This window comes from Telmatherina bonti (genome assembly GCF_933228915.1).
Source record: "Telmatherina bonti genome assembly, chromosome: 18".
In the NCBI taxonomy this organism is placed as follows: Eukaryota; Metazoa; Chordata; class Actinopteri; order Atheriniformes; family Telmatherinidae; genus Telmatherina; species Telmatherina bonti.
Window position 1 is genome coordinate 30,944,111 of NC_136616.1, and position 72,089 is coordinate 31,016,199.

General features: G+C 37.9%; 2 protein-coding genes across 2 annotated transcripts; both read left to right on the forward strand.

The window, feature by feature from the left end:
- The first annotated feature begins 30,122 nt into the window (after nt 1-30,122).
- LOC306769360 (uncharacterized protein) lies at nt 30,123-41,003 on the forward strand. The gene is made up of 4 exons (XM_079257940.1): nt 30,123-30,309; nt 31,796-31,872; nt 32,879-33,226; nt 37,457-41,003. The coding sequence occupies exons 2-4, from the start codon at nt 31,812-31,814 to the stop codon at nt 37,606-37,608; spliced, it is 561 nt and encodes a 186-aa protein (XP_079114066.1). The 5' UTR covers nt 30,123-30,309; nt 31,796-31,811; the 3' UTR covers nt 37,609-41,003.
- Nucleotides 41,004-50,298: 9,295 nt separating this feature from the next.
- Nucleotides 50,299-57,559, forward strand: LOC306769270 (uncharacterized protein; the record flags this gene model as incomplete). The annotated part of the gene is made up of 3 exons (XM_079257836.1): nt 50,299-50,359; nt 51,366-51,713; nt 55,946-57,559. 3 exons carry the CDS (start codon nt 50,299-50,301, stop codon nt 56,095-56,097), a joined length of 561 nt encoding a protein of 186 aa, XP_079113962.1. The 3' UTR covers nt 56,098-57,559.
- Between the last annotated feature and the right edge of the window lie 14,530 nt (nt 57,560-72,089).

The following is a 72,089-nucleotide window of genomic DNA, read 5'->3' on the forward strand; positions in this document are numbered from 1 at the left end:
CCCTTTTCACATCTCGGATCCAGCTTTTTCTTATCCTGTTTATATACATAGCACTCAGATCCAAATATCTTCATGTTAGATAAGTTTGGTGTTTTTCCTGTGAAAACACGGTAAGGTGTCTGCTCTAGACGCTTACTGTAACACCTGTTACGGTTTTGGGCTGCTGTCTGAACAGCGTATGTCCATAGTTGTTTTGGGAGGTTACTCTCCAGCAGCATGCATCGTGACAGTTCAAACAAGGTTCTCCAACCTCTTTCAGCAGTTCCATTTTGGTGGGGTGAGTAGGGTGCACTAGTCTCGTGCCTTATCCCGTTACTTCTGAGTAAAGACTGGAACTCTTGCCCGGTAAACTCTGTACCATTGTCTGACCTTATGCACTTTATCTTTCCATATGGAGCTACATCTGCTATGAATTTTTCTGTGGCTTTTACTGTGTCACCTTTTGTTTTGATGAAGTATGGGAAGATCATTCCACTGTAATCATCAGTAAATGATATTGCATATCTATATCCATCTTTATCTGCTGGTTCGATAGGACCACATAAGTCTGTGTGTACAAGTCCTAGTACTGTTGTAGCTTTAGTGTCTGCCTGTCTGTTCCTACTTTGTGTGTATTTTCCTTGTGTGCATATTTCACAGTGTTGGCTGCTCTTGTCACGTTTCCCAGTTATTGACATCCCTTCAACCACCTTTTCTAGTTTTGCAACATCATCAAAATTACAATGACCAAGTATCTTATGCCACGTTTGAATATCATGGCAGCCATTTGCTTCATCAATATTTTTATCATTTACTGTTCGAAGATAATACAGCCTACCATATACATCCATTTTAAATTTGGTGCCATCTTTGTGGATCAGCCAGTCATCACCGTCCTTGAAGCAGACCTCAGCTCCGTTGGCTGTCGCTGCTTTGACTGAGAATATGTTTTGTGGGAACGATGGGGTGTAAAGTGCCTGCTTGAGCCTTGTTTTCACATGTCGCCCCTCACTGTCCAGTAAGTAGACTTCGGCGTCTCCTCTCATCTTTGCCATCCCACTCACCTTTGATCCATCAGCAAGTTCGATCATGTGGTCCTCGGGCTTGAAGTCCTTGTCAACCGTTTTGAACTTCGTAGCGTCGTTGATCATGTGTGTTGTGGCGCCGCAGTCGACCATGAGACCTTTCTCATTTCCTTTCTGAGTCGGGCAGTCACTCATCCTAAAGAAACAGAAAGACGCGGGCTCTGCCTCCGTTTCTTCATTAGCTTTCTTTACATGATCGCCGCTTAGTACTTGACCACGCCCCCTTCCTCGCTGCGGTGTGTCCCATTTTCGTTGCTCTCTTCTTCCTTGGTAATTATCATGGCAGGTTCTGGCCATGTGCCCCTTTTTGCCACATGTGCAGCACTCCACTTCAGTCAGGTCATTTTCTTTCCTCTTCCTCTCCCTCGTGCTTTTCTTGTCCCGCTAGCTTGCATTACATTGTCCCATTCAGCATTCATGTCACCTTTCCTATATTTTTCAGTACTCTCGTAACTTCGTAGTTTAGTTTTAAACTCGCCGAACGTTACGGTGTCGTTGGTCTGGGTAATGTGCACGATGAATGGCTTGTAAGAATCAGGTAGCCCTTTTACCACCATGGCTATCTGCAGACCGTCATTAATATGTTCGTCTGCTCTTCTCAGTGACGTGAATATAGTCTCTGCTCGGATAATATAGTCAGTGACTGTTTTATTGCTAGCTTTATGGAGGGAAGAAAGTTCACAATACAAACTGACAACGCGGGGTTTGTCTTTTCCCGCGTAGTGCTCGCGAAGGATCTCTAGCGCTTTTCTTCCATCTCGTTTAGCATCCCTCATGACCAGCGACAAACTTTTGTTGTCCAGACATTGCACCAGTTCAGCATATGCCTCTCCGTTCTTTGCCTCATCTTCCGCGAGGGCATCCTCGTCGCCATCAGTTACCTGCGGGTCCTCCAGGATAACTTGTCTGAGACCGCGCAACTCCATGTGCGCGAGGAATCTCGTCTCCCAGAGCTTTTCTCATCTCCGTCGAACAGAAGTCTGAACCATCTTTGGCCAGTGTGACTGGGCCCATAACCTGTAGCGTTCGACATATCTGCAGCAGTTTGTTCTTACGGGAGAAAAGGACAGATCTCCATGTCTCGTCTGGGAACTCGCACAGACCATTTATTGCAACTGCGCATGCCCACAAAAAAAAACCATTTCGGTGCACGCAGGCACACGTGGTATTGTGACATCAATACGCACGCTATTTAACATGGCTTTGTTATTCATATTGTGAAATGTCCTCAACAGCTACCTTGTGTCTTTATTAAATAGCATTATAAAAATATTTTAGCATAAAAGCACATCATTTTAAATGTTTAACAGTAACCTGTATCATAACAATGTCTCTGCCCTTTGTAACGAACCAAACTGGGAGAAAAATCAGGTAAAAATGTGTGAAGTTATTGTGGTTGGGCCCACACCTTACAAATAAATGCATTGCACGTGCAACCATGAGACGGGCAGACAGCTGTCATATCCTCCTGACTACCAGGAAAAAAAAATGTGTAACTACAAATGTCCACTATGGAGGACATTGCTTAAACTTTTAAATATTGTGGTAAAATATAGTTATATTTATCTAAGAAACGATTTAATGTGTTTATAAGATATTCAATGAAAATATAGCTACAAAATGTCAAGTAAAAATCAGCACAAAGAAAAGTATTATGCTCTTTTGCTCTTCCCATAAAACATGCTTGTTGCAATGGATGCCATTTTTCTTGGAGAGAAAGAAAGTTCACGAAGCCCCACCCCCACAAATGAGATACCATTTAAAAGCACTAAATGTCCTCTTTAAAGACCAAAAAGTGTTAGTTCAGTAGCATTCAGGGAGATGAAAATATTTAGGTTTACAAAGTTCCTCCACAGAGGACAAATTGAACTACTGGTAGTCAGGAGGATATGAGGACAGGATTGATGACTTTGCAAATGAAAAAAAAAGCCAGGAAACAGACATTTTGAGGACGATACACTGAAACTGTTAGTGTGAATAATGTGTGATATTTAGATGTTTTGCTGATAAGTGTCAGACTAAGGTAATTTAGCATTACTTTAAGTGTTGGTCTGTTTGATTTTTTATTTAATTATTTTTTTTTAATAAATATTTAATATTTTCTATTTATTGATAGATATGCAATTCTTTTTCTTGTATGATAGTGCTTGTTGTTTTTTTTTTTTTTTTTTAATATAATAATAATATAAATGATTAAAAGACCCCTCAAATCGAGGCTGATTTATTTTTCTGGAGATATGTATTAATTCATAACTAATGATTTATTATTTGCACAATCTTATATTTAATTATTCTTGTGAAAGCCCAAAAGAATTCCATTTTTATTGTAAGACTTAAAGTCTCCAAACCTGAACTGGATTAGTGTTCCAAGTCTGCTTAGTCCATCTTTAAAAACTTGTCCTTTAATAAATCTGTTCAGTTTTTGGGTAGATTTCTATGTCATGCATTCAGCTCAGAAGAATTTTCCAGACTCAGCATCTCAGAACTGAAGTTAAAAACTATTGCATTTTACTTTACTCTTTATGCCATTTCAGTCACTCACTTAAGAAAGAAATGAGTTAATTATGCTCTATCATCATTTAAATATTTTATACTGAGAATTCTGATTGCTTCAAAATAGTTCAATTGCTTTTGTCCACCAGGTGGCGCTGTTGTTCTTTGGACAGTCGAGCAGAGGGACAAGATATACCAGAGAAACACTGATGTGCACAAATAAAGGGCTACAGATAATTTGGTAATTTGAACCAAAATCTGGATCATACTTCCCTATAATATTGTCTTCTTGTCATTCATGCTGTTGATATGCCAGACATTTGTTTTTAGTATTGCATATTACTTAGTATGTACTTCTATGCTGACACAAACTGTTGACTTTATTTTTTTAATAAAATTTGATCATTTAGGAAATTACATACGTACGAAATTACGAAGAATAAATTCCTGCATAACATTTTTTGGAGACCCTCTAATAGAGAAAGAAAAAGTCGAGATTCAGTGGATTTTGGGCTAAAACTGAGTTGACTGCTCTCTCAATTCAAAGGTGATCTGGAAAATAAATTAAATGAAAACAAATGAACTGAAATTATATTTTATTAACATATATAAAACATGGATAAAGACATTTATGTCATAAAGATTTTTAAAACATTTTAAAAAATATTTATTGTATGCAAATATACTGACAGTGTCTTTAACATTAAAGGCTAAATTATATACACAACTGAATGAACCCACTGAGCTAAATATATCAACACTGAATGAGCAGGTTTTTTAAACATAACAACAATATACTTTTCTAATATCCTGGAAGAGAATCAGGAAGTGTGAAGCGGCTCTCTTTCCAATGTGAGAGGACATTTGTGGCTGCTGCAAGTCATCTGGATCACAGATAGCTGTCACAAGGATGAATGACAAAAAAAAACACAGTTGTAAATCACAAGTTACACAACACATTCCAACACTGTTTGCGTAAACAAAGTTTTTCTGGAGGGGGTGGGAGGGATTGTCCATGACTGTCAGCAGTTTTGACAACATCCTGTCCCTCACCACCTCCTCCAGGCTCACGAGTTTGAAGCCAACAACAGACCCTGCCTTCTTAATGAGTTGGCTTGAATAGCACTTCAAAGGAATATCATGACACTAATTTGGCTTTTTATTTGCAAAAATCAAGTATAGCTTTCATAAATACATATTTTACTAAAGTTTAATCAAAATCGCATCCAACTCAGTGTTGTCACAGCTTAGAATGAGTTATTTAGAAATACATAGGTGACGGCGCACCCAGCATGCTTGTTGCATTCCCGTCTTTAAAAATTGTAATACTGCACCTAAATGGCAGGGCACCAGAGAGCACTACTCAGTTCAAACTTTATTTGTGTAGCACTTTTCATACAAAAGCATATCAAAGTGCTTAATATTAGAAAAAATAAAAACAGTTTCACATTTAAAAACACACACATACACACATTACCCACACCAAATATGCCAAAATAAAAACTAATAACTTTAGGATTCTGTCATCTCTATCTGGCTTGGTTTAGTATTTTATGTATCCAATTAGTGCACCACTACATGGGAATAATTTTCATACACTAGGACTTTAAGTTACGCTGCACTTCTGCGATCTTGTTGACAAGTAACCTGCACTGATCTTACGTGTTTTGGTGAGAATGTATGAGATATGTTTTTATTTGAAAAGATATTCTTATTGTTATAGTTTGTTGCTTGCTTTTATTGTGCTAGGTCCCGAATAAATATTTTCCTTTTATCATATTTTATTTAAATGGATGGGTTTTGAAAATGGATGGGCTCCTCATCCACGTCTGCAGGTTGCAGATGGATGTTAAATGCATCTGCTTCCTACATTGCAGGACCTGCGATATGACTATTGCACACATGTACGTTGCAATGACAATGCTAAAAGATATATTGTGCCATTGTAGTTAAAAGCTTGGTTTGGTTTTTTTACAGCTGGAGGTACCACAGAGAAATGTCAGAGTATGCATTAAACATATCTCCCAGTATAATCAATTAACCTTTCACAAATCTATTCCATGTTCCTGAGGAGAACCACATTGAAGGGAGACGGTTGATCTCAACAGATCATGATCCGTGAGTCTAATTTTCAGTGTAGTTTATAAATGTTGTTTTAAAAAACTACCGGCATCCAATGCTCTCTGCAACACGGAGCTGTCCTTCCAAAAAACTGGAAATAGACTTACCAATGATCATTGTTGTAGCCAAAGCAGCACTGCTGCACCCACAATGACGTTTGTAACAGTCAAAAGAACCACAGCGAGTTGAAACAGCTCCAGAATAACATGGCCATAGTGACACCTTTGAGACAAGATGAAAATGAGCTCCATTTGACATTCACAGACTGAAAACTAAATTCAACATCCTATGTAAATCCGATAAAGAGACCAGGAAATATAAAAGAGAACAAGAATGGGCAGAAACAGTTTTTTTTAAAAAAAAATCCCATCTATACCTTGTATGAAGATGGTACTCAGCGAGAATATATTTTACCTCTGTTATGTATGTGTATATATATATATATATATATATATATATATATATATATATATATATATATATATATATATATATATATATATATGTAACTGCTATGAACACGTATGTTTAAAATATACATGTTTATAAATAAATGGTGGTTACTGATCTAAATCTTGTCGCTTAATAAGCATGAAAAATCTTATTTAAAACAATTATTAAAAGCTTCAGGACAAAGTTGACTGCTCATTATCACACCAATTTATTGTGGACAATACAACAAGAAAGCAAATGATTTAGCTTTATAAACATCATTGGAGCATTTTAAAATGTTTGCTGAAACACCGTTTCAGACAACACAGACTGACGATGCTCACCTTTAAAAAAATAACTAAAGTAGGTGCAATGATTAAAATTGTCCGCAAGATGGCGCTGTTTAACCAGCTGAACCTGGTTGCCGTGAAACGCCTGTTTTTTTTTTCTTATTTATTTTCAACTCAACACACGTTTGACATGTAACATTTTTGCAACGTATATTTCAATTAACATACATAGAACACAATAACAAATATAATTAAAGCCGCAAGCGGCATCCATCGGGTCCTCGCCTCATGCCGAACCCTCCACCCGAACTCGCCACAAAGCTTCCGGGTGAATGTGAAGTAAAAGGCATGAATCCAAAAGTAGTTTATTAAAAACCAATGCACATACAGTACTAAATGGGCATAAACGCCAAGATGGCAGACACCCCGTTGCCATGGTAACAGGTGCTTAATTGAGTTTTATAATTGTCTAGGGTTGATACACATGTGTGGCGAATTTCGTAGCCCTAGCTCAAAGTAGACAATCGGGCCCCTAGGAGCCCCCCCCCCCCCCCCCCCCCCAATACATATTACAATGCATTAAGGACCTACCAAATATGAATTATTGGAATTTTGGTTCCAATCGGATCTATTTCTGCGAAGATATGAGTGAACCGTGTTTCATGGCGAGGAGGATTTTTTCCAAGATGGCGGACACACCGTTGCCATGGTAACAGGTTGTTAATTGAGTTTTTTGCTTGTCTCGGGTTGATACACGTGTGCCGAATTTCGTAGCCCTAGGTCAAAGTAAACAATCGGGCCCCCCCCAAAATGCACCCCCCCCCCCCACAATACATATTACAATGCATTAAGGACCTACCAAATATGAATTATTTTAATTTTGGTTCCGATCGGATGCATTTCTGTAGAGATATAAGCAAACCGAGTTTCATGGCGAGGAGCATTTTTCCATGGGTTGCCACGGTAACACGCTTTCTCCTATCAGAAAGATTTGAATAACTTTTTGTCCCCATCTTGTCACGAAGCTCCATGGCGAACGTGGAGCCAATAGCATGAATCGCCTCAGACTAGTTCGTTCAAATACGATGCGCCCAAATTGACAAAAACGGGCAAAAAAATGGCCGCAAACGCCAAGATGGCGGACAGCCCGTTGCCATGACAACAGGCGTTTCAATGACTTTTTTTACTTGTCTTGATGTGATAGACATGTGTACCGAATTTCGTCGTCCTACGTCAAACTAAATTTTTTTGACCCCATTCTAGAGGCCATTTTTGGCGTTTCTAGGGGGCGCCGTCGAGGCATTTTTACATTGGCGTGCACGCGGACCCCAGAATATCGCTATTTTCGCCGGGACTGAGGTGTGTGCCAAGTTTCGCAACTTTTCACGGGGTCTAAGGGGGTCAAAAATGGCCGAGTTGTGGTGACAAAAATAATAAACATTACAATAACAATAGGGCCTTGCCATACTTCGTATGGCTTGGACCCTAATGAAAACATGTGATACAGTGAGCTGGAACAACTGGGTCTGTTTGGAGGTCTGACAGCTTGATAAATACAGGATAAACCCTTGAACTATACATTACAGTTCTTCTTTCCAAGGAAACTGTAACCATTATTATTATTCACACACATAAAGTAACTTCCATCCAGCAGAGTGAAAAGAAAATGGAAACAGCAGATTAATATGCTGGAATATAAACACAAACATAAAACAAGGAAATCAAACGTTCCAGGAGATTCATATATGGTATTCATGCTATTATGTTCTTGACTAATTTAGACAACTGAACAGACTTTTGTGCGTGTGATAACTTGTACAATGAAATGATGCTGACATGTTGTGGAGAGAACAAGCATTAGACTGAGAATCAACAAGCGGTTCCATCAACAATATCTGTTCACTTGGTAATTGTGCTAAATGTAGGCTAACTGTGCTGCCTTTAGGCTTCCTGTACTGAAGCATCTGCAAAGATGTACTAAGACACTGAGACATACACTAAGACATCTGCAGTCTCAGGAAATTAATGGGAAATTCAATCATGTGAACAATTGCCAAGTGGTTTGGAGGTTTGTCGTGTTATTTTGAGATTGTTTCTGTTTCCAGAAATGAGCCAAACCAATGCAGAAAAACTGTCATCTGGAGGGATTTGACCAAAGCAGATGATGATGTCATGAAAACGCAGAGAATTGTATTAAATTATATTGTATCTGCAAGTTGATCAGTGCAATGAGAAATGCTCCTCTAAGGACTGATTGTTGTGGATTTTGAACTAATAGTTCTGAGAATGATAAATGTTGTGAGAAAAACATCAAATCGACTGAGAAAAACTGTAAATGAAGCTCTGATGATGAAAGGGATGTTTTAGGGTTGTCTCTGTGGGACGTCAACATTTCGTTTTTCTCTGCTTTTTCTCTTCATGACAACAAAAGCAGTGATAGAAATGATCAGTAGAGGAACTGCTGAAACTCCAAATCCCATCAGAATGAATGGTGAGATGTTTCCTCCTCTCTCTGGTTGTGGTCTGATGGTTGGTCTCTGAGGTGGGAGCTCTTCTACAGCTTCTGGAAATAACATCATATTTCTAGGTTGAAAATGGACTCATGGACTGATGGTGTTCACAGATTCCACACATTCTAGTAATTAATCCACTTCTCAGCAGTCAAACTTCATTAAACTGGTTTCACAGTTTAACGTAGGAAAATACAGATATTCATAAAGAAGAAGGAAAAAAAAGAAACTATTTTAATCTCAGTAAACTTACCAGTAACACTGAGCTGACAGCTGGCAGAGCCCCATCCAGAATCTGTGTTCACCTGACATCTGTACACACCTGAGTCATTAGTTCTGAGTCTGGACACATGAAGTCTGATTCGTCCTTCTTTGAGGACGTCTTTATCACTCTGGACTCGTCCTGCAAACTGTTTATCTGTAAACGATGAGGCTTCAACACCTTTAAAAACATGAAACAGGACTTTGAGCTTTTCAGCAGCTTTAAGTTCACAGTAGATGAAGAGAGAGTCGGGGGAGCTGTCAGGTTTGGTTGTGAACGTCCACTCCAGTGTGATGTTGTGCTTCTCCTCTGCCTGATAGGAGCTCTGTGTCACATTCACTACAAATGTTGCTGCTGAGGAGACAGAGAGGGAAAGAGAGGAGCAGACACACTGACAACTGGAACATGGGAGTCTTTAACTACATCTAGAGACGTTTCTGAAGATGAAAACTCACCACAGACACATGAGATGAGGATGAGGAGCAGCAGCGTCCTGCAGATCATCTTCTTCCTGTGAGAGGAGACAGAGGTGAAGAGTCATGAACACATGAGGTCAAAGTTCAGTCATTCCAGCATCTGATCCTGTTCATCATCCTGTTTATTACACATCACTGACCAAAGAACTTTCTGACTCAACTATATGAACTACAACCACTGACATGGAAGCTGTCACCATGGAAACCTGCACTTTGTGTTACTGTGGAAAAGTTTGATTTGTTCTTCAGGAATGTGTTTCTACCAGCAGGAGGCGCCAGAGACAAACTGCAGCTGAAACAGGTAAACTTAGCAGCTGGAAGTAAAGAGCATTTATTCCTGCTGTTATTTACAAGTTTATTTATTACAAGTAGGTCTGATATTCACAATATCATCCACGAATTTTACAAATTCCTCTGATTTAATTTTACTTTGATAGTCAAGGTCCAAGCTATACAGCTTTTTTTTTTTTTTTTTTTTTTTTTTTTTAAATAAAATGAATGCATTTTAATGCTCTTATGCTACTTATATTTGTTGTGTTATCATGCTGAATGTCGTAAAATGTGGGTCAACTTTGTTGCTTTTCAAAATGCATCATCATAAATATGAAGTTTCACCACTTCAGACTGACAGAAGAAGAAAACAGACTAAGTTTTATCCTGATTGTACCACAGCAGGAAAATCAGCAACAAGCCACAGAGCACATAAACTGCAAAGGATACAAAGAGAAAGGCTACACCTGACACGGACAAGCACACAAATAACACAATCTAGATCACATTGTGTGGAACATTTTGTTAAAGCTTCCACAACAAGAAACTTTCATGTTTTTCTTTCTAAGTGTTGTTAAACCCAGAGGGCAGAGTTAGGAGGTGACTACTTGGACTCAAGCTAATGGAGCTAAACTGCTCAAACTAAACATGCAGTGAAATATTAAAACATGCAGAAAAAGCCGCATCAACAGCGATCCTGTCACATGTTTACTTCACAAACACTAAAATAACATGTTTTATGTGTGAACGAAGCTGAGAAGACTGCGTGGGGTCTTCCTCTAAAATACTGAGAATCAGATGATTCAGAAATGAAAAACAAACAACAGACACGTGAATAAAGTTAAAGACAGAAGTTAAAACATCCACACATACCTGCGTACTTTTCCACGTATAACATGAAACTTTTTAATACTATAATGAAGTCTGTTATGACGTCACATCGCTACATTCTAGTAAAAAAGTACAAACTCTATTCTTCATCCAAAGTCCTCACAGTCCAGCCTTTTCTCCAGCTGGACCGCGTACAGCTCTTGTTATGGCTTTTTAGACGTTAGACACGAGTGGATTTTATCACGCCTTTATTCTGGTCTCGACATTCCTCCCGCGTGCATGTCAACCCGAACCACACAATCAGACAACCAGGAGGTAGATTGAGAGATAAAGTTTTCACAAGCGGCTCATTTTCCACTGCCAGGTGTCGGAGGAAATCTCCATTCTGAGTCAACAATTCCTGCGCAAACTTGTTGATCGTGATGTAAGCAGAACTCAGATTTGAGATGAGATAAGCAGCTGTAATGTTTATAAAACGAACCCGCACACGGAAAATGCCTGAAAGATTCAGATAATGAGGAGATTACAGAAATCTCTTATAGTGAATAGACTCTGTTTAATGATCACGGTGCCAACAAGCAAAAGAGAATTTTCAGTAAAAACGTAAATTAACTTTTATCGTAAAAGCAAAAATTATGTAATTACTTCTGATCATTGAAATTTAACTTCTAACAATATCTAAATGACTATTTTTTTTTCTTAAAAATGCACTCCCATGAGCCTTTGCGGCTGTTTTCCTCTCATGAAATCGGGATTTTATGAGATTAGATTCTCAAAGTGAAGGGATGTCTTGCTTCTCTTTGTGTTTCATTATGTGGTGAGGAAGGCTTCCCCTTCCCACACCAATCTGCACTACTCAGGTGCAAGCCATTGATGCCAATCAGGGGGCCTTTATAGATGGGCAGGTGTGTAGCTCTTCAGTCTGTCTCCTGGTTCTGTCCTGCTGCAGCATAGCAGCGTGCATGGTCAGTTCTTCCCATTGACAAATTCTAAGTAAAATCTGTTCATGACTGTTCAACAATTCTGTCTCTGGGTTACTCACCATGATTCCCTGTAGCGTGGGAGTTTGCCAGCTGTGGCTGCTGGGTGAGCTGAACAATCTACTTCTCCAGCATCAGTTGGCCATAAATCTCTCTGTGGGTAGGCTGCACTTGCCTTCCAGGTAGGATATCTACATGTCCACAGGGTTTTGCTCAGTATGGAAAGTAATAACCTTATCTTTAGGCATACGGGGGAGGTGTGCACCACATGCCACTGCTCCAGGTTCCTTGGACACTGCTGTCTTGTCTGGCTCACAACCACCATTGGAGTGGACCCGCTTCACCCTGGGCAGAGACCTCTCCTAGCGACTGGGGTTTCTGAAGACGAACCATTTTGGCCCTCCCATATCTGGGTGTTGTTGGGCACGGCTGGCACTCATCAGTATGGAGGCAAGCTGCCTTCAGCATTTTGTATGGTTTGTTTAAGTTTTCATATTTGATTTTGCTTTATTTGGTTTTGCTGTTCTGCATGTTTATTTCAGTTGGCAGGTTGCTCTCTTCTGCAGGCCCACCCCTGTGCTCATCCCCAGGCTGTGGATTCACAGGGTTTTATAGAAGGTTTTTATTTAGCTTTTAACCATTTTCTGTATTAAATAAACTTTGCTTTTATTGTGAAACCCACAATCACTGTCTGGGCTTTGATCAAACCTGTGGCCATGTTGGCTAATTGCTAGGGAGTCACCCCTAGCTGGCGTTATCTTGTCATCCTCTCTTCACTCGCCACAATTAACTGGCTGCTGTTGTCACTAAATATATTCCTGCTACTATTCATAGTTTCAGTCATCACGTGTTTTTACTGTCAGAGTGAGTTTGTGTTTTTTCATAAACTTAACTGTCCTCACAACATCCATAACATTTTTTGAATTAATAGAAAACAGCAGAAATATTTTTGAACACCATCAGACTTCATGTGTCCAGACTCAGAATTAATGACTCAGGTGTGTACAGATGTCAGGTGAACACAGATTCTGGATGGGGCTCTGCCAGCTGTCAGCTCAGTGTTACTGGTAAGTTTACTGAAGAGAAAATAACTGAATTGTTTTTCCCTGAATGAACTGTAAAACCAGTCATAATGTAGTTTGATTGCTGAGAAGTGGATTATTTACTAGAATGTGTGGAATCTGTGAACACCATCAGTCCATGAGTCCATTTTCAACCTAGAAATATGATGTTATTTCCAGAAGCTGTAGAAGAGCTCCCACCTCAGAGACCAACCATCAGACCACAACCAGAGAGAGGAGGAAACATCTCACCATTCATTCTGATGGGATCTGGAGTTTCAGCAGTTCCTCTACTGATCATTTCTATCACTGCTTTTGTTGTCATGAAGAGAAAAAGCAGAGAGAAACGATATGTTGACATCCCACAGAGACAACCCTAAAACATCCCTTTCATCATCAGAGCTTCATTTACAGTTTTTCTCAGTCGATTTGATGTTTTTCTCACAACATTTATCATTCTCAGAACTATTAGTTCAAAATCCACAACAATCAGTCCTTAGAGGAGCATTTCTCATTGCACTGATCAACTTGCAGATACAATATAATTTAATCCAATTCTCTGCGTTTTCATGACATCATCATCTGCTTTGGTCAAATCCCTCCAGATGACAGTTTTTCTGCATTGGTTTGGCTCATTTCTTGAAACAGAAACAATCTCAAAATAACACAACAAACCTCCAAACCACTTGGCAATTGTTCAGTTCTACTTTTTTCAATTCAACTTTATTTGTATAGCGCCACTTCACAACAATGTTGTCACAGGACACTTTACATACACGAATCAACATACACATCATTTCAAGCCAATTCATACATATCCTATCATAGAAACCAACTGATTGCATAGAGTCATGACTACAATCCAATCCCCCATCCTGAGCTGCATGCGGCGACAGTGGGAAGGAAAAAACTCCCCTTTTAACAGGAAGAAAACCTTCACCAGGGAGCTCAGGGAGCCACTGATTTTATAAGTTAAAATTATATCATATAAAACGAAAGATGTTTTTAAAGAAACTGAAAAACATTATTTCATAATAATCAGTATGAAATAAGAAACAAGTGACTGTAATAGTTTTACTGGAAACTGGACAGTTGACTGGAAACACTGAGGAGCTGTCCGTATTAAGGTGACTGTCAATATTAATGGACAGTTATTGATTCACTTATTCTACGTATTGTAATTTGTCTTGTGTTTTAACTATTTTATGTGGTTATGTGTGTGTGTGCAGCACTTTGGCTGATCTGGATTGTTCTTAAAGTGCTCTAGAAATAAAGATGAGTTGAGTTTAGTTGAGAATATTAAAACAGCCTATTAGATGTAAACACTGTGATTTAAATACAGACGTTAAATACAGACACAGATCTTTATTACTCCAACTAAAAGCTATTTATTTCATCAACTTGAAGCAGTTGAAGCAAAAATAAAAATCTTAAAATTTACAATCAAGTGGGGTCTCTGTCATTGTCTTTCATAGGACCCAAAACTCCTGGCGGCGGCCCTGCTCTCTGCAAATCTCTTCCAGACTCTCAGGACAAGTCCAGGGAGATAAAAACATGAGCAGAGAAGGACAGATCAGTCTTCATGAGGACTCTGGTCTGCATACATGTTCTAAGACATGAAGGTTTCAGCTCTCAGAACATGTCGCCTCAAGAGGAAACATGTGAGATCAAACTGCTGTGTGATAAGATAGTCTGAAAAAAGTCTCATTTTCATCACTACATTCATGTATTTATAATATATTGTTATTTCTGTCCAGCCTGTCATGTTGTTGACATTCATGATGTAATGAAGTCTTCAGGTTACTGAAGATCCTGATGATGTTCTGATGTGTTACAGTGAATATGAGGTTTTTCTCTGCAGCTGCACAAACAGTCCAAATAAAAGCTGACAGGAAAACAACTTTGTGTTGAAGTTTATTAAAGTAAACACTTTATGAGGAGAGACATAAATAACCAAGAAACCAGCAGAGAGGAGAAAAACAAGAAACATGAACAGTGTTCAGAGAAAAGACATGAACAATATTTAGTCTGCACATTTAGAAACTTTCTACTCAAACTGGAACAAATTGGAGCAAAAACAAAAAGACAATCTGCAAACATCCAGCAGAGTGTAAAGAGACACACAGTAAGGTAAAATAATGTTATTAATATGTGCAGCAACTACAGCATGTAGCAGCATGTTGATTCATGCAGGTTGCAGCCAGTCAGAGGTTTTCTTTCTTCTTCTTCTCCTCTCTCATCTTGTCCTCCTCACTATCACTGAGACAGCTTGGTTTTAGTTTTAGGAAGTCTGACAGCATTATTCTGGTCTGCAGTTCACCAAAGCTTTGCAAGTACTTTGTACCAATACTGTATGTGAATCCTCCAACATTTCAACATCATAACATTATTATATTATACAGCTAAACAAACAGGCTTTGATGATGAAGCTTTTTCTGTTTATTTATTGACAAAAGCAGCCAGTTTATAAACAGAAGAAGAAGATCTTTGAGAATCACCAGCAATTTCATGAGAGAACACAGCTGCAAAGGCTCATGGGAGATCATATTTTCTTAAAAAGAATAATTTAGATATTATTATCATTTAGAAGTTAACAGTCATTCAGTACTTTTTGGTTATTTTTTATGAGGTGAATTTAGGTTTGGATAAAAATTCTAGTTTATTTTTTGGCACCGTGATTCTTGTAGATTGCTCCAAGACATAGAGCCATCCTGCGCACCAACAACCTTTTATTGACTTGTTCTGAACTGGAAGAAGTACAAAGTTAAAAAATCTGGCACAACCAACGGGGCGTTGTAGTTTCATGACTTCAGCAATTTGAACATGCTGTTACATGAGTCAAGGCATTTATTTACCTATCTAGGTATGCTGTGGGTTGTATCTGATGATCCTGTGTTGAAGCATGAAGCATAAACTTTGCTGATGATGTGTCAGTGTGAAATAGTGTAATTTCATTGTCATAACGCCCTTTGGAAAACAATGAAGTTGATCCAAATTTTACAACATTCAACATAACACAATTTAAATAGCATATGAGCATGTTTAATTTGAATGTATTCAGTTTGTTATGGAAAATTACAAATCAACTGAAATTTGAATAATTTGTAAAAGTAGTGGATGACATTATAAATATCAGACCTACTTGTAATAAATAAACTTGTAAATAACAGCAGGAATAAATGCTCTTTACTTCCAGCTGCTAAGTTTACCTGTTTCAGCTGCAGTTTGTCTCTGGCGCCTCCTGCTGGTAGAAACACATTCCTGAAGAACAAATCAAACTTTTCCATAGAAACACAAAGTGCAGGTTTCCATGGTGACAGCTTCCATGTCAGTGGTTGTAGTTCATATAGTTGAGTCAGAAAGTTCTTTGGTCAGTGATGTGTAATAAACAGGATGATGAACAGGATCAGATGCTGGAATGACTGAACTTTGACCTCATGTGTTCATGACTCTTCACCTCTGTCTCCTCTCACAGGAAGAAGATGATCTGCAGGACGCTGCTGCTCCTCATCCTCATCTCATGTGTCTGTGCTGAGTTTTCATCTTCAGAAACGTCTCTAGATGTAGTTAAAGACTCCCATGTTCCAGTTGTCAGTGTGTCTGCTCCTCTCTTTCCCTCTCTGTCTCCTCAGCAGCAACATTTGTAGTGAATGTGACACAGAGCTCCTATCAGGCAGAGGAGAAGCACAACATCACACTGGAGTGGACGTTCACAACCAAACCTGACACATCCTGGAGGTTCCTGTTTATCATCTGTAGACTGATAACTGATAACAGAGTCTTAACTCTGTATCATGTACATGATGGTGATGAGGTACCAGAGTCTCAGGATCAACAGTTTGCAGGACGAGTCCAGAGTGATAAAAACCTCATCAGAGAAGGACGAATCAGACTTCATGTGTCCAGACTCACAACTAATGACTCTGGTCTGTATGTGTGTGAAGTAACGACAGATTACGGTTCCAGCTCTGAAACATGTCGACTAAATGTTACAGGTGAGTGAAGCTACTTTCTTCTTTCTTTTGTAAAAATATTTTCTTGTTTCCAAAACAAATGTAGGATATTCTGTTTTTGTGTTTCTGTTCATGTTTTTCCAGCAAAAGCAAGAAAAGTTGCTCTGATGTGTGAATGAAAACCTTGTGATGCTCATGGTGGTAAAACTTTGTCATTAAGAGTTACATTTCCTTTTTCAGCAGCAGGATTTCAAGACAAAAGTTGAAGTGAATTTTCAGTGTGAAGCAGATAAAAAGCTGCAGCTAACCATGAAAACCTCAGCTGCCTCTTGGAAATCAAAGCTGATGTTCAGCATCCCTCCACACACACTGAGCTTCATTTAACTTCAAGACAAACTTGAATAAGTTTAATAAGCTTCAACTTTTCAGAGTTGACAACACACAGGAATGTTCAGTTTCAGTCCAGTTCTAACATAAAGCCCAGTTCTCTATGAACTGACCTTGTACATGGTGGAAAAAGAGCAGCTTCTACACAGTTTTACTTCCATCTAGAAATCTGCTCTGAAAACCTTTTTAACACAACAACCCTGATTCTCTTCATCATGAGAGTAATTATGTTATATTTGATGTCCTTTACAGCAGCTTCTCATCAGGATCAACATCAGAAACCAGCTGAGAAACAACAAGCAGACAGTCGAGGAAGGATCGGCCTCTTTGCTGCACTGGGACTGATAACAGCAGCAGCTCTGATGACTGGATTCATTTTAATAATCTGTTTTTCTAAATCTACTGTGAAGACCACTGTTACAGCCCAGCTGAAAGGCTGCAAAGAAGGGAAGCAGGCAGATTTTTTTTGCAGTTATTTGCATCCTAAACTCGACCCAGGTTTGACCACTGATCAGCACGACTCCTGCAAATACTCAAAACAAAATCATAATGGAGCCATCTCAGCAACTTCAGAGCAGATGTTTAGCAGAAAGATGAAGGTCCATGATGCTGGTCTTCCTGAACATCCTGACAGACCTCTGACCTTTTCTCTTTTCTATCTTCACCCACTGAGACAAACAGACAGGATGAGAGCCAGAGAGACGACCAACATGTGATTAGAGACTGAGAGGAACATGTGCTCTCTGCTCCACTCATATATACATGTAAAATATTTGTAAAAGGTGGAAAGAAGAAGAACCATTATCACTGTGTGAGACTGCTGCAGGGTTTAGACTCACAAGATGGAAAGCAAACTGGTCCTGATGTCTCATATGGTTTCATCAGAGCAGAAATGGATTTTAGACCAGAAACATTCAGTGTTTGTACGGCAGCATGTGTGTAAATGATACTTTTTATGTCATTTATACATATAGTCCGGGGGGTGTAGGTAAAGTGAGCAGCCGCGGGAAGCAGCAGGAGACTGAGCCAACATCTGCAGCATCGTAGCGGTGATTTAGCGGATATTAGCGGGTTCTTTGTGGTGTTTTTGTCCAGATACACACTGTAAATAATATTTTGTAATCCTAAATAAATGGATTAATAGAGATTTTGATCGTTTTTAGGGTGTTTTTTTTCCGTGTTTTTGTTTAATTCACATTTTTTCTTAATCATTCCATGTTTCTTGCTAACTTTCATCTTTTTGCCATAGTTCCTGTTTTTATACAGACCTCATCATTAGTAATCACAGGAAAATTTTTAAATAATTTTGTAAATAATATAAATAATCTGAGGAGATCTGAAAGAGAGAGGAAAGTCCGCCAGCACCGCAATCTGCCGCAGAAGAGTCCGCCTTCTTTTCACACAGGCTGTTTTTATTAAATTATGGGAGGAGGGATACATACAGTTGAATAAATGTTCCCACAAAAATTTCTCTACATACACACACACACCGCATGACCATATATGGAATTGTCTTCCTTTCCCCTATAGCACTGAATCGTGCATTCAATGGTCAGTCGTATCCTTTCTCCTGTTATCTTCAAGGCCTTCGCGTTATCTATCTCCTCTTATTCTAACTGAGTCTTGTGCGACACAATGCTATGTATTCTTCCATATTCAGTTGCTGCAGTGAAAGTTTAGACAGACATGGGAATCTTTTTGTGTGTGAGAGAGAGAGAGAGAGAGAGAGAGAGAGAGAGAGAGAGAGGTCTAGCCTTATAAGCATTTCTTCTCCATCTTAAGTAATACAAAAGTAAATAAGAGTAAGATATTTGTTCCCATAATAGTAACATACAACATCAAGCTTTCATATCAGAATTTATGTATGTACATCAGGGGTCACCAACTCCAGTCCTTGTGGGCTACCATCCTGCATATTGTAGTGTTTCCCTTGCACAACACATGATATCCAAGTGAAAAGGTTCTCCAAGAACTTGTTGTCATCTTCTGCACCTGACAGTTGATTTGGCTCAGGTGTGTTGTACCTGGAAAACACTAAAACCTGCAGGATGGTAGCCCTTCAGGACCGGAGTTGGTGACCCCTAATGTACATAATCCTCCTTCAGCTATCAACGTAGTTCCAACAGATTCTGAAAGCTGAGAAACGTAGCTTTCTGTTGATATATGACATGTTGTGGTTTTCGCGGGGGTACGCACGAGAGGGGGGGGGGTAAAGTGAGCAGCCGCGGGAAGCAGCAGCAGAGACTGAGCCAACATCTGCAGCATCGTAGCGGTGATTTAGCGGATATTAGCGGGTTCTTTGCAGTGCTTTTGTCCAGATACCTCCTGTAAATAATATCTTGTAATCATAAATAATTTTATTAGTATAGATTTTTTTGGTCTGATTCATCTTTTTCCTTCATCATTCCATGTTTCTTGCTAACTTTCATCTTTTTGCCATAGTTCCTGTTTTTATACAGACCTGATCATTAGTAATCACAGTGACATTTTGTAAATAATTGTGTAAATAATGTAAATAATCTGAGGAGATCTGAAAGAGAGAGGAAAGTCTCAGTGAGATTTCTGGAGGATGGACAGGAGGAGTCAGGTGCAGCATCTCAACCACAGGAAGTAATACAGATAGTATGCACTGAATATTCCCAGGTTCATTACAGCAATGTGTTTTTATTTTCTAGTCCATGTTTTTATTGGAAGTTTTTGATTTTTTTTTTTCCATTTATAGTTGACACAGACACAAAATCAGCTGAGTGGAAGCTGCCATGGCCTGGCTAATGTGGTGGTGAGCACACATGAGTGTCATATGGCTCAGGTTGGCCCCTCCCTGCTAATCAGCAGGTACCTATAAAAGACACCTGCTGATTTTTTTTTCTTTTTTGTCTGCTGGATGATTGTGTGTTGGTGGTGGTGACGACTGTGGCTGCCCTCTGTACTCTTCCTCCTGGCTTGGTTTTACTCTCAGGATGGTGAGTAGAAACAGGAACTTGAAATGAAAAACTAATTTTGTAGTTTTACTAATTGTGTTTTCTGTTTTTATAGATCCACCTGCTGCTGTTTTATTGGCATAATTTTATTTGTAGTGTTTCTTTTAATCAGTTCTTTTTGCTTCTTTTGCTTTAGTTTTGTAAGTTGACTTAGTTTTGTTTGAATTGTTTCCTTTTAGGCAGCTGGGAACCATTTGGTGGATGGGCTAGGCACTCGTGGTTGGGGACCCTCACGTTTGGTTAGGTTTGTTTTGATGCACTGGGCATAGGAGGGCTCCACAGTTATAGTTTGCAGTGAAGTGTGGTTGTATTCAGAAGGTAAGAGGTGGCAACACACCTGGACACTCCTTCCCTGTAGGCTGCCCTCCACTGGTGGTCCCAGCTCGCCTTGTTTCTTTTAGTTTATATAGTTATTTGCTTTTAAATAGGTCTTAACAGTGGGTTTTATACCCAACTAATTTTAGCCTTAAATTTTTGTATTTAATAAATAGTTTAAACTCCCTCCCACGTCTCTTATTTAACAGGAGCGACCCTGCATTTATTTCCTGGAGCCCTGTGCCCCAGGTGGCGTTGTCTGGCATTAGTATAAAATAAAAGTTAACGTTCTCACTTTTGTTGTTCAGTTATTTTTGTTAAGGCCTTACCGCTCTACCACACTAGCTAGTGCCTAAATACAGTAGGACGTACCAGTCATTACTTTGTCATCGTGTCATAAATGGTCAAGTACACAGCTGCAATAATGTCAAGTAAATCACAGCAAAAGTACCACAATACATTTCTTATACAGACCCACCAAATTACCTGGACTGGTTTTGCAAATCTGAATAATTAAACAAGTGAAAAACAGGCAAAGTGCAACCCCCCCCAATGGCAAACCCAAAGTCACGCCCTTGCTGCTGTCTGGACCCAACAAGACATGATGATGTGGACTCTGATTATATCTGAAAGCTGTTACAGCTGATGGACATTATTATGCAGAAAGCACTTTCATCTTATAAATGTACAGATGTGTATATGTTAAAATAAAAGCAATAATCTCTGTATTTATCCTCACTGAGCTGCTTGTGATTCAGGTCAATGAGTTCACAGAATCGGTGGTTCATATTGAGTCAGAAAGTTTTTTGGTCACTGACCTTATAACCAATATATCCAGAATCGGATTTCCTGAACTAGAAGCTTCTCATGTTACTGGTGTTTCACTTTCTATTGTGGAGTCAAAGTTTATTTCCTTTAAAATCAGTCTGAACTTTGAACCACATGATGAAGCAGGAACACATGAGGAGACTTGATGTTCACAGTGATGGATGATCAGATTCAGGTTTCACTGCGCTGCCTGACAGCAACACACACATTTCATTACAGAAGTTCCACAATAAATACGTAGAAACAAACACATCAAAGTATCATTAGTGGTAATTTTGCAACAAAAAAAAAAAACACTGATATGAGCTTTTGATTTAGTGCATCAGAAGAACAGATTGTTATTCACAGAATAAAAGGAGCAAACTGGTTAAAAGTTGCTTTCATGTGGTGAGATTAAATGTTTGACTGATCAGCAGAAACTAAAGTAGAAACTTGGTTTAGAGAAAAAAAAACTTCCCTTTTTTGTGGCTGTTTGCAACATTTAGGACATGAAATTTAGTTCTTTAAATACCACAAGAAAAACCAAACACAAACTCGACCATGTTAACACGAAATCTCCCTCGAGTTTTTTTATGTGTTTAATTTGTTGAAATATAAAGTTATGCAACATAATTGTTGTATAACCAAACAATATTGAAAGGAATCGTCTGAATTTGTGATTTTATTTGGTAAAATAAAGATTATTTTCTGATTCCAACATATGAACCTGTTTTCTACAGATAATGACCAAATGAAGACTGCAGGTTTCTTCTTCTACCTGGAATGACTGAACTTTGACCTCCTGTGTTCATGAATCTTCACCTCTGTCTCATTCCACAGGTAGAAGATGATCGGCAGGAAGCTGCAGAAGGAAAATCACTGATACATGGAGCTGAAAGTCACAATGTTTGTCCAGGTTCCACCAGGAGATTAAATAGATTTCACTTCAAATGAACAATAGTCAGCTCTTCCTAATGTTTATACATCAGTACAGTTTACAGCTCTTCTTGTTCATTTCATTTCATGTTATTCCCTCAATTCAAGCAGCAGAAATGAAGTTTAGTTAAACACTGTTGATCTTTGATACAAAAGTCACGCAACATATCAAAGATCCAGCTCAAGTTTGTGTTAAAGACCAATAAATCCAATAAAAAAAGACAAAGAGGAAAATGTTCAAATAAATATCAAACCTAACAGAGTATAAACACAGGCAGAAAGAAGTGGATCATAAATCAGAAACAGTTTCTGAGCAGCTCTGATGTGAAGAAGACTGTTCCCATCAAAGCAGGCAGAAAAAGTTCTGTTAGTCTGGATTTAAGTCTGGATCAGTCTGGAGGATTATTTTATCTTGTGCAGATTTGTTGGAGACTTCAGTTCTCTGACTGGACTTAAACACACGGGTGATGTGATCATTTCTTTTCAGACAAGTTGCAGCAGCTCCATTCTGAACAAGCTGCAAGAAACAAGAAGAAAACTGATCTGATACTAAAGTAGAGACAAGAGGCTGTGTGATGAGCTGCATGGACCTTCATGTGCTCTCTGATGCACTGCAAGGCATGTCTGCTGGTGTTTAGGAGTGAAGATTAGAAGGTTCCCTCCTGACTCTTTTTATTTTAATTCACTTCTTCAGACAGACAAGCTGCACATCATCTGGAGGATCAGAAATACAAATAAACTTTAGTTTAGCCCTTCATAACCATGTTTCACCTTCCAGTCCTGTGGAGAACACACATCACACTCGTAGAGCACTGTTCATGGTTGACAGCAGTGTTTCTTCATCCTCGGAGTCCTCGGAGCCCACTGCCTGCATGTTTTAGTTCCTGCCAACTCCACAACACCTGATGCAGACTAACTTCACTGCTTGCCAGGTTCTATGAAAACCTGATGATGAGCCATTGATTGGAGTCAGGTGTGTTGCAGTAGGGTTACCTTTAACCCCTGAAGGGCAGTGGACCCCGAGGACCAGGATGAAGAAACACAGATTTAATGGAACCAACTTAGATGCAGGTATGTTGGCATCGTAAAAAGAAGTCCTGACACACTGGGATAGACCGGCGACCTGTCCAGGTTCACCCTGCCTCTTGTCTGCTGGCTGCTGGATAAGCTCCAGCTTCTGTCTGACTCTAAATACGACTGAGAGCTACAGAAAATGGATGGAAATAAGTCCTGATACATTCCACAGAGACGACAAGAGCAGGTCATGACTCGGTGAAAAGTGGTGATGAAATTGAGGGCAGAATGTTTTGGAAAGAGGTTGAATCACAACAAGGGAGGAAGGAATCTTTCTGAACAAAGATGATTATTAAAATAACAAGAGCTAAAAAGCATATACATGTTTTCCAGGCTTCCTGCAAGGTGCAGCAGTGTCTCTCAGATGTCTCTTAACACGGACAAACCTTTACTGCTTAGAGCAGCTGAGCAGAATTATAATATAGACCAGGGTTGTCCAAAGTCGGTCAGTTTGTGTTTAGTTGTTTTCAGGGAAACATTAATAATTGAAACAAGGTTTGATAAATAAGGAGACCCAAGACCATGAAGACATTTGAAAACAACTAAAAGAACCTCATTCATCTGTTTCTTCTGACAGGAAGATGATCTGCATCATGCTGCTCCTCATCCTCATCTCATGTGACTGTGGTGAGTTTGTTTTATTTTAATAAGTTGTGAAACTATCACAGTGTTCATGATGTGTATTGTTATTGACTGTTACTATATTCACACTTTACTATGTTTAAATCTTGTTTTCATGCTCCTTTTTGGAACAACTGGGTCTGTTTGGAGGTCTGACAGCTTGATAAATACAGGATAAACCCTTGAACTATACATTACAGTTCTTCTCCATCGGTTTGGCTCGTTTCTTGAAACAGAAAAGACGTTCTCTAAACTCTCAGATCATTTAACAAAACAGTCTTACAGTTCAGCACAACACCACAGCTCACTAGCAGAAGCTCATATCTCTCCCAAAACACTTCACTCACGTGTCAAAACTAAATTCCCTTCTCATGTAAATAGTCAGTCCTCCCAAAACACATGGTCTCTTTGACATTGTGGAAGCACTGCAAGTCAACATGTCCAGATGTTTTGTCACTGTGGCAGAGGACCACAGAAATATCCCTCATGTCCACCTCTCAGTCTGAGCCCAGTCCTTCATAGACAATAGTTACTGTACTCATTGTTTTAGTCCAGCTAACAGAAGACAACTGTGTATAAAAGTGGAGAAAGTTGGCAGAGCTCCATCTGTAACCTGTGTTCACCTGACATCTGTACACACCTGAGTCTTCACTTCTGAGTCTGGACACATGAAGTCTGATTCTTCTTTCTCTGAGGACGGTTTTATCACCCTGGACTCGTCCTGCAAACTGTTTATCTGGATACAATGAAAGAATGAGAGAAAAAAGGATTTCTGCTCTTTAGTTTCTTTGTCTTAATTCATATAAAATGTTATCTATATTGTAAGGACATTTAATAACAAAGTTTATGAGAAAACACTGAAACGGAGTCTGACAATGAAACCATGTTACCTCTGTAAATATCCATGTCTGAATAGTAGCAGGAATATATTTATTGACAACAGCAGCCAGTTTATAATGAAACAAAAAGAGACACATCGTTCTCAGCAGCCGCAAAGGCTCATGGGAGATGATGTTTCAGCAGAAAGAATCACTAAGATATTGTTCACATTTAGCAGTAAACTTCAAGGGCTAACACTATTACTTCTGTTTTTTTATTCAGTTTATTTAAATTTTAATCGAAAATTCAATTTTACTTGTTGACACCGTGATCATTAACGACTAGTTTCATGCTGTAATTCAGCAAAACGCAGTTTCACAGAAGCGGCGTTGTACAGTATAAGTTCAGAGAGCAGGCCCTGCTGTCTGTCACAACAACAAAAGGGGAAGTATCGTCTGATGAGTAAAGAACAATTCGCGGAAACATCTGATCCCCTAAAACCTTTATCTTGCTGAGCAGACACATGTACAGAAGGATAAATTTGTCACTAAATCAAACTACGATCCTGGAAACAGCGTCTCGAATGAAAACATAAAAACCACATTGGAAGTGATTTTCTCTCCAGGTGAGAAGGAACCGGGTCATTTTCAGGCTATTGGTAAAACTTAGGATGGAGGAAAGAGATTGTAAACTTTATCTTGTATTTAACGTGATCACGTGTCAGGTGTAGCCTTTCTCTTTGTATCCTTTGCAGTTTATGTGCTCTGTGGCTTGTTGCTGATTTTCCTGCTGTGGTACAATCAGGATAAAACTTAGTCTGTTTTCTTCTTCTGTCAGTCTGAAGTGGTGAAACTTCATATTGAGAAACAGCAAAGTTGACAAAAATATGATGGCGTGCAACATAACATCAAAACAACTATAAATGGCTTAGGAGCATGTAAATTTTAAATTGATTAATTTTATTTAAAAAAATGAAAAAATAGGACAACAATGAGATCAAATAGTAAAAGTAGTGGATGATATTGTAAATATCAGACCTACTTGTAATAAATAAACTTGTAAATAACAGCAGGAATAAATGCTCTTTACTTCCAGCTGCTAAGTTCACCTGTTTCAGCTGCAGTTTGTCTCTGGCGCCTCCTGCTGGTAGAAACACATTCCTGAAGAACAAATCAAACTTTTCCATAGAAACACAAAGTGCAGGTTTCCATGGTGACAGCTTCCATGTCAGTGGTTGTAATTCATATAGTTGAGTCAGAAAGTTCTTTGGTCAGTGATGTGTAATAAACAGGATGATGAACAGGATCAGATGCTGGAATGACTGAACTTTGACCTCATGTGTTCATGACTCTTCACCTCTGTCTCCTCTCACAGGAAGAAGATGATCTGCAGGACGCTGCTGCTCCTCATCCTCATCTCATGTGTCTGTGGTGAGTTTTCATCTTCAGAAACGTCTCTAGATGTAGTTAAAGACTCCCATGTTCCAGTTGTCAGTGTGTCTGCTCCTCTCTTTCCCTCTCTGTCTCCTCAGCAGCAACATTTGTAGTGAATGTGACACAGAGCTCCTATCAGGCAGAGGAGAAGCACAACATCACACTGGAGTGGACGTTCACAACCAAACCTGACACATCCTGGAGGTTCCTGTTTATCATCTGTAGACTGATAACTGATAACAGAGTCTTAACTCTGTATCATGTACATGATGGTGATGAGGTACCAGAGTCTCAGGATCAACAGTTTGCAGGACGAGTCCAGAGTGATAAAAACCTCATCAGAGAAGGACGAATCAGACTTCATGTGTCCAGACTCACAACTAATGACTCTGGTCTGTATGTGTGTGAAGTGAATACCAATTGTGGATCCAATTCTGCATGCTGTCAACTGAATGTCAAAGGTGAGTTGACTTCAAGTCTACGAAAAAACATCATTAAATCTGTTTTAATGAGTTTCTTTTTTTTTTACAAAATCTTTGTACTCAATCTTCATCATAGTGGATCAACAATACAAGAGGGAGAATGCAAATCACCAGAATTAAATACATTTTGAGTTGAGTGCAAAAAAATTAATGCTTTATAAGATCTAAATCTCTGTGAACAAGTTTCACTGGTTCCACCAAAGCATCATTTATAAATCTGTCAAAACACCCACAAAGATTCTTGGTTCAAGATTCAACTAATTTCTATTGAGTCTAATTTATTCATTTGGTTATCATGAACAGGTATTAACAGATGTATTTCATCTCCTTCACAGCAGCCGGGGATCAGATCCAGTCTCAGACACCAACGATGAACCCACAGTCATGGAGTCTGGAACAGATTCAACTTTCTGTTGTACTGGGATTGTGTGCGGTCGTTTTATTAGGAGGCCTTATTCCTGTGGGACTTTGTTTTGTAAAAGGAATAACTATATCTCAGATGAAACTCAGCACTGTCACGTGTAAAGAATTTAAATGTCTAACAGAACCAACCTCTTAAAGTTGAGTTTGGTTATAATTAATGCTTAAGAGCAGGTGTAGTGGCAATGTAAAATCAACATAATCGAACCTGTTCAGGCCACTCTTGCAGGACACGAGGTTTCCGACTCAAGACGAAAAAATGAAGCAAACGGATACAAAAAATTATCGCCGGTTATTAAAGAAAGAAAAAAAAAAAACACCACAAAACTGCAGTGAATATTTAACCAAACAAAATATAAATATAAACATCTCTATTCATGGTCAGAAAAACTGTAGCTCCTCGTCCTGCTTCATTTACAAAAACCACTGAACAAGCGCACTCCGCAGCGCACTGTCTTCACAGTCCTAAATACAGGAGCATAAAAAGAGCCTGAAATAGTCAATTCAACTGTGAAACATAAAGGCAAAAATATTATTAAACTATACAAAACCTAACAAAATTTTCCATGGCAGGATAAAAAGTGCATTACTTATAACAACAAAATGGTTCCATTATAATGTTATGTACAAAAATATACAAAATAAAGACAACTTTTACATGGCTCTAACAGCAGACTTGCCAGGTTTACTCTCAGATACCACACAGCTCTCCCTGAACTCTTTACTTGACACAAAATGTCCCTGCAAATATGTCAAACTTTATTTTAAAACTGGGCTCCGTCTTCCTAAATGTTTAATGGTCGATTAAGTCTTCTATAACTTCCTGTAAACACTTGTTTTACTTTAGAATATGCTCCAGAAGTTAAATGATCTCTATTTCTCCAACACAGTTACTTTTTAAGTATTTGATGCTTTTTCTCTTTAACTTTAAAGGTATAATGCAGTGAATTATTACTGAACACGTCAGAGGCTTCATACTCATTACAAAAGGTTAAATTCTTCGAACCTCTTGTCAGCAACAGATTTATTTATTGATAAGGAGTCTGAGTGAGAAGGGAAGAGCTCAAACTTGAGCGCAGGACATTTGCACAGTTTGGAAGGATACTAGTAATGCATGTAGGTATAAAAGCAAACAAGCCTGCTCTCATATAGAAAAAGCTCTGCTCTTTATTAAAGACACTAAAATAAGCCATGAGATTTAAAGCTGACTCATCAAAGTAAGCCTTCCAGATTAACGTTTGATTCCCAAAAAGCAGTAAACTTTAAGCCTCTGTTTTCAGTGCTTGTGAAAATTAAATTTGGTCTTTATTCATAAAACTGAAAACAATGTTTGCTTCTTGAAAAGCTTCATCCACCAGCTTGAAACGAAATGCAACTTTATTCATAAGACACTTTAAAAACAACAAAGTTGACCCAAGCACCACAATGTGCAGAGTTAAACTAAATGGAATAAATAACATATAAGAGGACGTGAATATATAAATACTAGGAATGAGAGTAAAATAATTACAATTATTTAAAATCAGGTCAAAATGTTGGCTTGTCGGCATAAACAGATGGGTCTTCAGCAGAGATTTAAAAACAGATACAGAGCTTTATCTTACGGGTTTTTACCACATTAAAAACCTGAATCCTTCCATAATGATTAAACAGTCATATAAAGCCAGGTTTTAAAGCAAATTTTTTACCATCTTCAGACCTCCAAACAGTCGCTTTTCTTATATCTCCTGTTATCAGTAATATCAACTTGTGTTAAGAATAAACAGGAGGGAAGAACGGAAAGTATGACATTTTTATCCTTATATTTTGGAAGAAAACATGTGCAGTGCCACTAATGATGACACTGTTAATAATGTCTTCATTTTTGTCAATAAAGCTTTAAATGACAGAATCTGTTATCATGTTTGTGTCTTTGTCAGTATGTTTATGTTCAAATTCAAGTTTTATTTGTTCAGCATTTTTCATACATTATTTAGCACAAAGTGCTTTTTATACATAAAAAAATAGTTGAAGAAAATAAAACAAACTCCAAACCCATACATCACAACTCTTATAGCATATTCTCTGTCTCTTTACCCAATCAGTAATCTAAATAAATAAATGACTGAGAATCTGACTTATTATGAAACAATATCCTGACAGTGAAAACAACAAACAATATTTTTTGTTTCAGTCCAACCTAAATCTTACAGTATGGACTTTTTTATTCACGCATTCAAAGAAGCGCAATTCATACACTGATTAGCAAATCAGTAGTACAGGCTTTAATGTCTTGCCCAAGAGCACTTAAGCATGTGAAACAGCTAAGTAATACATTTCCATATGGATGATAACTTTGAGAATGGCAAATTAAATGTCACAGCATATTTAACATGTAACCTTTCTTAGACATGTTGTTTTTGTGTTAAGTTGCTGGTTCCTTGCACCTTCACCTACTGCCTCGCTCACCACCTTTTATCACAAATACTCAATAAAGGTTAGGTATTCACATATTAGTGAAACAAAGAAATAAACAAGAGTGATAAAAGTGATGTGAAAACTATTTACAACTCCATCAGGACTTTGTTTATTTGATTGATTCATTCATTGTTTTTAATGATAGAACAGTACACATTATAAAGACATAAGAAGAATACAAAGAAAACAACAACAACCCATACACACTGGTTAAATCAAGAAATTAGATACTGAAGAAACATATAAAGTAATTAATATCATTATAAGTGTAGGATTGTTCTTTGTACAAAAACCACCAACCTGCACCCAGCCTGCTGCCTCTACTTCAGTCTCATCAATATACAAACTGGGAAAAGTGACATTAGCACTGCTAAACTTCAGTCTGCAACCATTTACATTCTTTTAAATTAATACATTGTTTAGTAAGTATTTAAAATACCATAAACCAGGGTAAAAAAGATTGTGTCAATGGGTGACATGACCAAGAAGCTGTACGTCTACGTTTGTGTTCGACGGTGGTTACCGTAATACACAATGACATAACTATGCGCACGCATATTTCCTCTCTTGACAAGGAGTGCGAAAGGAAAAGGAAGCCTGCAAAACTTGCTGGTGTTAGGGTAGAAGGAAGTGGGTGTTGCCAGGGAGTAGAAGTAGCCCAGGAAGCTGTGCAGTTTCTTATTTCTTTGTTGCGTACTTAGTTTTAATGGATTTTATTGTCTTCTTCGGGTGAATCAGACGGTGGAGCCGTGAGATACAATTGCTTGCTTAAAGGTTTTAAAGTCTGGGAGCTGAATCAAGTTGTCTTCCTCCGTTTGGATCAAACTGGGAAAGGTACGTTTTTAGCACATGTAGAGAGAAACCCCTGCCCCATTGTTCAGCACCAAGCCTCCACTGCGCAGTTTTTGTCTTTCAGCAAGTTTGTTTATTGCGCTGTTGAAAATCATTTAAAATGCATTGAATAAAACTTATTAATGATTGCTGAGTTTAGAAATGGTAGAGTCAAAAAGGAAAAGAAACTTTTTTCATGGTCTTGATTATGAAATAGTTTAGGTTTTGTTGTATTCAGGAAATGAACTTCCAGGGACACTTTCAGACCTCGGTTTCAGACCGAAGTAAAGTTAGTTTGAGGTTTGATATTTAACAGATAATCGGACACCCAGTTTCCCGACCCGAAGCCACTTCGTCGTGGGGTTAAGATGCACGATGCGACGGTCTTCCTAACTTTATACCAACATCCAGTCTCCTCGTTATAACTTGCCGACCCTACGCCGCTTTGTTGTGGGGTTGTGACAGCCGATTTCAAATAGGCCTTGATTTCCAGGCTCCTGGACCCTGACTTCTGAGGGTTGGTCTTCATGAGTGAGACTTGCAGTGTTAGCTGAATGATGTGCTTTGTGGCGCCACGTTTGGTTTGTTCTTCAGGTTCTGGGTATGCTGGGGTTATTTGGAAGTGTATGACCAGTCTGGGTTAAATTGAGGTGGGATTTCTCTGAGGTCTTTGTTAATAAAATTGCTTGTTTGTTTAAATACTGAGTTCTATGTTTATTCTTAGTTACTCATGAGGCTCACCTCATCACCAGCCTCAAAAACACCTGGCACTTCCTCATGCTTCCTAAGCCTTTTAGAAACTCAGAGAGGAAGCCTTCCCCCACCAGGTGGCGCTGGTTACATTTTAATCGTGTGCTAATTTAAATAAAAATTTTTAATCATTCAATAGCTTTTTAGTCACATGACTTACACATCTCAAATCACTAATTGCTCAGCTAGTCATGCCACATGTTGCACAGCCTTTATTTTCTCCATTTTTTTTTTTACATGAATTTTTGAATATTTTAAAGTTCAATAGCTTTTTAGTCATGTGACCTACACCTCAAATCACCACCGCCACCATGCAACTCTTTAAGGCAATGCACACAGCTTTCCTCTTCTTTAAAGGCAAATACACAATTTCTCTCCACTTAAAGGGAATGTACCACTAACATTCAATGTGACACAAAGAAAACATTTGCATCCAACTAATTAACTAAAGAACATAAAACTGGAAACAATAGACATAAATCAGTGTGCTGTAGTTTGTCTCCACTGCTGGAATGTATGAGCTGAATACACACTTTGTTTATACACTGACACTGTCTTAATGAAGGTGAAACAATTCAACTAAACATTTTTGTTTACACGGCTGCAGTTTTTGCCCTCTGAAGCTAAACAGTGGTTTTAAATGAGAGACTGACAAAAATGGAATCAGATGTGTACATAAATGATATAAACTGCTGCAGAAAACATGGATGAAAACATTAAGATAAAGTGTCTGTTTCAGGGCAGAATAGTGATAAATGGCAGTTTGGAGATTTGACGTGCCCCTGGAGCTCATTTTGGGTCTCTATCTTGCTGCTGGTGAGTTACTTTTCTACTTAATTCTCCTTCTAAACAATTAACTAAAACAGCAACAGCTTCGAATGTAAGTAATGAATTTTCTACGTGGCATTTAAAACACGTGAACGTCACATAGAAATTTGCATGGATGTCGGCTGGTTTGCAGACCAGCCAATGTTTAAACCAGAACCCTTCTTATTGTGAAGTGACCTGTTTAACCATGACATCACTGCCATATTTTTATTATTGTTAATAACTCTTACATGTCATACTGGTGGTGGGATAGCAATAGTAGGTTAAAGATTCACATTCTATTGTTCAGAGGTCAAAGTCGCCCTCACACCCACATGAGAGAAAGCTGATCCAGTCCTCATGCTTTTCTTTATAAAAATAGAACCCAGACCGTAAGGAGGAGCATGTTTATCAGGGAATTTATGGTATTTTTGTATCTGTATAGTCATTTATGGTCATCTGCAATCTTGGCAGTGTAAAAAAAACAAAACAAACAATAATTGCGATTATTTCTTTCTACTAGTGTTATTTTCTTTTTAGTCATCACTTTACCTATTGGTTGTTATGGTTATTGGTGTTATGATTATTTTATTTTGTCAACATTTTGTTAACATTAGCATCCAGACATGTTTCCTATGGTGCATGGTGTGCTTCGCACCAGATTTGATGTAATTTCTCGAAGTTTTGACCTGAAGATTGTTTTCCCACCTCCGAGACGAATGTTGAGGAAGCGGAAGGGTTTTTAAAGGCAAGAGAAGAAGAGGTTGTGCACTGATAAATATTAATATATACAAATAATACAAATAAAAAGCCAAAATCATGGCAAATATCTCTAAAAGCAAAATTATTTTTGAATTATTATTCAGTCTTTTAAAATAATTTTCTTTTTCATTTTTTGCTATATCACAAGCAGTAACTTCTCCAGGCCACTAAGGGACACCGTAATTATTACATTTATAAGAGATCTGACTCCTGTTGTCTTTCTTTTATTTTGCTTTTTCTTTTAACTCTGCAGGTCAGACTCCATCAACTCCAGCTGTCTACCCTGCAGAGGAGCACGGAAACATCACGCTGACGTGTTTTTTCCCTGATGGCACTGACACACCTCCTGATTCACTGCATATAGACCTGATGAAGGTGGAACCACTGAGGAGGATTTATTTCTATGATAGCAAACGCAAAGACACACTGTTTATAGATGAGTTCTACCGAGGACGACTGCACTGTGATCCATCGTTCATCAGGAATGAACCAATCAAATGCTTCCTGACTGACGCGAGGCTCAACGACACAGGAACATATCAGTGTCTTGTTATTGCTGACAGAAAAAATAAAAATGAGATTTGTGACATCAGAGTTACAGGTAAGCTGAAAGCATCTAATAATGAGAAGGTTCATTCATATGTTTTACTCGACTGAAACTGAACTTTAGTCATTAGATTTACTTGATGACTTCATTTATGTTGATGCAGAAATATCATGGCCATTTTCTAACGATTGTCAGTGACCTGCAGGAGTTCCAAGTGTCCCTGCTGCAACACACCTGATTCAAATCAATGTGTATTCAGCAGACATGTGCAGAGCTTGTCTGAGTCAGGTGTGTTCCAGCAGGAACACTTGGAAAACCTGCAGGCCCTCGAGCACCAGGATTGATGCCTTTTTTGTATGATAGTGAAATTACACATTTCTAACTTATTCATTTCCATTAATATCATTGTTTTAAAGTCATACTCAGGTGTAGGAAGAGTTTTAAATGCTAAGATAACTTCACATCAGGAGTTGAACAAGCCTGTTAACTGCAGCAGTTCACATACATTATTGCGCTTCGTTTTTTTTTTTTCTCTTTTTAAAACCAAAAGGGAAAAATCTGAGAAAAGGACCTACAACATTAAAAACAAAATAGCAAAGCATCTGTTGTGTAGATACAACCATATATTGTTTGTAGATGTTGCCAAAAAAGTTTGTGTTTAGTACTGTTGAACATCTGGTAGTTGTCAAAACATCTGAATTTGACATTTTAAAATGCCTTTTTTGGTGGTGACTGTTGAAATGTACATCCACTAAACATGATTATCTTCTAACTTTTATTAAATAGATTAAATTGACTGCAGTGTTTTAGTAAAGTGTTTCTAAATGAATGACTTAGATATGATAAATCTGTTGCTATAAAGTGGTCTGAAACTTCACCTAAAGGTTCTGGATGTTACCACAACATCCAAACCCTGCTGTCTTACATAAGCATTCTCGCGGTGACTCATATTAAATATGATGACACCAGAGTTTAAGACCTGTGCACAACTTGTGTCACCTGTAAGAAAGAAAAAAGGTTGATTTTGTGTAAAGGTCCAAGAAAAGTTGAATTAGCAAAGTATGTAATTTGTTTGTTTTTTTTCAGTTTCATATGTCAGATTATGCTAAAAATAGAGATACGATGTGGGGATAAAATTTTCACAAAGTAAATAAACATAATTAAAATCTATAAATAGATTGAAAGAATTTTACTAAAATAAACCTCATAATCAATCTGCTCTAGTCTAGAAGCTCCACTGTTACACTGACTGGTAGATGACCCCTCCTCTCTCCAGGAAGTTGTGCAGCCTACTGCAGTGGGGACAAAGGTCTTCCACAGTCTTTCTGTGGAACCATGCAGAGACATTACTGAACGTACACGATAGGTCTGGGCGATTAATCAGATTTTTATCTCAATTACGATCTGGGTTTTCAACGATCATAAAAATAAAAGGGTGCGATTATTTTTCTCTTTGCAGTTTCCACTCCTGCTGTCTTCAGTTTCTAATCAAGCATCACCGGCATTGCAGTGCTTTGGTTTCATTCAGCCACTGTTCTCACTAACGACTAGTGACAAATCTAGCAGCTTTTACTGGAGTTATTGGAGACTTTTCTGGTGTTTTGGCGACTGACTTGAAGGCACATATTGTTCTGTAGTTACTGTAAGGAAGGAGAAGCGGGAGCCTCTCCCGTCCTAAAGCACTCCCAGGCGGCCAGTCTCAGTCGGCTCCGGCTGCAGGTCAATGTAGAATAACTGCAGTAGGTTGTGGAAGTTCACCTAAACATAGTTTATACCATTGTCAGTGACAACTGGCTGCATTATTTTTGTCTAAATGCACACGTATTCCGACGGGTTAAACACTGCAATATCCGTCCGTTATGGGCCGTTACCATAGCAACGCGTTAATCAGCTGGTTCAGATCAGCTGTCTTTTAGCAGGTGAATGAGACAAACGCGCTGTAGCCTGACAGCAAACATGAAATAGTTCCTGTACTTCAGCAAATGTTGTAGAAAAGAAATACACACTTATTAAAATATTTACGGTGTGGAACCATGGTAAAAGCGGATTAAACAACTCAAAACCGTGCATTAGACGGTTATAATGCACGACGCGGAGTCGAGAACACCACGACACACAGCATTGTTTAATCTTAACTTATATTTATCTATTCAGTTTACATCAGTATTTGCACTTCGTCATGACAAAGCTTCATGTTATTTGTTTGTTTTCTAAAATATGAGGAATCCTAAAGACATTTTTTTTTTAAAGTCACGGTTTAATGTAAAAATAAAAAAGGTTAAAGATAAAAGGATAATCGTGTTCAATAATCGAGATCTCAATTTCAGTCAAAATAATCGTGATTATCATTTTTGCCATAATAGAGCAGCCCTAGTACACGACTCCGTAGGCAGCCAGAGTACAGAGGATTTGAGGTGTTGAAATTTGGAAGGAATTTTCTGCTGCTTCACTGCCTCCTCCAGCCTCCGTCCCTTTTAAATGAATGTATTCAGCTGGTGTTGGCTCCTCCTGATGGTACAGTTCCCCCAGCATGTAGGAGCACGCTGCCAACCATCAACTGATAAAACATCTGTAGCAGCCTGCTGCAAATATTAAAGAAAGCTTGTCTCCACAGGAAGTAAAACCTTTTACTGGCAGGAGTATCAAACTTCCGTTTTTGATGGCCACTATCTGGCAAGTTTCTGTTTTTTCCCTCTACCAAAACACCTGATTCAAATCAAATGATTCCAACAGCTTGTCAACCCATGTATTTGTTCAGTCTGGTGTGTTGGAGCCTGGAGACAACAAAAACCTGCAGGAAACCGGCCCCCCCGAGAACTGGACTTTCAAACCTGTGCTGTAGACTGGGTTAGCATTTCTGTGTTTAGTTAAAGTAAAGTGTGGAGGAGAAGGAAATAAAAGTATCCTTGAGGACCAGAGATGGACAATAAGAACAATGGCTCCTTTTCTGAGTCAGTATCTTTCCAGTCTTGTTGATGAATTGGCTCAGGAGGTCCAGGCATCTGCAGTACAGCATGCAGAGCTTTGACCTCTGACCTCTGGCTTGGTGTCCTACTTTCTGCTGCGAAAGTTCATAATCATGTCGTTTGATCATTATCACTTTAATCAATCAAATCAAATCAAAGATACTTTATTCATCCCCGAGGGGAAATTCAGAGTTAGAGCCAGCTCGTCCAAGGTCAGACATAGGAACATGTAACATTCATGACAAAAGAGCAAAACAGAACCGAGCTAAGCTCAGGCCATGCAGCTATTACAGCGCTGCCTTACAATAGATAAGAACAGAGATACAATAGGATCATAGGGGGTTGAGGGCAAATAAAGGTCATGTTCAATTGCACCAATCAAAGGTCTACATTTTCTACATTGTGTACATCGTTAATATTGTGTATATTTAATGATTATGTATTTTTATTTTACTTTTTGTGTTTTTACTGCTGTTAAATGGCATGCACAGTTTTGGAAGCATGTATATGGAAGCATGTATATCTGCATTTCACTGCCATCTTGGATGTGCATGTGACAAACAGCTTGAAACTTGATAACTTGACACCGTGGGACAGTGAATCCGTGTGGATGTTGACATATGCCACATTTTCTGGAGACTTGCACAACTATCCTAAAGATGACCTCGGGGGTGTTGTTGACCTTGTGCAGCTTCAGGCATTTCAGCATCAATGTGTGAGGAATGAAGTCATAAGTTTCCTCCTTAGTTTTCTCCTTCCTTTAAGAGGAAACGGTTACAAAGACACTTTCATGAATCATTTAGGCCAGCCTTGTTTAAACTGGGGGCCCCTAGCTCCTACAAGGGTCCCAAAATAATTTCAGGGGCTGCCGGAGCATTGTAAAAAAATATATACAAAGTTCCGACTTTTATTAGGAATATCATAAAGACCTTAACGCAGATAAATTTGTTAAATTAACTGTTAAATGCTTAATTTGGCATTGTTTCTGCAAGAGAAGCTGGTTTGAGGCATTTAGATGTTACAGCAGTGAACCAAATCCAGTTTCTCATAACTCTCCATCACATAAGTGGGTTAAAATGAGGTAGGGTCACCACAAACACCATCATATGATGTCTTGGGGAATCATGGCTCAAAAAGTTTAGGAACCACTGATTTAGGCAGTAAACATACAAGCTGTATAACCTTTTCACTGATTCCCAATAACAATGTATTTAGTGTTTTTGTAACTTCTCGACTTTGTTCACTCGTCTAATGACACGTTTAAGCTCTCAGAAAACTTCAGAAAGTCACTCATTTTTTTTGTTTTATCTCTTTGCAGCATCCTGGAATAAAACAACAGAGGAAACTTCACCGCCAGCAATACGGGAAAGAATCGGACTCTACGTGGGTTTTTCGATGTTCATAGTACTTATAGCAGTACTTTTAGTTCTTTATTTGAAAAACAGGAATGAATCCAGTTTACAAGAGTGATTTATAGCTTGACAGGAAAAATGGCATTTCCCAAAAACCAACATGCCATTTAAAGTGAATAGTGTTGCCATGCCATCTATGCATGTAGACAGTTATTACTGTTTTTGTTGTTTGTCTGTTTATAATTTACTACCTCATGTGACTACAATTTACCTCAAAGTGCTAATTTGAGGTACCCTTACCTTTTTCTGCTATTAGGATACTTAAGCTGTTTGTTACTGCATCAGAGGTCTGAAACCAGAAACCAGACCGGGTGCTATGTTGAGTCTTTTTATGTTTGGAGTCTTCAGGTACTTGTCACTGCAACTAAGGTTTCCAAACCAGGAACCAGACCAGGTTCTGAAATGGTTCTTAGTGAAATGGAGAAGAGTTTTCTCACAATCCCTCAGTGTTTAACACTTTTGGATGATAACTCTGCTGCTGCAGTAAATCTGCTATTCTCACAGTTATGTCAAAGTGAAAGACTTGAAATCTTTCTGAAGTCTCCTTTACATAAATGCATACATGCATGTATGTATGAGTTTCGAACCAGCAACTTTCTTGCTGCTATTTTGTGGTGCCAGCCACAGTGGTGAGGCATTATTAGATTTTTATTTTTTTCCGTTGAATTGTTTACTTGTGTAGCACATTACAGGACAAGTACTTTACATAAAACGTGAAAAGCAATACAATGGTTGCAGGAGGAAAAAGAAAGCATAAAACTTCAATTGAAATTATATATAGACAGAAAAAGCGAAAATAGAATTAGGTGAAGTTTAAGAAGTAGAAGTTACGCTGTGTGGAAATAACAGTTTGATAAATCACAGCAAATAGAAACGTTTTAAAAAAGCAGCTTGCAGCTGAGAGATTCAACAGATCGGCCGTTTTCCAGGAGTTTGATCCACATTTAAAAAAGAAAAAAACTAGGAACAAAAAGTAGATTTGACCTTGAATACCTCGTGGATCTGGTTGGTTTATAACAAACCAGAATATCCTGAATCTGTCTGGGACCTTAACCATTCAGTGCTTCAGAAACGAACAGCAGTCTATTGTTGACAGACAGGAAGCCAAAACATCTGAGGACTGGACTTCTATGATCCACTTTCTTGGTCTGAGAACATGAACGGCAGCGTTCTGGACTCTTTCAGAAGACCTACAAGGACAGCGTTACAGTTGTCTAGTAAAGATAAATGCAGAAATCCTGCTGAGTCATCAGTCCTTTAATCCTCCAGATGTTCTTATCTGTATAGCGCCACTTCCCAACAATGTTGTCACAGGGCACTTTACACACACGAATCAACATACACATCATTTCAAGCCAATTCATACATATCCTATAATAGAAACCAACTGATTGCATCGAGTCATGACTTCGATCCAATCTCCCATCCTGAGCTGCACGAGGCGACAGTAGGAAGGAAAAAACTCCCTTTTAACAGGAAGAAAACCTCCGGCAGAACCCGGCTCAGGGAGGGCAGCCATCTGCCTCGACTGGTTGGGGTGGAGAGGACAGGAAGGACAGAAAAACATGTACAACTGCACTTATTCAGGAAGACCTGCAGAAAAAAGGAGAAAGGAGTTAGAGACGGCAATATTGGCATATATTTATCCATTATTATATTAGAGTAATGAGCGAGGTACTTCTCAGTGCATCAGGTGAAATCCCCATTGCTACATAAGTAAAGGTTGACTAGACTACCCATAACTATAAGAGCAATGAGCATAACCTGGACAGTTATGAGAGACTCCAACTCAGGAGATGTTCATATCCTAACTATAAGAATCATGAAAAGGAAGGTTTTCAGGTCGATCTTAAAGGTGTGGAGGGAGTCTGCCTCCCGAACCCACAGTGGGAGCTGGTTCCATAAGAGAGGAGCCTGATAGCTAATATGATGAAATATGGTGAAATATGATCTCTCCTGCTAGTCCTCATCAGAACCCTCGCTGCAGCATTTTGGATCAGCTGGAGACTTTTCAGGGCATATTTGGGACAACCCATCAATAAGGAATTGCAGTAATCCAGTCTGGAAGTAATAAAGGCATGGACTCATTTTTCTGCATCTTTCTGAGACAAGATGCTCCTAATTTTTGCGATATGACGCAGGTGGAAGAAGGCGGTTCTAGAAACCTGTTTTAAATGTGAGCTAAAAGACTCCAAGATTTATCATATCTCAGTGATAATTATCTTTATTAGGATACTTTGGGCATCTGGTCCTGCTACAAACGTTTCCTAAGCAGGAACCAGACCAGGTCCTATGCTGAGCTTTGTTTGCAGTTCATGCAAAAAAGTTCATAATGGTCCTTTATGTTCAGAGCCACACGTGTCAGTCTTACCAGCCGTCTCCTTTATGTGTCTGCAGGTTTAAGAATCCAGACACTCATTAAATATTTGTTTTGTTTTCAGTGTGACTTTAAATAAATGATGTCACAAAAGTGATGTAATACTAAACATTTGTTTTGTTTAAATTTGACTCAGTGTAACAGTGAGATCGTCACATTTTACGGATTGAGCACATTTAAAACAGCAGCATGAATAAAAATATAATAAATTGCTTGAAATAAAGTTTTGTAAACAAACATTCAAAATGAAAATTAAAAATACCTTTAAAAAAAACAATTGTTTTCCAGGAGATCTAATATAAACCACAGAGGAGTTAAGGGATATGTTCAGGTGCTAAACCGTGTAAAGCTTTAAATGCATACAAAAGATTTTTAGCATGAGTTTTATATTTAGTTGGGAGCCAGTGGGGTAGGAACAGAAACAACATGGTCATCTTTATCTTTTTATAGCTATAAATCATGTTTTCATCTCCGTGTTCAGATGCTGTAAAGAAAAAAGATGCAGGGATTACGACTCTTACCTCGGGAACATGATGTTAAGTCCAGAATGTTCCAAACTTTCTCCCCACAGTGTTTAACAGCTCAGCACCTTGTTTACAGAAGCATCAAAATGACTCGTAGCGAATAGGAGAAAAGTGCTCTAACAGTTTATCATGCACTTTTAAAAGAGATTAGTCTGAAAGAATTCACATTGATTTTGCTTGTTTTACATCACCTACTCATTTCACTCTGATGTGAAGCAGCTTTTATCAGACGAGGGCAGCAGCGGCTCAGTCGATACGATGCTCCTCTTCCTCATGGAAGACCATCACAAACCCAAACTGTTCCACGTGCTGAAGTGTTCTGGTGCAAGACATTTTTTACTTTGTACATTTCATTTGTGTGTTTAATTGTGTTCTTAGTTAATGCTTTTCTGTAATGATAAGCTGAATTTGAATGTTTTTAATACTGAACTATACGTTTTTATATATTATATTACCTACTCACTAATACAGTGTTTTGTCACTCCATGTGGTGCAATATTTTGTTTATTTAATGAAAAATCTCTTTTTTTTATATGAAGCTGATCAGATAATGCTGCTTATATGAAAGTATTTTGTCTAAATAATGTTTAAGGATGTTCAGTTCTGTGTGTGGAAATGTATTCATCATAGCAGCTCCAGTGTGTTGTAGCTGCAGGTACTTGTCATTTGCTTTATATGGGTCAGTGGTGTGAAACCGAACCTTACAGCTGATTTTCCAGCTGTCTTCAGATGTTTTTATGACTGCAGTTTGTGCCTTCATTTTATTTAAGATGCATTAAAATAAAACATCACCTGGACCCTTATTAAGCTGTTGAAAGGATCTGAGCAGAGGTCTTACCAAGCTAGCCTTATAAATGTGACAAAAAGCAATAAAAAGTGTTTTTAAGATGTGATATCAGGAACTTACGAGCATACTTTCCTTAAACTTAAGAACTTTTAAGTTCTATACTTTGGTGGAGTTACAAATAGCAACAACAATGTGGCAACTTGCCCTGCGATGGCGAGCTGTCCAGGGTGTACCCTGCTTTTCACCCAAAGACTGCTGGGATAGGCTCCAGCTTCCCCGTGACCCTTCATCGGACTAAGCAGTTAGGAAAATGAATGAATGAATGTGGCAATTTACATCCTGATCACATTCAAAAGATTTTTTTTAATCGAGATGTAGGGATATAATTTAAGGGGAATCATGAGAACAATGAAAAGTATGTTCATTACAGCTTTATTATTATATTTATTGTGTGTATGTAAATGTGTAAAGGTATGAACAGACTGGTAAATGTACGTGAGAATATAAAATGATTCTATGTTGAGGTATTGATTTGCTCTTCAAGTCTAAATGTGATTTCAATCTGTCTAAATGGATATATATTGTGTATATTGTGACTCATAAGGAAGCAGGAGAATAGATTTATCTTCTTCTTAAATCTGATTTCTTTCAGATTTTTGTTTTAAATAATATAAATCTAGTAGAATTTATTTTTCTCTAGCTCAAAGGATCAACTTGTTTTGAGGAAAATCTGTCAATGGACAGATGGTGATTTTTCCCTTTATCTGATTTGCTTTGCTTTGAGCAAATCAATCAATCTATCAACCAGTCTTACTTGTTGGTCTCCAGTTTTTATAGACGGGGTTTAGGATCTAGTAAAACTACGCTACTATAACTAAATAGAATATTTTCTCTTTTTTTTTGTTGTTGTTCATATTGTAAATAAAACACATGTACTGTACACAGGACATGTATTGTACATGTCCTGTTCAAAATAAAACCCTTTAGCACTGTCAAGTGTTTTCTTTTATTGAAAAAATGATCACATTTACAATCACGTCTAAAAAGGGAAGCTGTTCAAAATGTAGATCAAAAAATAGTTATTTACAAACCTTTATAAACTCGTACGTTTTTCTCCAATATGGTAAATGTTGAATGGACTTTTCCAATCATGCAGACCACTCAAAGAACTTTCCGCTACTTGTCACATTCACCTGCACACTCATACAACACACTCATACCCCGACAGGCACATCTTCCTCCTGAGCTACAGCCGCACCAACAGGACATAAACATGTCAGAGGTTGATAATGAGATGTTTGACTATTTCATGGATAATCGTGGCTCTTTTAGAGTTTAAGATGTTAAAGTTGGAACAGGAGCAACGAAACGCCGGAAGAATCACTAAAACTAAAAGTCAACTGGGTGCATTTGACAGCAAATGATCTCCCAGCAGGTTGGTAACATAACTGGGTATAAAAGGAGCATTTCAGAGAGGCAGAGTTGCTCTGATGTAAACACAGAGGCTCGTCGATCTGGGACGATCTAAACTGGTGTGTTTTATGTTTATAATGTGCAACAAACTATTAAATCGAACAGAATAACTTTGGATAAATCACCCACTTTTTTGGGTCTGTGAAGGTGAATCTGATTTCTCTGCTGGAGTTGAAAAATCTGCTTTATTTTAGTCTTAAACCTGTTCAGTGTTGTCTGATCACAAGTAAAAAGTTAAATTATTCTAATTAAGATGATGAATAATCTGTGAAAAATTTATATTTCAGCCTCTAATTAGTCTGTTTTACAAAGACTGAATACAAATGAGAAAGATCGTTTATGACTAAGTTTTCTCTTTATTTCTTACAGGAAAACTAATTGTTTCATGGCAGATTGTTTTGCAAAGTTAAAACCTGATGCTAAACGTGTTTCCATTCCAGTTCCCTCTCTTGTCTCGGTGACATTAAAGCTGCTCTTTGCTGTTTCTTCATCTCATCCAGAATGTGTTTTTCCTGAACTCGAGGCGACACAGAAGGACCGATCTGACAGATAAAGAGATAAAATCCCAAACAAACACTTCCCATTATAAATAAAAACAACATATGAAACAAGCTGTCTGACTCAGCCATGACATAAATCTCTATAAACTGAATCACTCTGTCAGTATGTTCAGCTAGAGCATGTACGACGTGTTAACTTGTTTGTAATAATTTTTACAAATAAAGATAGAAAACATACTTTTAAAAATAATAGTTGAATACTCGGACTTATTTTGATCTTTGATTTCTGCATTAATCCAAACATACATATTGTTTCCAATCACAAGATGCTGTTATTTCTCTGGAGAATCATGAAATTTGTTCATGTCGTCGATGAAAACACAGAGAGCAAAGTACGTTGGTTTGAGTTTTTTTATAACTTCATGTTGGTGGTGATGGCTGAACATGAATTCACTTTAATAAAAACATAGAACCACTGATACACATAATTCTCACAGGTTTATTTCTATAAAATCTCAGACATCATGAGCTCTTATGGTATGACATTAAAGGGTTGACAAAAAAAAAAACATGCGCCAACACATATAAGCCAAAAAAAAAAAAAAGAAAAAAACACAAATAGTCTGATGATGAGAACGCTCTGCATCTGTGTTGAGATTGAAGTAGAAATGTAACAAAAAGTAGCTTCATTTCAAACATATTAAAAAGTAAAAAGAAATATAAAAATAAAAACAAATAAATAGTAAGACTTCATATAAGTGCCATATATTATACACACACACACACACACACTATATATATATATATATATATATATATATATATATATATATAAACAGCTTATTAATTCCCACCTCTGCTCATAGTAAAACTAAACATCTATTAAAACATTTACACCAGTTCATCATTATTAATGCTCCTGTCCACTGTTTCCTCTGCAGCTACATTCTGATCTACAGTATTGATTTCCTGAACTGGAGGTTTCTCATGTCTGTTCCTGATGCTTCATTTGGGTTATTATGAAGTCATAAAGCAGAAAATTATTTTTCAAACAGTATGGACTCTGAACTACAGAATTACGCAGAGGAACACATGATGAGACTTGACGTTCACTGTGATCAGACTCTGGTTTCACGGCAGCAACACACACTTCTCAGTACAGAAATACAGAGTTACACACACGGAGTACTGGAAACAATAAAATGTGTGGAAAAACATAAAGTAGTAATTGTTTGGTGTTAAATTTGCTGAAAGTGCTGATCTGAAGCAGAAACTGGACGATTCAACCTTTACAAACATAAAACTGAGATTTTGTCTTGTAATGTAAACTATTTGTAAAATAACTATTTCGTTAATTATATTAAAGTTTTGTAAAAAAATGAATTAATAAAGAACTTTTCAGATCAGAAACTGGGCTTTTGATTTCAGAAAAAAGAACTTAGTGAGTTAAGCAACACTAAAAGATTCAGTTCTGCAACTAAATAATTTTAAGTTTCAATATGAAGTTAATAAAAAAACTGTTTAAAAACAACAATCTGATCTTAGAGGAAGAAACCAGACAGCTTGTTGTGTGTCATTAAATGCTAAGTCCCTCAGCCACTCGAGACAAAACTGACTGTGTGGTCCCTTCGAGACCAGAGATCCTCAATCCTGGTCCTTGAGGCCCAGAGTCCCTCAGGTTTTCCTAGTGTCCCTGCTGGAACACACCAGACTCAGACAAGCTCTGCATATGTTTGCTAAATACACATTCATTTAATCAGGTGTGTTGCAGCTGGGATGCTTGGAAAACCTGCAGGAAACCGGTCCTCAGGGACCTGGAGCAAGGATCCCTGCTCTAGACCATTGACTGGTCTGCCTTAATTCCACCCTGCAACTGGCTGCACTGCTCCTTCTTGTGATTGGCTGCTGCTCCATGTCCAGAACTGGCTGACTCTTCATCCCTCCCAGCTGGGTCCTTCCTGTTAGTCCTGTTTGAAGAGCAGGCTGACCCACAATCAGGGTTACTGGGTCTTGATGCTCAGTTTTCCTCACTTTGCTTTGATTGTCATCCTGGAAAGTGTTTTGTGGGGTTTTTAAGAAGAATATTCTTTGTTGTTCTGTTTGTTGTAAGCCCAGTAGGGTAAATTTGTCAACCCTTCTAGTTCTAGCTGTGTTGTTTGCTTTGGGGAATATATCACTCCGTTGTGATTTGGTGATATTGTACAGGTTTGCACGGACACATTTCTTGCAAAAAAACACCTTTTTACCTACAGATTTATTTGTAGGCCTGAATGTTTACAAACCCCTCCCCCTTTTCTCTGGCGAGCCGGGGCTTTAAAACATCAATAATTAGTATTTTTCCATGTAGCAGTCTGTGGTTCAATGATTAGAAAAGTTTTTGATGCCAAAATGTATTCTCAGACATCTGGAGCAGTTCTGAGCACATCTTGTTCATCTGAGTCCTCAATGTAGCCGATTTGTGTTGGTGATTTCTTTCTGGAGTACAAACAAGCCTTCCATGCCACATAAATATGAAAGACATTTAAAGCTGCAGATGGTAGAAGTAACAACAGTATTATAACAGTCGGTTTTTCATTTTCTGGTTGTTCTGCATGAAAACAAACAAAGACAGTTAGATGTGTGAAGTGTTTTCAGGAAAATGAACATTTGCACTAATCTAGAAGTTGTAAAAAGTTAAATCAGTTTACTTTGACCACTTTTTCATGTGGATCGTTTAGTAAATCTATCTTTGTCTTTTATCATTGTGTTGTTTTACGATCAGCCTCAAAAACTTAAAATGTTTACTTTTTTGTTTTAATTTAGTTTAATATTTGTTTTATGTTTTAAATAAAGAATTAATTTATTCAAATGTTGACCTAGTAAGCATACAATGTCCATGGTTACCATGGTAACTGCCTACTTACCTTCAGCAGGTGTCACTCCAGACTGTGTTGTGCTGAGAAAGACTAAACCGTCTTCATGAGAGGTTCTGGTCACATTCAGGACAAAATGAACTGTGGAAGATATTTATATTAGTTATATGACACAACAGCAACACACACATCACCGCTGGTTTTAACTGGTAAAAATCTGCCAACTTACACTCATCCTGGAGCCGCCATCTCCTGAAGTTCTTGTCATAACGAGCCAGTTCACACCAGTAACTTCCAGAGTCTCCAGCTGTGAGTCTGGACAGATGAAGTCTGACTCGTCCTTCTCTCAGAGCGTCTCTGTCACACTGAACTCTTCCTGCAAACTGCTGATGCTGAGACGCTGGAAACTCAACACCATTTATCATTTCATACAAAACAAACAAATGTGTTGAGTTAAAAAGACAGATCATGTTGGTGAGAGACATGTCTGTTTGGTTCTGATCGTCCCATCTGATGGTGATGTTGTCGTCTTCCTCTGACTGATAGACTGTCAGAGTTGTTTTCTCAGATGACTTTCCTGCAGAGGACAGATGGAGATGATGTTTTACTGTCACTGAAATTAAGAGAACAACTTTTTTCTCTCAAACACCGAGAACTGGAACATACTATTCTTTTAACTGTGTCTATAAACGTTTCTGTCAGATCAACCTCAGGTTAAACTGGTGTTACCTTCACTGACAGTCTGCTCTGAGTTAAAACAAGATACTAATAATATTAGTAGTCTAAGCACTAACTGAAGATTTTAAAACACTTTAAATTTTATAAAGTATTTTAGTAAGTAAAATCTGAAACTCACCACAGACACATGAGATGAGGATGAGGAGCGGCAGTGTCCTGCAGATCATCTTCTTCCTGTGAGAGGAGACAGAGGTGAAGAGTCATGAACACATGAGGTCAAAGTTCAGTCATTCCAGCATCTGATCCTGTTCATCATCCTGTTTATTACACATCACTGACCAAAGAACTTTCTGACTCAACTATATGAACTACAACCACTGACATGGAAGCTGTCACCATGGAAACCTGCACTTTGTGTTTCTATGGAAAAGTTTGATTTGTTCTTCAGGAATGTGTTTCTACCAGCAGGAGGCGCCAGAGACAAACTGCAGCTGAAACAGGTAAACTTAGCAGCTGGAAGTAAAGAGCATTTATTCCTGCTGTTATTTACTAGTTTATTTATTACAAGTAGGTCTAATATTCACAATATCATCCACTAAGTTTACAAATGAATCTAATTTCAGTTGATTTCGATTATTTCATTTTTTTTTTAAACAAAATGAATATATTTAAATTAAACATGCTCTTATGCTATTTCTGCATTATCATGTTGAATGCCGTAAAATTTGGGTCAATTTTGTTGTTTCTTAAAGTACATTATGAATTAAAAATGAAGTTTCACCACTTCAGACTGACACAGGAAGACAAAATCACCAACTACCTTTGCTAATTCATCTGATTTAATTTTACTTTGATAATTAAGGTCCGAACAATACAGCTTAATTCTTTTTTAAAAATAAAATGAATGCATTTAAATGCTCTTTTGCTATTTATATTCGTTATGTTATCATGCCGAAAGTCGTAATATTTGGGTCAATTTTATCGTTTCTCAATGTGCATAATAATAAATAAATATGAAGTTTCACCACTTCAGACTGACACAAGAAGAAAATAGACTAAGTTTTATCCTGATTGTACCACAGCAGGAAAATCAGCAACAAGCCACAGAGCACATAAACTGCAAAGGATACAAAGAGAAAGGCTACACCTGACACGGACAAGCACACAAATAACACAATCTAGATCACATTGTGTAGAACATTTTGTTAAAGCTTCCACAACAAGAAACTTTCATGTTTTTCTTTCTAAGTGTTGTTAAACCCAGAGGGCAGAGTTAGGAGGTGACTACTTGGACTCAAGCTAATGGAGCTAAACTGCTCAAACTAAACATGCAGTGAAATATTAAAACATGCAGAAAAAGCCGCATCAACAGCGATCCTGTCACATGTTTACTTCACAAACACTAAAATAACATGTTTTATGTGTGAATGAAGCTGAGAAGACTGCGTGGGATCTTCCTCTAAAATACTGAGAATCAGATGATTCAGAAATGAAAAACAAACAACAGACATGTTAATAAAGTTAAAGACAGAAGTTAAAACATTCACACATACCTGCGTACTTTTCCACGTACAACATGAAACTTTTTAACACTATAATGAAGTCGGTTATGTCGTGACCACGTTACTGGCAAGTGAAACAATACAATATAGAGTCTTCTTCTGAAATCCAAAAGATTAAGTTCAACCTACACTGTTCGTTTTTGGCGAGAGTGTATCGTTGCGAGTCTTTCAGCTCATGCTGTTCATCTTTTCGCACTCCACAAGTTCCGGGCTAATAGAGACATTCAGTGAATTAAACCTCCCAGGCAGGTGCCTCTCGCAAAACTTGCTGGTGTTAGGGTAGAAGGAAGTGGGTGTTGCCAGGGAGTAGAAGTAGCCCAGGAAGCTGTGCAGTTTCTTATTTCTTTGTTGCGTACTTAGTTTTAATGGATTTTATTGTCTTCTTCGGGTGAATCAGACGGTGGAGCCGTGAGATACAATTGCTTGCTTAAAGGTTTTAAAGTCTGGGAGCTGAATCAAGTTGTCTTCCTCCGTTTGGATCAAACTGGGAAAGGTACGTTTTTAGCACATGTAGAGAGAAACCCCTGCCCCATTGTTCAGCACCAAGCCTCCACTGCGCAGTTTTTGTCTTTCAGCAAGTTTGTTTATTGCGCTGTTGAAAATCATTTAAAATGCATTGAATAAAACTTATTAATGATTGCTGAGTTTAGAAATGGTAGAGTCAAAAAGGAAAAGAAACTTTTTTCATGGTCTTGATTATGAAATAGTTTAGGTTTTGTTGTATTCAGGAAATGAACTTCCAGGGACACTTTCAGACCTCGGTTTCAGACCGAAGTAAAGTTAGTTTGAGGTTTGATATTTAACAGATAATCGGACACCCAGTTTCCCGACCCGAAGCCACTTCGTCGTGGGGTTAAGATGCACGATGCGACGGTCTTCCTAACTTTATACCAACATCCAGTCTCCTCGTTATAACTTGCCGACCCTACGCCGCTTTGTTGTGGGGTTGTGACAGCCGATTTCAAATAGGCCTTGATTTCCAGGCTCCTGGACCCTGACTTCTGAGGGTTGGTCTTCATGAGTGAGACTTGCAGTGTTAGCTGAATGATGTGCTTTGTGGCGCCACGTTTGGTTTGTTCTTCAGGTTCTAGGTATGCTGGGGTTATTTGGAAGTGTATGACCAGTCTGGGTTAAATTGAGGTGGGATTTCTCTGAGGTCTTTGTTAATAAAATTGCTTGTTTGTTTAAATACTGAGTTCTATGTTTATTCTTAGTTACTCATGAGGCTCACCTCATCACCAGCCTCAAAAACACCTGGCACTTCCTCATGCTTCCTAAGCCTTTTAGAAACTCAGAGAGGAAGCCTTCCCCCACCAGGTGGCGCTGGTTACATTTTAATCGTGTGCTAATTTAAATAAAATTTTTAATCATTCAATAGCTTTTTAGTCACATGACTTACACATCTCAAATCACTAATTGCTCAGCTAGTCATGCCACATGTTGCACAGTCTTTATTTTCTCCATTTTTTTTTTTTACATGAATTTTTGAATATTTTAAAGTTCAATAGCTTTTTAGTCATGTGACCTACACCTCAAATCACCACCGCCACCATGCAACTCTTTAAGGCAATGCACACAGCTTTCCTCTTCTTTAAAGGCAAATACACAATTTCTCTCCACTTAAAGGGAATGTACCACTAACATTCAATGTGACACAAAGAAAACATTTGCATCCAACTAATTAACTAAAGAACATAAAACTGGAAACAATAGACATAAATCAGTGTGCTGTAGTTTGTCTCCACTGCTGGAATGTATGAGCTGAATACACACTTTGTTTATACACTGACACTGTCTTAATGAAGGTGAAACAATTCAACTAAACATTTTTGTTTACACGGCTGCAGTTTTTGCCCTCTGAAGCTAAACAGTGGTTTTAAATGAGAGACTGACAAAAATGGAATCGGATGTGTACATAAATGATATAAACTGCTGCAGAAAACATGGATGAAAACATTAAGATAAAGTGTCTGTTTCAGGGCAGAATAGTGATAAATGGCAGTTTGGAGATTTGACGTGCCCCTGGAACTCATTTTGGGTCTCTATCTTGCTGCTGGTGAGTTACTTTTCTACTTAATTCTCCTTCTAAACAATTAACTAAAACAGCAACAGCTTCGAATGTAAGTAATGAATTTTCTACGTGGCATTTAAAACACGTGAACGTCACATAGAAATTTGCATGGATGTCGGCTGGTTTGCAGACCAGCCAATGTTCAAACCAGAACCCTTCTTATTGTGAAGTGACCTGTTTAACCATGACATCACTGCCATATTTTTATTATTGTTAATAACTCTTACATGTCATACTGGTGGTGGGATAGCAATAGTAGGTTAAAGATTCACATTCTATTGTTCAGAGGTCAAAGTCGCCCTCACACCCACATGAGAGAAAGCTGATCCAGTCCTCATGCTTTTCTTTATAAAAATAGAACCCAGACCGTAAGGAGGAGCATGTTTATCAGGGAATTTATGGTATTTTTGTATCTGTATAGTCATTTATGGTCATCTGCAATCTTGGCAGTGTAAAAAAAACAAAACAAACAATAATTGCGATTATTTCTTTCTACTAGTGTTATTTTCTTTTTAGTCATCACTTTACCTATTGGTTGTTATGGTTATTGGTGTTATGATTATTTTATTTTGTCAACATTTTGTTAACATTAGCATCCAGACATGTTTCCTATGGTGCATGGTGTGCTTCGCACCAGATTTGATGTAATTTCTCGAAGTTTTGACCTGAAGATTGTTTTCCCACCTCCGAGACGAATGTTGAGGAAGCGGAAGGGTTTTTAAAGGCAAGAGAAGAAGAGGTTGTGCACTGATAAATATTAATATATACAAATAATACAAATAAAAAGCCAAAATCATGGCAAATATCTCTAAAAGCAAAATTATTTTTGAATTATTATTCAGTCTTTTAAAATAATTTTCTTTTTCATTTTTTGCTATATCACAAGCAGTAACTTCTCCAGGCCACTAAGGGACACCGTAATTATTACATTTATAAGAGATCTGACTCCTGTTGTTTTTCTTTTATTTTGCTTTTTCTTTTAACTCTGCAGGTCAGACTCCATCAACTCCAGCTGTCTACCCTGCAGAGGAGCACGGAAACATCACGCTGACGTGTTTTTTCCCTGATGGCACTGACACACCTCCTGATTCACTGCATATAGACCTGATGAAGGTGGAACCACTGAGGAGGATTTATTTCTATGATAGCAAACGCAAAGACACACTGTTTATAGATGAGTTCTACCGAGGACGACTGCACTGTGATCCATCGTTCATCAGGAATGAACCAATCAAATGCTTCCTGACTGACGCGAGGCTCAACGACACGGGAACATATCAGTGTCTTGTTGTTGCTGACAGAAAAAATAAAAATGAGATTTGTGACATCAGAGTTACAGGTAAGCTGAAAGCATCTAATAATGAGAAGGTTCATTCATATGTTTTACTCGACTGAAACTGAACTTTAGTCATTAGATTTACTTGATGACTTCATTTATGTTGATGCAGAAATATCATGGCCATTTTCTAACGATTGTCAGTGACCTGCAGGAGTTCCAAGTGTCCCTGCTGCAACACACCTGATTCAAATCAATGTGTATTCAGCAGACATGTGCAGAGCTTGTCTGAGTCAGGTGTGTTCCAGCAGGAACACTTGGAAAACCTGCAGGCCCTCGAGCACCAGGATTGATGCCTTTTTTGTATGATAGTGAAATTACACATTTCTAACTTATTCATTTCCATTAATATCATTGTTTTAAAGTCATACTCAGGTGTAGGAAGAGTTTTAAATGCTAAGATAACTTCACATCAGGAGTTGAACAAGCCTGTTAACTGCAGCAGTTCACATACATTATTGCGCTTCGTTTTTTTTTTTTCTCTTTTTAAAACCAAAAGGGAAAAATCTGAGAAAAGGACCTACAACATTAAAAACAAAATAGCAAAGCATCTGTTGTGTAGATACAACCATATATTGTTTGTAGATGTTGCCAAAAAAGTTTGTGTTTAGTACTGTTGAACATCTGGTAGTTGTCAAAACATCTGAATTTGACATTTTAAAATGCCTTTTTTGGTGGTGACTGTTGAAATGTACATCCACTAAACATGATTATCTTCTAACTTTTATTAAATAGATTAAATTGACTGCAGTGTTTTAGTAAAGTGTTTCTAAATGAATGACTTAGATATGATAAATCTGTTGCTATAAAGTGGTCTGAAACTTCACCTAAAGGTTCTGGATGTTACCACAACATCCAAACCCTGCTGTCTTACATAAGCATTCTCGCGGTGACTCATATTAAATATGATGACACCAGAGTTTAAGACCTGTGCACAACTTGTCACCTGTAAGAAAGAAAAAAGGTTGATTTTGTGTAAAGGTCCAAGAAAAGTTGAATTAGCAAAGTATGTAATTTGTTAGTTTTTTTTCAGTTTCATATGTCAGATTATGCTAAAAAATAGAGATGCGATGTGGGGATAAAATTTTCACAAAGTAAATAAACATAATTAAAATCTATAAATAGATTGAAAGAATTTTACTAAAATAAACCTCATAATCAATCTGCTCTAGTCTAGAAGCTCCACTGTTACACTGACTGGTAGATGACCCCTCCTCTCTCCAGGAAGTTGTGCAGCCTACTGCAGTGGGGACAAAGGTCTTCCACAGTCTTTCTGTGGAACCATGCAGAGACATTACTGAACGTACACGATAGGTCTGGGCGATTAATCAGATTTTTATCTCAGTTACGATCTGGGTTTTCAACGATCATAAAAATAAAAGGGTGCGATTATTTTTCTCTTTGCAGTTTCCACTCCTGCTGTCTTCAGTTTCTAATCAAGCATCACCGGCATTGCAGTGCTTTGGTTTCATTCAGCCACTGTTCTCACTAACGACTAGCGACAAATCTAGCAGCTTTTACTGGAGTTATTGGAGACTTTTCTGGTGTTTTGGCGACTGACTTGAAGGCACATATTGTTCTGTAGTTACTGTAAGGAAGGAGAAGCGGGAGCCTCTCCCGTCCTAAAGCACTCCCAGGCGGCCAGTCTCAGTCGGCTCCGGCTGCAGGTCAATGTAGAATAACTGCAGTAGGTTGTGGAAGTTCACCTAAACATAGTTTATACCACTGTCAGTGACAACTGGCTGCATTATTTTTGTCTAAATGCACACGTATTCCGACGGGTTAAACACTGCAATATCCGTCCGTTATGGGCCGTTACCATAGCAACGCGTTAATCAGCTGGTTCAGATCAGCTGTCTTTTAGCAGGTGAATGAGACAAACGCGCTGTAGCCTGACAGCAAACATGAAATAGTTCCTGTACTTCAGCAAATGTTGTAGAAAAGAAATACAAACTTGTTATAAAATATTTACGGTGTGGAACCATGGTAAAAGCGGATTAAACAACTCAAAACCGTGCATTAGACGGTTATAATGCACGACGCGGAGTCGAGAACACCACGACACACAGCATTGTTTAATCTTAACTTATATTTATCTATTCAGTTTACATCAGTATTTGCACTTCGTCATGACAAAGCTTCATGTTATTTGTTTGTTTTCTAAAATATGAGGAATCCTAAAGACATTTTTTTTAAAAGTCACGGTTTAATGTAAAAAAAAAAAAAAAAGTTAAAGATAAAAGGATAATCGTGTTCAATAATCGAGATCTCAATTTCAGTCAAAATAATCGTGATTATCATTTTTGCCATAATAGAGCAGCCCTAGTACACGACTCCGTAGGCAGCCAGAGTACAGAGGATTTGAGGTGTTGAAATTTGGAAGGAATTTTCTGCTGCTTCACTGCCTCCTCCAGCCTCCGTCCCTTTTAAATGAATGTATTCAGCTGGTGTTGGCTCCTCCTGATGGTACAGCTCCCCCAGCATGTAGGAGCACGCTGCCAACCATCAACTGATAAAACATCTGTAGCAGCCTGCTGCAAATATTAAAGAAAGCTTGTCTTCACAGGAAGTAAAACCTTTTACTGGCAGGAGTATCAAACTTCCGTTTTTGATGGCCACTATCTGGCAAGTTTCTGTTTTTTCCCTCTACCAAAACACCTGATTCAAATCAAATGATTCCAACAGCTTGTCAACCCATGCATTTGTTCAGTCTGGTGTGTTGGAGCCTGGAGACAACAAAAACCTGCAGGAAACCGGCCCCCCGAGAACTGGACTTTCAAACCTGTGCTGTAGACTGGGTTAGCATTTCTGTGTTTAGTTAAAGTAAAGTGTGGAGGAGAAGGAAATAAAAGTATCCTTGAGGACCAGAGATGGACAATAAGAACAATGGCTCCTTTTCTGAGTCAGTATCTTTCCAGTCTTGTTGATGAATTGGCTCAGGAGGTCCAGGCATCTGCAGTACAGCATGCAGAGCTTTGACCTCTGACCTCTGGCTTGGTGTCCTACTTTCTGCTGCGAAAGTTCATAATCATGTCGTTTGATCATTATCACTTTAATCAATCAAATCAAATCAAAGATACTTTATTCATCCCCGAGGGGAAATTCAGAGTTAGAGCCAGCTCGTCCAAGGTCAGACATAGGAACATGTAACATTCATGACAAAAGAGCAAAACAGAACCGAGCTAAGCTCAGGCCATGCAGCTATTACAGCGCTGCCTTACAATAGATAAGAACAGAGATACAATAGGATCATAGGGGGTTGAGGGCAAATAAAGGTCATGTTCAATTGCACCAATCAAAGGTCTACATTTTCTACATTGTGTACATCGTTAATATTGTGTATATTTAATGATTATGTATTTTTATTTTACTTTTTGTGTTTTTACTGCTGTTAAATGGCATGCACAGTTTTGGAAGCATGTATATGGAAGCATGTATATCTGCATTTCACTGCCATCTTGGATGTGCATGTGACAAACAGCTTGAAACTTGATAACTTGAAACCGTGGGACGGTGAATCCGTGTGGATGTTGACATATGCCACATTTTCTGGAGACTTGCACAACTATCCTAAAGATGACCTTGGGGGTATTGTTGACCTTGTGCAGCTTCAGGCATTTCAGCATCAATGTGTGAGGAATGAAGTCATAAGTTTCCTCCTTAGTTTTCTCCTTCCTTTAAGAGGAAACGGTTACAAAGACACTTTCATGAATCATTTAGGCCAGCCTTGTTTAAACTGGGGGCCCCTAGCTCCTACAAGGGTCCCAAAATAATTTCAGGGGCTGCCGGAGCATTGTAAAAAAATATATACAAAGTTCCGACTTTTATTAGGAATATCATAAAGACCTTAACGCAGATAAATTTGTTAAATTAACTGTTAAATGCTTAATTTGGCATTGTTTCTGCAAGAGAAGCTGGTTTGAGGCATTTAGATGTTACAGCAGTGAACCAAATCCAGTTTCTCATAACTCTCCATCACATAAGTGGGTTAAAATGAGGTAGGGTCACCACAAACACCATCATATGATGTCTTGGGGAATCGTGGCTCAAAAAGTTTAGGAACCACTGATTTAGGCAGTAAACATACAAGCTGTATAACCTTTTCACTGATTCCCAATAACAATGTATTTAGTGTTTTTGTAACTTCTCGACTTTGTTCACTCGTCTAATGACACGTTTAAGCTCTCAGAAAACTTCAGAAAGTCACTCATTTTTTTTGTTTTATCTCTTTGCAGCATCCTGGAATAAAACAACAGAGGAAACTTCACCGCCAGCAATACGGGAAAGAATCGGACTCTACGTGGGTTTTTCGATGTTCATAGTACTTATAGCAGTACTTTTAGTTCTTTACTTGAAAAACAGGAATGAATCCAGTTTACAAGAGTGATTTATAGCTTGACAGGAAAAATGGCATTTCCCAAAAACCAACATGCCATTTAAAGTGAATAGTGTTGCCATGCCATCTATGCATGTAGACAGTTATTACTGTTTTTGTTGTTTGTCTGTTTATAATTTACTACCTCATGTGACTACAATTTACCTCAAAGTGCTAATTTGAGGTACCCTTACCTTTTTCTGCTATTAGGATACTTAAGCTGTTTGTTACTGCATCAGAGGTCTGAAACCAGAAACCAGACCGGGTGCTATGTTGAGTCTTTTTATGTTTGGAGTCTTCAGGTACTTGTCACTGCAACTAAGGTTTCCAAACCAGGAACCAGACCAGGTTCTGAAATGGTTCTTAGTGAAATGGAGAAGAGTTTTCTCACAATCCCTCAGTGTTTAACACTTTTGGATGATAACTCTGCTGCTGCAGTAAATCTGCTATTCTCACAGTTATGTCAAAGTGAAAGACTTGAAATCTTTCTGAAGTCTCCTTTACATAAATGCATACATGCATGTATGTATGAGTTTCGAACCAGCAACTTTCTTGCTGCTATTTTGTGGTGCCAGCCACAGTGGTGAGGCATTATTAGATTTTTATTTTTTTCCGTTGAATTGTTTACTTGTGTAGCACATTACAGGACAAGTACTTTACATAAAACGTGAAAAGCAATACAATGGTTGCAGGAGGAAAAAGAAAGCATAAAACTTCAATTGAAATTATATATAGACAGAAAAAGCGAAAATAGAATTAGGTGAAGTTTAAGAAGTAGAAGTTACGCTGTGTGGAAATAACAGTTTGATAAATCACAGCAAATAGAAACGTTTTAAAAAAGCAGCTTGCAGCTGAGAGATTCAACAGATCGGCCGTTTTCCAGGAGTTTGATCCACATTTAAAAAAGAAAAAAACTAGGAACAAAAAGTAGATTTGACCTTGAATACCTCGTGGATCTGGTTGGTTTATAACAAACCAGAATATCCTGAATCTGTCTGGGACCTTAACCATTCAGTGCTTCAGAAACGAACAGCAGTCTATTGTTGACAGACAGGAAGCCAAAACATCTGAGGACTGGACTTCTATGATCCACTTTCTTGGTCTGAGAACATGAACGGCAGCGTTCTGGACTCTTTCAGAAGACCTACAAGGACAGCGTTACAGTTGTCTAGTAAAGATAAATGCAGAAATCCTGCTGAGTCATCAGTCCTTTAATCCTCCAGATGTTCTTATCTGTATAGCGCCACTTCCCAACAATGTTGTCACAGGGCACTTTACACACACGAATCAACATACACATCATTTCAAGCCAATTCATACATATCCTATAATAGAAACCAACTGATTGCATCGAGTCATGACTTCGATCCAATCTCCCATCCTGAGCTGCACGAGGCGACAGTAGGAAGGAAAAAACTCCCTTTTAACAGGAAGAAAACCTCCGGCAGAACCCGGCTCAGGGAGGGCAGCCATCTGCCTCGACTGGTTGGGGTGGAGAGGACAGGAAGGACAGAAAAACATGTACAACTGCACTTATTCAGGAAGACCTGCGAAAAAAAGGAGAAAGGAGTTAGAGCGGCAATATTGGCATATATTTATCCATTATTATATTAGAGTAATGAGTGAGGTACTTCTCAGTGCATCAGGTGAAATCCCCATTGCTACATAAGTAAAGGTTGACTAGACTACCCATAACTATAAGAGCAATGAGCATAACCTGGATAGTTATGAGAGACTCCAACTCAGGAGATGTTCATATCCTAACTATAAGAATCATGAAAAGGAAGGTTTTCAGGTCGATCTTAAAGGTGTGGAGGGAGTCTGCCTCCCGAACCCACAGTGGGAGCTGGTTCCATAAGAGAGGAGCCTGATAGCTAATATGATGAAATATGGTGAAATATGATCTCTCCTGCTAGTCCTCATCAGAACCCTCGCTGCAGCATTTTGGATCAGCTGGAGACTTTTCAGGGCATATTTGGGACAACCCATCAATAAGGAATTGCAGTAATCCAGTCTGGAAGTAATAAAGGCATGGACTCATTTTTCTGCATCTTTCTGAGACAAGATGCTCCTAATTTTTGCGATATGACGCAGGTGGAAGAAGGCGGTTCTAGAAACCTGTTTTAAATGTGAGCTAAAAGACTCCAAGATTTATCATATCTCAGTGATAATTATCTTTATTAGGATACTTTGGGCATCTGGTCCTGCAGCAAACATCTCCTAAGCAGGAACCAGACCAGGTCCTATGTTGAGCTTTGTTATGTTTGCAGTTCATGCAAAAAAGTTCATAATGGTCCTTTATGTTCAGAGCCACACGTGTCAGTCTTACCAGCCGTCTCCTTTATGTGTCTGCAGGTTTAAGAATCCAGACACTCATTAAATATTTGTTTTGTTTTCAGTGTGACTTTAAATAAATGATGTCACAAAAGTGATGTAATACTAAACATTTGTTTTGTTTAAATTTGACTCAGTGTAACAGTGAGATCGTCACATTTTACTTATTGAGCACATTTAAAACAGCAGCATGAATAAAAATATAATAAATTGCTTGAAATAAAGTTTTGTATACAAACATTCAAAATGAAAATTAAAAATACCTTAAAAAAAAAACAATTGTTTTCCAGGAGATCTAATATAAACCACAGAGGAGTTAAGGGATATGTTCAGGTGCTAAACCGTGTAAAGCTTTAAATGCATACAAAAGATTTTTAGCATGAGTTTTATATTTAGTTGGGAGCCAGTGGGGTAGGAACAGAAACAACATGGTCATCTTTATCTTTTTATAGCTATAAATCATGTTTTCATCTCCGTGTTCAGATGCTGTAAAGAAAAAAGATGCAGGGATTACGACTCTTACCTCGGGAACATGATGTTAAGTCCAGAATGTTCCAAACTTTCTCCCCACAGTGTTTAACAGCTCAGCACCTTGTTTACAGAAGCATCAAAATGACTCGTAGCGAATAGGAGAAAAGTGCTCTAACAGTTTATCATGCACTTTTAAAAGAGATTAGTCTGAAAGAATTCACATTGATTTTGCTTGTTTTACATCACCTACTCATTTCACTCTGATGTGAAGCAGCTTTTATCAGACGAGGGCAGCAGCGGCTCAGTCGATACGATGCTCCTCTTCCTCATGGAAGACCATCACAAACCCAAACTGTTCCACGTGCTGAAGTGTTCTGGTGCAAGACATTTTTTACTTTGTACATTTCATTTGTGTGTTTAATTGTGTTCTTAGTTAATGCTTTTCTGTATTGATAAGCTGAATTTGAATGTTTTTAATACTGAACTATACGTTTTTATATATTATATTACCTACTCACTAATACAGTGTTTTGTCACTCCATGTGGTGCAATATTTTGTTTATTTAATGTAAAATCTCTTTTTTTATATGAAGCTGATCAGATAATGCTGCTTATATGGAAGTATTTTGTCTAAATAATGTTTAAGGATGTTCAGTTCTGTGTGTGGAAATGTATTCATCATAGCAGCTCCAGTGTGTTGTAGCTGCAGGTACTTGTCATTTGCTTTATATGGGTCAGTGGTGTGAAACCTAACCTTACAGCTGATTTTCCAGCTGTCTTCAGATCTTTTTATGACTGCAGTTTGTGCCTTCATTTTATTTAAGATGCATTAAAATAAAACATCACCTGGACCCTTATTAAGCTGTTGAAAGGATCGGAGCAGAGGTCTTACCAAGCTAGCCTTATAAATGTGACAAAAAGCAATAAAAAGTGTTTTTAAGATGTGATATCAGGAACTTACGAGCATACTTTCCTTAAACTTAAGAACTTTTAAGTTCTATACTTTGGTGGAGTTACAAATAGCAACAACAATGTGGCAACTTGCCCTGCGATGGCGAGCTGTCCAGGGTGTACCCTGCTTTTCACCCAAAGACTGCTGGGATAGGCTCCAGCTTCCCCGTGACCCTTCATCGGACTAAGCAGTTAGGAAAATGAATGAATGAATGTGGCAATTTACATCCTGATCACATTCAAAAGATGTTTTTTTAATCGAGATGTCGGGATATAATTTAAGGGGAATCATGAGAACAATGAAAAGTATGTTCATTACAGCTTTATTATTATATTTATTGTGTGTATGTAAATGTGTAAAGGTATGAACAGACTGGTAAATGTACGTGAGAATATAAAATGATTCTATGTTGAGGTATTGATTTGCTCTTCAAGTCTAAATGTGATTTCAATCTGTAAATGGATATATATTGTGTATATTGTGACTCATAAGGAAGCAGGAGAATAGATTTATCTTCTTAAATCTGATTTCTTTCAGATTTTTGTTTTAAATAATATAAATCTAGTAGAATTTATTTTTCTCTAGCTCAAAGGATCAACTTGTTTTGAGGAAAATCTGTCAATGGACAGATGGTGATTTTTCCCTTTATCTGATTTGCTTTGCTTTGAGCAAATCAATCAATCAATCAACCAGTCTTACTTGTTGGTCTCCAGTTTTTATAGACGGGGTTTAGGATCTAGTAAAACTACGCTACTATAACTAAATAGAATATTTTCTCTTTTTTTTTGTTGTTGTTCATATTGTAAATAAAACACATGTACTGTACACAGGACATGTATTGTACATGTCCTGTTCAAAATAAAACCCTTTAGCACTGTCAAGTGTTTTCTTTTATTGAAAAAATGATCACATTTACAATCACGTCTAAAAAGGGAAGCTGTTCAAAATGTAGATCAAAAAATAGTTATTTGCAAACCTTTATAAACTTGTACGTTTTTTTCCAATATTGTAAATGTTGAATGGACTTTTCCAATCATGCAGACCACTCAAAGAACTTTCCGCTACTTGTCACATTCATCTGCACACTCATACAACACACTCATACCCCGACAGGCACATCTTCTTCCTCCTGAGCTACAGCCGCACCAACAGGACATAAACATGTCAGAGGTTGATAATGAGATGTTTGACTATTTCATGGATAATCGTGGCTCTTTTAGAGTTTAAGATGTTAAAGTTGGAACAGGAGCAACGAAACGCCGGAAGAATCACTAAAACTAAAAGTCAACTGGGTGCATTTGACAGCAAATGATCTCCCAGCAGGTTGGTAACATAACTGGGTATAAAAGGAGCATTTCAGAGAGGCAGAGTTGCTCTGATGTAAACACAGAGGCTCGTCGATCTGGGACGATCTAAACTGGTGTGTTTTATGTTTATAATGTGCAACAAACTATTAAATCGAACAGAATAACTTTGGATAAATCACCCACTTTTTTGGGTCTGTGAAGGTGAATCTGATTTCTCTGCTGGAGTTGAAAAATCTGCTTTATTTTAGTCTTAAACCTGTTCAGTGTTGTCTGATCACAAGTAAAAAGTTAAATTATTCTAATTAAGATGATGAATAACCTGTGAAAAATTCATATTTCAGCCTCTAATTAGTCTGTTTTACAAAGACTGAATACAAATGAGAAAGATCGTTTATGACTAAGTTTTCTCTTTATTTCTTACAGGAAAACTAATTGTTTCATGGCAGATTGTTTTGCAAAGTTAAAACTTGATGCTAAACGTGTTTCCATTCCAGTTTCCTCTCTTGTCTCGGGGACATTAAAGCTGCTCTTTGCTGTTTCTTCATGTCATCCAGAATGTGTTTTTCCTGAACTCGAGGCGACACAGAAGGACCGATCTGACAGATAAAGAGATAAAATCCCAAACAAACACTTCCCATTATAAATAAAAACAACATATGAAACAAGCTGTCTGACTCAGCCATGACATAAATCTCTATAAATAAACTGAATCACTCTGTTAGTATGTTCAGCTAGACTCCAGAGCAGTAGTTTCCAAACTTTTTCTGCAGGGTCACCTTTTCATAGACGTCAATAATGTCGAGCTGGAGGGATTATATCTCTCGGCTGGTCTGAGAACGCCTCGGGATCTCCCCGCAGAGTTGGCAAATGTGGCTGGGGAGAGGGAAGTCTGGGCTTCCCAGCTTAGGCTGCTGCCCTTGTGACCCGACCCCAGAAAAGCAGCAGAAGCTGGATGGATGGATGGATGGATGGAGAGAGCATTGTGACATTCTTTGTTCTTTCTATGTTAATTAGTTTGTTAAACAAACAGGGCAATTAGACCAGATAAGACCCAGTCCACCAAGAATTGTCCTGCTTGTTTCTTTCATCTGTAGTACCATCATATGACCACTAGATGGTAGTAAGAACCAATGTGTTACGATGGTGGAGGTTTCAACATCTGCAACTTGTCTCCTGTTTCACTTGGAGTCATTTGGATAAATAAAAAAATAAAAAATAAAAAAAAAGAAACAAACAATTAGAGAAATGTTGGTAGAATCTGATGATCTATGACTAACAAACTAACAACACAAGAGAAAACTGAAATGACAGGAAAATGGCAGCCCACCACTACAACCTAATGTGTTTCTGCTTCTTGTTTGTGTGTTAAAAGTGATGTTTAATTAAAATTGTTCTAACTTTTATGAGTAATATCTGTTAAGGTTACTTTCAGGTGAGATTTTATTTCATTGCATTGCAGCTTATATACATGTTCCATTCATATTCTTGACTGTGCAATCACATAATTTCTTTTTTTGTTATTAATTTGAAAGACTATGTTTGGCTGCAGCCAATTTTTGAACCAGTCAGAAGGAAGTCACACAGCTTATTTCCTTCTTATTTGTCCCGTCTGATCCTATCCTGAGCCGTATGGGTGAAATAGTTTCAGATGCAGGACGTGTTTGAATCAAAACTCCTTCACAGTGATTTGAGAGGTGATGATGGCACAAGTGTGTTTCTGCTGTTCCAGATTTGTCCACCAGGTGGCAGCACTTAAATATAAAATGAAATGTCACCTCTTTACTGGAACTTCTCAGTGTGTTCATCATGTGGATTCATATAAAGATGATATGAAGCATGAGGAGACATTAAAGCTCATGAAACTTTTATTCTAATCTTTAACATCAGCATTTGAACCACGTGTCTGATACTGAGCTTCCTTATAAGAAACAGGACAAAAAGATGCTGCTACTCCACAATACTGCATGAAGACACGTCCACCAGATGGATGTTAGAGAAGCTCTGAAATGATCTGCTGCTGAACAAGAAGGAAAATCTATTTTCTTCTCAGTAAACTTACCAGTAACACTGAGCTGACAGCTGGCAGAGCCCCATCCAGAATCTGTGTTCACCGGACATCTGTACACACCTGAGTCATTAGTTCTGAGTCTGGACACATGAAGTCTGATTCTTCCTTCTTTGAGGACGTCTTTATCACTCTGGACTCGTCCTGCAAACTGTTTATCTGTATGCAAAGAAAGAAAGAAAAAATCATTTTAGCTGTTTTGTTTTTTTGTCTTGATTCATTCATTTTCCAAACAGTTTAATCCAATTCAGGGTCGTGGGGAGCTGGAGCCCATCTTTATCTACCTTTGGGCAAAAGGCAGGGTACAGCCTTGACAGCTTGCCAGTCCATTGCAGGGCCACACAGAGGCAAACACCCACTCATGCTCAGAGGCAATTTAGAGTAACCAATTAACCTAACATGCATGTCTTCGGATAGTGGGAGGAGGCCAGAGTACCTGGAAAGAACCCATGGCCCGTATCTGGGAGAACATGCAAACTCCACACAGAAAAGCCTCTGACTAAACCTCACCCCAGCCAAAGATCAAACCAGTGACCATTTTGCTGTGAGGCCACAGTGGTAACCATTACGCCACCACTCAACCTGTCTTGATTCATATAAAACTAAATTTCAGTACTGAAACAACATTTAATAATAAAGTTCATCATAAAACAACACTGAAACAGTCTGCCAATGAAAACATGTTACCTCTGTAAATATCCATGTCTAAATAGAAGCAGGAATATATTTATTGACAACAGCAGCCAGTTTATAATGAAACAAAAAGAGACACATCTTTCTCACCAGCCGCAAAGGCTCATGGGAGATGACGTTTTAGCACAAAGAATTATGATGATATTGTTCACAATTTGCTGTAAAATTAAAGTGGTAATCATATTACTTCTTTTTTTCAATTAAGTTTAAGTTTTGATAGAAAATTTTATTTTACTTGTTGAAACTTTGATCATTGAAGACATTTCCAAAAAATAATTTCACCCTGTAACAGGACACCATTTGCTCATGGAAAAACAGATGGTTACCATAGATTAGATTTGTTCAGAGTTCTGAAAGTAAGGACATTATATACGAGTTCAGCAGGGATACATGCAAATAATTGAAAATAAACAAATTTTATGCGGAAGGTGGTGCAACCTCTTCCCTGTCCTCAGAGCAAAGTGGAGAGCATTGTTTCCAAGACCCAGTGACTTTCAGTACCTAGTTGTAGCATGCAGACAGTCATAACATTCACTTTAATCAAGCAGTTCTTCTGGAAACAATGTTTTGGAGAAAACGAGCAACAGAAACACATTGGAGCTGATCTCTCTCCAGGTGAGAACAGACATATGTGGGTTATTGGTAGGATTTAGGATAAAGGTAGGAGATTGTACATTTTTGCTTGTATTTAATGTGGTCACGACATAACCGACTTCATTATAGTATTAAAAAGTTTCATGTTGTACGTGGAAAAGCACGCAGGTATGTGTGAATGTTTTAACTTCTGTCTTTAACTTTATTCACGTGTCTGTTGTTTGTTTTTCATTTCTGAATCATCTGATTCTCAGTATTTTAGAGGAAGATCCCACGCAGTCTTCTCAGCTTCATTCACACATAAAACATGTTATTTTAGTGTTTGTGAAGTAAACATGTGACAGGATCGCTGTTGATGCGGCTTTTTCTGCATGTTTTAATATTTCACTGCATGTTTAGTTTGAGCAGTTTAGCTCCATTAGCTTGAGTCCAAGTAGTCACCTCCTAACTCTGCCCTCTGGGTTTAACAACACTTAGAAAGAAAAACATGAAAGTTTCTTGTTGTGGAAGCTTTAACAAAGTGTTCTATACAATGTGATCTAGATTGTGTTATTTGTGTGCTTGTCCGTGTCAGGTGTAGCCTTTCTCTTTGTATCCTTTGCAGTTTATGTGCTCTGTGGCTTGTTGCTGATTTTCCTGCTGTGGTACAATCAGGATAAAACTTAGTCTGTTTTCTTCTTCTGTCAGTCTGAAGTGGTGAAACTTCATATTTATGATAATGCATTTTGAAAAGCAACAAAGTTGACCCACATTTTACGACATTCGGCATGATAACACAACAAATATAAGTAGCATAAGAGCATTAAAATGCATTCATTTTATTTAAAAAAAATAAATAAATAAAAAAAAAAAAAGCTGTATAGCTTGGACCTTGACTATCAAAGTAAAATTAAATCAGAGGAATTTGTAAAATTCATGGATGATATTGTGAATATCAGACCTACTTGTAATAAATAAACTTGTAAATAACAGCAGGAATAAATGCTCTTTACTTCCAGCTGCTAAGTTTACCTGTTTCAGCTGCAGTTTGTCTCTGGCGCCTCCTGCTGGTAGAAACACATTCCTGAAGAACAAATCAAACTTTTCCATAGAAACACAAAGTGCAGGTTTCCATGGTGACAGCTTCCATGTCAGTGGTTGTAGTTCATATAGTTGAGTCAGAAAGTTCTTTGGTCAGTGATGTGTAATAAACAGGATGATGAACAGGATCAGATGCTGGAATGACTGAACTTTGACCTCATGTGTTCATGACTCTTCACCTCTGTCTCCTCTCACAGGAAGAAGATGATCTGCAGGACGCTGCTGCTCCTCATCCTCATCTCATGTGTCTGTGGTGAGTTTTCATCTTCAGAAACGTCTCTAGATGTAGTTAAAGACTCCCATGTTCCAGTTGTCAGTGTGTCTGCTCCTCTCTTTCCCTCTCTGTCTCCTCAGCAGCAACATTTGTAGTGAATGTGACACAGAGCTCCTATCAGGCAGAGGAGAAGCACAACATCACACTGGAGTGGACGTTCACAACCAAACCTGACAGCTCCCCCGACTCTCTCTTCATCTACTGTGAACTTAAAGCTGCTGAAAAGCTCAAAGTCCTGTTTCATGTTTTTAAAGGTGTTGAAGCCTCATCGTTTACAGATAAACAGTTTGCAGGACGAGTCCAGAGTGATAAAGACGTCCTCAAAGAAGGACGAATCAGACTTCATGTGTCCAGACTCAGAACTAATGACTCAGGTGTGTACAGATGTCAGGTGAACACAGATTCTGGATGGGGCTCTGCCAGCTGTCAGCTCAATGTTACTGGTAAGTTTACTGAGATTAAAATAGTTTCTTTTTTTTCCTTCTTCTTTATGAATATCTGTATTTTCCTACGTTAAACTGTGAAACCAGTTTAATGAAGTTTGACTGCTGAGAAGTGGATTATTTACTAGAATGTGTGGAATCTGTGAACACCATCAGTCCATGAGTCCATTTTCAACCTAGAAATATGATGTTATTTCCAGAAGCTGTAGAAGAGCTCCCACCTCAGAGACCAACCATCAGACCACAACCAGAGAGAGGAGGAAACATCTCACCATTCATTCTGATGGGATTTGGAGTTTCAGCAGTTCCTCTACTGATCATTTCTATCACTGCTTTTGTTGTCATGAAGAGAAAAAGCAGAGAGAAACGATATGTTGACATCCCACAGAGACAACCCTAAAACATCCCTTTCATCATCAGAGCTTCATTTACAGTTTTTCTCAGTCGATTTGATGTTTTTCTCACAACATTTATCATTCTCAGAACTATTAGTTCAAAATCCACAACAATCAGTCCTTAGAGGAGCATTTCTCATTGCACTGATCAACTTGCAGATACAATATAATTTAATCCAATTCTCTGCGTTTTCATGACATCATCTGCTTTGGTCAAATCCCTCCAGATGACAGTTTTTCTGCATTGGTTTGGCTCATTTCTTGAAACAGAAACAATCTCAAAATAACACGACAAACCTCCAAACCACTTGGCAATTGTTCACATGATTGAATTTCCCATTAATTTCCTGAGACTGCAGATGTCTTAGTGTATGTCTCAGTGTCTCAGTACATCTTTGCAGATGCTTCAGTACAGGAAGCCTAAAGGCAGCACAGTTAGCCTACATTTAGCACAATTACCAAGTGAACAGATATTGTTGATGGAACCGCTTGTTGATTCTCAGTCTAACGCTTGTTCTCTCCACAACATGTCAGCATCATTTTATTGTACAAGTTATCACACGCACAAAAGTCTGTTCAGTTGTCTAAATTAGTCAAGAACATAATAGCATGAATACCATATATGAATCTCCTGGAACGTTTGATTTCCTTGTTTTATGTTTGTGTTTATATTCCAGCATATTAATCTGCTGTTTCCATTTTCTTTTTACTCTGCTGGATGGAAGTTACTTTATGTGTGTGAATAATAATAATGGTTACAGTTTCCTTGGAAAGAAGAACTGTAATGTATAGTTCAAGGGTTTATCCTGTATTTATCAAGCTGTCAGACCTCCAAACAGACCCAGTTGTTCCAGCTCACTGTATCACATGTTTTCATTTTAATTATTGTTTCATGCACTGCCTCACCTCATGTTTCTGCCATATTATATGTACATTATGTAAAGAAAGAATATATTTTTTTTATTTTTATCAAACATTAAACAGTTTATCTGCAACAAAAAATATGTATAATTTTTCTTTCTTTTTTTTTTTTTTTTTTAATAAAACAATCTTTTTACCCATAAATATCTAATTCTATATCTCCATAACACTCCCACTAACTACATAAACCAGTGGATATTTATAATGATGTAGGGGGATAAAAAAAAAAAGGAAGCAGAAGAGAATATAAAGCAAAATACTGTAATAAAAAACGAATATAAAGGGTCTTTATAATAATAAAATAATGAGTGTAAGAAGAACTTTACAGACATAAACAAGAGAAAACACAGTTACATTTCTATGAGGAGCTTCTGGACAAACACATCTCTGTTGTTCCAGATTTCTCCACCAGGTGGCAGCACACCATCATGCTGACATAGGAAGTAACATTGACAAAGGTTTCTGTAAAAACACACCTCAGTGTGTTCAAACTTTTCAGTGTGTTCATCATGTGGAGTCATGTCATGATAAAGTGAAGCGTCAGGAGACATAAAAGCAAGAAGTTTTTATTCTAATCTTTAATATCAGCATCAGGACTGTGTGTCTGATCCAGTTTCATCATCACACACAGGATAGAAAGCTGCTGCTGCATGAAGAAACATCCAGAACTGGAATAAGAAACACTCTCATCGCTCAGTTTCCCTCCACTTCATTTCAGCCCAGACCTTCCTCATTTCCATCTTTTCCTTTATATTTTCCATCAAGTTCTTTTGAGGCTCAGTTTCCTGTTTTATGTTGGAATATTAATTCCTCACCGTACCGACATGAGTTGTTGTTCCTTCCATAAATTCACGGAGCTGCAGTTCTGCCATGTGAGAGAGAACATTATTATTTACCTCATTATTCCAGATGCAACCCTGGTGGAGCTAAACTGACTCGGACCAAGAATAAAAACATAGAAGCCATCATTGACGAGGCTTTATTTTCTAATCAAAAGGATGCATCTGTCTTTAATAAAAGTAAAGATTCTTTGTAGGATGATTGAAATCACACAATTTGATGAGACGGAGGTGTTAGAAGCTCAAACTTGTGTTTCTTTTATTGTTTGTTTAAACTTTAGTCAGAACTTCTGTAATTACTATGATGTTCATTGAAACCTTTGTTTGGTTCATAATGCTTGGAATAAAATGTCATGAATCTGGTTAAATGAAACTCAAAGAGTCTCCTGTTAACATCCATCACATCCAGTTCAGCTGAGATTTTTCCTCTAAATAAAGAGTCTGACATCATTTCTTGCTACTTGCAGCTGCACAACTAAAAAGTACAAAGGTAAAACCTGCAGTAATATATCAGGTTTCATTCTGAAATGGATCAAGTTCTTGTACTAAGCAAAAGTAAAAATGGACTTTGTCCCTCAAAAGCTGATTTTAACACTCATTGTTTTGTAAAAGAAAAAACCTTTAGAGGCTGACAGAACAGTGATGTATCTGCAGTCAGAGACATCAGATTGTAGAATAAACTGAATAAAACTGTAATAAGAGAAACTTTGACAAGAGTAAAATAGTTTTCAGAGATGTGAAATGACAGCAGTTTTCTCTGGTTCCTGGTTGTCAGGAACCAAGCAGTAAAGCCATGAGGACACAGAGGTCTTTTCTAAACCTGGGCTTTTATTGCTCAAACATGAGGGCAAAAAATCCAAAGAAATGAATAAACTAGCCAGCTTTTAATAGAGGTCACATAAATATAATGACACTCAGTGTCACTTGAACAGATCAAACTCAACTAAAGAAAACTGACCTCACACAGAGACACATCAGGGTAAGTTAGAAAGTGCTTCAGCCAAACCAAATTACACAGAGAGGGGAAAACAACATGCTGAACAATAACCAGACTAAACTCAAGAACCTGCATAGTAATAATGTCCATCAGCTGTAACAGCTTTCAGATATAATCAGAGTCCACATCATCATGTCTTGTTGGGTCCAGACAGCAGTCTGTCTGAGTCAAAATGGGACTCTGTAAAAGCTACATTACTGCCATCTACTGGTTTTACTGGGAGCTGCAGTTTCAGGATGATCACTTCACACCAGCAGCTACTTTGTCAGAGTCTGAATGAACAAGTCTAAAGAGAGATAAAGAGTTCATGCTGTACTGTCACATCATCCCATAAGACATTAAAGTATCATTTACACACATGCTGCTGAACAAAACACTGAATGTTTCTGGTCTAAAATCCATTTCTGCTCTGATGAAACCATATGAGACATCAGGACCAGTTTGCTTTCCATCTTGTGAGTCTAAACCCTGCAGCAGTCTCACACAGTAATAATGGTTCTTCTTCTTTCCACCTTTTACAAATATTTTACATGTATATATGAGTGGAGCAGAGAGCACATGTTCCTCTCAGTCTCTAATCACATGTTGGTCGTCTCTCTGTCTCTCATCCTGTCTGTTTGTCTCAGTGGGTGAAGATAGAAAAGAGAAAAGGTCAGAGGTCTGTCAGGATGTTCAGGAAGACCAGCATCATGGACCTTCATCTTTCTGCTAAACATCTGCTCTGAAGTGTTTGGTCTTCTCAATAAATTTAGTTAAATATTTTATTCAAATGAATCCAATCATCAGAGCTGCTGCTGTTCGTGAGAAGAGAAGAGAGAGAAGAGGGCCAAGCACTGACCCTTGAGGCACCCCTGTTTTCAACCATGTGAGCTGGACACTTCTCTTCGCCAGGATACTCTGAAGGCTCTTCCTGAGATGTAGGATGAGAACCAGGAGAGGACAGATCCAGAGATGCCGAGCTCAGAGAGTGTGGAGAGGAGAATCTGATGGTTCACTGTGTCAAAAGCAGCAGACTGATCCAGCAGGACCAGGACTGAGGATTGACCAGTGGATCTGGCAAGCCGGCAAGCCACTTGGTTGTAAATTTCAGAGTTTTAGTTTTGCCTCAATTGCTTTAAGATGATGAAATAAATATCTTTTAGTTGGAGTAATAAAGATCTGTGTCTGTATTTAATGTCTGTATTTAAATCACAGTGTTTACATCGAATGGGCTGTTTTAATATTCTCAACTAAACTCAACTCTTCTTTATTTCTAGAGCACTTTAAAAACAATCCAGATCGGTCAAAGTGCTGCACACACACACATAACCACATAAAATAGTTAAAACACAAGACAATTTACAATACGTAGAATAAGTGAATCAAAAACTGTCCTTTAATATTGACAGTCATCTTAATACGGACAGCTCCTCAGTGTTTCCAGTCAACTGTCCAGTTTCCAGTAAAAGTATTACAGTCACTTGTTTCTTATTTCATACTGATTATTATGTAATAAAAATGTTTTTCAGTTTCTTTAAAAATGTGTTTCATTTATATGATATGATTTTAAATGATAAAAAAAAATCCCCATTATCTGTCATGTCCCTGCCTGAACATAATGCTACTCACCTTCTTTACTGGGACATGAAGGGATACTGGGACTGAGCTGGTTTATCTGTGTTTGTGTGATAAAGAGACAAAATATAATTTAATTTAATATTAATATCCTGCTAAACATTTACTAGTACAGATTAAATGTTGGTTAACTCTCTGAGGTCAGATGTTTTCTTCTCTTTGAACCATGTCATTTACTTTTCACTTGTAGAAGACGTTCATATGATCATAATACATGTAGCAGATTAAAGTCCTAAAGATGATCTTTGTGTCATTACTTCAAGCTCAACACAGAACCAGATTTTATTCAAGCACCTTTTTTTTCTTTATTTTGTTTATATATTTGTGAGTTAAATTTTCTTGTTTCTAACTCCTTCATGTCAATAGTTTATGTTTTAATAACTATGTTTATTTTAAATCTGTAGAAATAAACCTGAGTCATCTCTTCCACTCAGTTTGCATTTTGATGTAACTTCATGTTGTGTCATTACTTTCCTCACAATCTAATATTTGTACCACAAACTGAAACCTCAGACATTTGTTAAAAAACACAATTAATGCATACACTGCCTGCATAGTTTCCAGAAGTGATGGATAAACATCATTTCTGGTTCTAAAGCAGAAACAGACACAGAATGGATCTTTTACACAAAAAAGTTTAGTTTTAATGTTTTATATCATCAGAATCTCCCAACATCATCTCTTCCATTTCAGCACAATTGTAACCTGCAGCCAGCTGAAGATAATCATCTGATATCCAGTAAAATCTCCCTCTGAACATCTTCAACACCACTGTTATTTTATTAAACCTGCTCCAACACAATATCAGAATGATCAGCATCACTGACAGGAAATAACATTAAAACTCAGTCAAAGTCAAGTTTATTTGTACAGAACAATTCAACAACAGGGTGACTCAAAATGCTACAAAGATACTGAAACATTAGAAAATAAAAATGAATCATTTTAAATTATAAACAAAGGAGACAATAATAAAAACATGATCAAGTAAAATAAAGTCAGTGCTGCTTGTCAGATGTCCAGAC

Bases quoted from the DNA above. Each gene is read 5' to 3' on its own strand.
- LOC306769360 (XM_079257940.1), top strand. From the start codon at position 31,812: ATGGCAGTTTGGAGATTTGACGTGCCCCTGGAGCTCATTTTGGGTCTC. The intron at 31,873-32,878 runs GTGAGTTACTTT...TTAACTCTGCAG, and splicing joins GGGTCTCTATCTTGCTGCTG to GTCAGACTCCATCAACTCCA. The intron at 33,227-37,456 runs GTAAGCTGAAAG...ATCTCTTTGCAG, and splicing joins TTGTGACATCAGAGTTACAG to CATCCTGGAATAAAACAACA.